Genomic DNA, 59,687 nt, shown 5'->3' with positions numbered 1-59,687 from the left:
TTCTGTTCATCTGGACGTAGCGTTTTGTGGGAGAAACGTTTCGTCACTGATCCAGGAAACTTCTTCAGTCTCAGCTGACTGCAGGTTTCAATCTTATAAACAGTACATTTGCATAATGACTGAAACCAGCACCAGTGAATGAACATGAGTACCATTCACAGAGAGTTGGGGAATGGCTGCAATCACAGCATTGTAAGATGGTGACAGATGTACCCTTAGGCCCCCTCCTCAATTCAGAGATTCTCTTTCCCTTTTCACGTAAATGGCCTCCTTGACTCCGCCCTCAAACCAGCATTCCTCCCTGTCCAGGGAAGAACTTCTGGGTTTTGGTCATTGGTCAGTTCCTTCAGTGGGCTGGTTTCAGTCAATATGCAAATATACTGTTTATAAGATTGAAACCTGCAGTCAGCTGAGACTGAAGAAGTCACTTGGATCAGTGACGAAACGTTTCTCCCACAAAACGCTACGTCCAGATGAACAGAACACACACACTCTCCACCCTGCTGCCAAAAAGAAAGAGGTATCAGAGCATCCAGGCCCTCGCTGCAAAACTGCAGAACAGTTCTTCCCCCAAGCCGTCAGACTCCTGAACACACACACACACACACACACACACACACACACACACACACACACACACACACACACACACACACACACTTTTGCACATTTCCATTGCACTGCCTTGTGTTGTCTTGTGTCTGTATCGTCCTGTTCTGTCTAGAGTTGCACTGTCTTGTTTTGGGTTTTTTTGCAGTTTTTGCACGTTGGACTTCACGCAGTCCTGTGTTCATCTGTTATATGTCATGTGTAGCACCAGAGTGAGAGGAACGATGTTTCCTTTCACTCTGTGCTGTACCACTGTACATGGCTGAAATGACAATAAAAGCCACTTGATTTGAATTTGAATTAGACTCACAGTAGAAAGGTGTTGTATTATTACTGCTCCCCTCTCATCTGATAGCAGAATACCTCACTGCCAAGGCTGAATGGATGTTCCTGCATCAGCCACAGAATGGTGAGGATGGCCCACCTGTTTCCAACTCAGACCTCCACAGAGAGGGTGAAGGGAGACATGATTTACATTGGTCACTTCCTGGGTGGGTGTTACATGTGTTTTTGGTTTGATGTCTGAAATCAGGTCTGTGTTTAACACCACTTTAGAGTTATTATTTTAAATCCTTCCTGGCAGCTTCAGAATTATGATCTGAATGCACCATGGTGCCAAACACATTTTGCTTTTCCAAGATCAGCTCTAAAAACTCTCTATAGGCTCTTCCTGTTCAGATGTTTCTTTAATCTGATTATTTCTTCATTTCTATTCTTGTTTTTACAGTTCTTCCATTATGTGTAGTATACAGTATGACAACGCCTGAGGACAACAAGGGAAGATGGAACAAAAGGATAGAGTACAAATAGAAATGCAATGTAATGTAACTGCTGCACCTGTAAGAAAAACAAACATACGACACCTGGAACACAAAAACTGACCATGACCACCCCCATGCAGGGGCCGAGGTGTCCAACATAAAACACGTCAGTAAAAAAACACTGTGAATGCTCAAGCTTTGCAACCAAAAGGCCCGGCAAGAAGGTTGTGGGCTCGAATCCAGGATGTGCCCGAGGCCTGTGTGCAGTTTGCATATTCTCCTCGTGTCTGCGTGGGTTTCTCTGGGTCCAAACACAGGCAGTTATTGTGTGAATGTGAGTACGAACCATTGTCCATCTTGTGACAGGCTGGCGACCTTTCCACAGTGTACCCCGTCTCCTGCCCTATGAAACCCCCTTAGTAAGTAAGTAAGTAAGTAAAATTTATTTATATAGCACATTTCACAGATAAAAATCACAAAGTGCTTTACAATAAGATCAGACATACAAGTTAAAATTAATTAAAAGCCCGTTTGTATAAAAATGTCTTCAGCTGCTTTTTAAAGGAGTCAGTAGAGTCTAGACAGCGTAAAGACAACGGCAGAGAGTTCCACAGCCTAGGTGCCAGTGCCTGAAAAGCCCGATCCCCACGTGTTTTAAACCTAGTACGTGGGACCACCAGTAGCCTCTGACTTGAAGACCTAAGTGCTCGGGATGAAGCATGAGGTTTCAGCAGGTCAGAGATATACTGGGGAGCTTCACCGTGCAGAGCTCTAAAAGTTACAACTAAAATTTTAAAATGAACCCTAAAATTTACAGGCAACCATTGAAGAGAAGCCAAAACTGGAGTAATGTGTGACCTCTTGTTTGTACCAGTTAAAAGTCTTGCCGCTGCATTCTGTACAGACTGAGCTGAGTACAGACCGATCCAGAGCTGATTTGTTGAGACACGTAAAAAGACCGTTACAATAATCCAAACGAGAAGAGATAAATGCATGAATAATCATCTCAAGTTCTGCCTTTGACACCAGTAGTCTGAGTTTTGAAATGTTTCTTAGATGATAAAAACAGTTCCGGACAAGTTGTTTAGAGTGTTTCTCAAGAGACATTGAACTGTCAAATATAACACCTAAGTTTCTGAGACTCGACTGAAATGAAGGGTCTAAAAAACTGATATGCTGCCTAATTTCTGAGAGCATGTGATCAGGTGCAATAATCAAAGTTTCTGTTTTATCTGCATTTAACTGAAGGAAATTGTCATTTAACCATTGTTTGATTTCTGACAGACAATTATTTAAACAAGACAATTTATACAACTCAGAAGCTTTGAAAGAACAGTATAACTGAATATCATCAGCATAGAGATGATAAGAAATATTATTGTAACGTCTGATAATGTGGCCTAGAGGGAGTATATACAGCAAAAAGAGAATAGGACCTAAAACAGATCCTTGAGGTACCCCAGAAGGCAGAACTGATGTTTCTGACAGCACATGATTTATACAGACAGTAAAGGATCTCTCAGATAGATACGACATAAACCATTTTAAAACAACACCAGTAATCCCAAACAAGTCCTTCAGCCTATTTATCATGATGCTGTGATCAACAGTATCAAAAGCAGAGCTGAGATCCAACATAACCAGAACAGTGTACTCTCCAGAGTCTGCTGCCATCAGAATGTCACTAGACACTTTAAGCAAAGCAGTTTCAGTGGAGTGCAATTTGCGGATCAGTGATCAGTAAGAGTACAGACATCACACCTAAAGCCAGATGGTGCTGAAGTCATGTGACTGTCATGTCCAAGCTGGTGCACAAGCGGTGGAGTTCATTAGAAGAACTGTTGGCATTAATTAGACCTGTTCATGTATCGGTTGGTTAAACTGTCAGCTAATGTGCTAACATAAACATCAGAAAAATAAAAGAAAGTTTCCATCACAAATTATTTTTTGTGGATTCATATCTAATATTTTATAATCCATAAATGTATAAATGAGACAAACTGATTACAAAGTTTTGTTCATCTTTTCCTATTGATAAGACTCCCCTAAATAATTAAATGATGTTTTTTTCCACCGTGTGCCACAGCGATACCTTGTTATGGGTGTTTGGTTTTTTACACTGATTCCACCTTAAAATTGACATGCTGGAGAACTTTTTCTGCAATGTCACTTTTTTATCAGGTAGTTCCACTGGTCCATCTCACCTAAGCATGTTCTTTTTCTCTGTATGTATTATTGTGTGAATGTGTGTGTGAATGGGTGAATGACTGAATGTAGTGTGAAGCGCTTTGGGGTCCTTAGGGACTAGAAAAGCGCTATACAAATGCAGGTCATTTTTACCATTGTAGGGTCTACCTTACAATATAAAGCGCCTTGAGCCGACTGTTGTTGTGATTTGGCGCTGTGTAAATAAAATTGAATTGAACTGAACTAAGACCAAAGTGAGGGCCACCCATCAGTCTGGGGTGATGGGATGAAGACAGGACAAAGAGCCAGTGATTAATAATAACTAATGATTCAGTGCAGAGAGGCGTAAAAACACATAGTGAGTGAAGAAGAAACACCCAGTGCATCATGGGAATCCCCCAGCAGCCTAGGTGTGTGGCCATGAGCCTGACACAGACACTACACCTCAAGTCAATATTCAGTTCAATTGTATATATGCAGCACCAAATCACAACAACAGTCGCCTCAAGGTGCTTCATATTATAAGGCAGAGGCTAGAATAACAGAGTCTTATATGGTTACTATGTGCACAGACAACACGGCAGAAAGGTAAAATTCTGGCTTCATTTTTGTACAGTGGGATGAAGTGCAGCCAGGTCGGCCATCTTTTCTACAGTCACTGCAGTGTAGTTACTCTTGTCTGTCCAGGCAGTTTCTCAGTTACACTGTTTTCAAGAAACAGCAGACATAAACTGAAACAAGCTTCTTTTGCTCAGCAATGCGCACACAGAAAGCAACCTCTCTGCTGAATCTGCAAAAAATAAAACTGTTAACGTGTTAGATTAATGCCTAAAAGTAAAAATGCATGTGGCACAGTAACATAGTAACTGGGATGGCTCGTGATCTGACGGTAAATAATAATAATGGATTGCATTTATATAGCGCTTTTCGAGACCCTCAAAGCACTGTACAATTCCACTATTCATTCACTCTCACATTCACACACTGGTGGAGGCAGCTACAGTTGTAGCCACAGCTGCCCTGGGGCAGACTGACAGAAGTGAGGCTGCCATATCGCGCCATCGGCCCCTCTGGCCAACACCAGTAGGCGGTAGGTGAAGTGTCTTGCCCAAGGACACAACGACCGAGACTGTCCGAGCCGGCGCTCAAACCGGAAACCTTCCGATTACAAGACGAACTGCCAGGTCTTGAGCCACGATCGCCCCAATGTTTAGTGTTCTTCTGGACATTGTACAAATCAGCTGTCCACACAGATGTTAGGTTTGTAGTTATGCAGCTTTCCTCTGGAGAAATCCTGAGCTCTAATCAGAACTCTTTGCACGGTGCTCAGTGATTTCTATCAGAAGAGTTATTTCTTAAATCAAAAGCATATTGATTCTCCATCAACCTGCTCTGATTGATCTGACTTGCCGTGCTGTTTTCAGAGATAAACGTGAAACCTGAGCTGTCAGGGTCCTGGGCCAGTGACCCAGTGTTTTGAGTTTTGCATTGTGGTGGTCCCATGATGAAAAGGTAGGGGGTTCGAATCCACTGAACGGCTACCCTGAGGTACCCCTCAGCAACATACCATCCCTACACACTGCTCCCCAGGCACCCAATGGCTGCCCACTGCTTCACAGAGTGAATGGGTTAAATACAGAGAGGAATTTCCCCACGGGGATTAATATTATTATTACTATATAACTTTGATTTTGTCAGTATTTATCATTTCTAGTCTTTTGGTTTTAATGCTGGCGTTCTTAATATTCTGGTTTTTGTCTGTTCCATGGTTGCTTGGTCTCCCCTGTCAGTTGTATCCCTTGTCCAGTCCACGTCTGTGTGTTGTGTTTCCTGCTTTACTTTGTAAGTCTATCTCATGTCAGTGTGTCTACTTTGGCTTCCCCTGGTCTTATTGTGTTTGATTACTCCCAGGTGTGCTCTCCTCCTGTGTCCCATTGCCTTGTTATCCCTCCGTGTATTTTAGCCCTCTGTTTCTCCCACTCAGTGTCACGTCGTTTCCTCATGCTGTGTGTGTTCCCCACTATGCGCCTCCTCGTCTCTTGTCTCCACGTATCCTAGTGTTTAGTATTAATCTTCAGTTTCTAGTTTTGGTTTGTTTTTTGCAAATTTATGTCTTGAGAATTATGCTACTGCAATAAAGCAGCCTCTTTAAGTTCATTTCACCGTTGAGTGTTTTGCGTTTGGGTCCAACATCTTGCCTGCCACACAGTGCTATCATGACAGGAGCCACTAATTCACACTCTCTTGAGAGAATGCCAGTTTTTACTGAAGTGAACTGGCAGCATTATGCATATTAAACTGCTGGTTTTCACAAATGGTCAGACAGTCTGTCACAATAAATTGTGGGATGGCGTTTTCCCCTTCCTTCAAAATCAATCAATCAATCAATCTTTATTTATAAAGCACTTTTCATACAAAGATGTAGCACAAAGTGCTTTACATGGTTAAAAGCAGCCCACCCCACCCCGCCCTCCAACTCACTCCCCACACTCTCATTAACATAAACAATCATGGATGCACAACCCCCCACCACCACCACACACACACACTTAAAAAGTAAACTTGGGCTGGACAGACATGAGCCAGGTGAGGAAACACTATCACAGGGAGCCGTCTGCACCGGGGGCCGGTCACAGACCGCAGCCTCCAGGCTGGGCACACAGCAGGAGGGAGGCAAAGAAGCCCCCCAGCCAGGCTGAGAAGACCCCCAGAGCCCCAGCAGCCACGGTCGATCACAGCCCCGGTGCAGAGAGCCCCCTCCGAGGAAACACTGGAGATATGACCTAATAAGAATATATACAGGATAAAAAGATAAAATAAATAAGAATGGGATACAATATAAATATAAATAGAGTAAGAAGATAAAAAATGAATAAGAATAAAATCAATAAATATTAGGTAAAACCTAAATTAATAATATAAATAGAATAACAGGATATAATAAATAAGCATAAAATAAATAAACGTTAGGTGAAAGCTAAATTAAAAAGGTGGGTCTTGAGCCTGTTCTTAAAAACATGAACGTTCTCTGTGGCCCTGAGCTCCTCCGGCAGGCTGTTCCACAGACGAGGACCATACCACTGAAACGCTACCTCTCCGTGAGTATGTGTCCTGACTTTAGGGACAATCAAAAGGCCGGTACCAGAGGACCTCAGAGTCCGCGAGGGTTCATATGGTAAAAGCAAATGTGAGAGATAAGAAGGCCCAAGACCATTAAGACATTTAAAAACCAATAAAAGAACTTTAAAATCGATCCTGAAACACACGGGGAGCCAATGCAGCGATTCTAAAACCGGTGTAATGTGGGCCCGCCCTCTGGTCTTCGTCAGCACACGAGCTGCTGAGTTTTGTAAAAGTTGTAAAGGTGAAATATTCTTTTTGGGGAGACCAGAGAGCAGGGCAGTAATCAATGCGACTGGTAATAAAAGCATGCATCAGCATCTCCGTGTTGGCCCGAGAGAGAATAGGGCGGACTCTGGCTATATTTTTTAGATGATAAAATCCAATTTTGGTTACATGTTTAATATGTGGGATAAAACCAAGCTCAGAGTCAAAAATAACATCCAGGTTTTTCACTTGTAGTGAAGGACATAGTGAAAATGCCTGTAATTTAGACAAGAGTTTCTCTCTCTGAGCCTCAGGACAGATGATTAAAACTTCATTCTTGTCCTGGTTAAGCTGTAAAAAGTTTTCTGCCATCCAAGATCTTATATCTAAAATACAGTTAAAAAGGGCATCCATTGGTCTGGTGTCATCAGCAGACACGGAGATGTACAGCTGAGTGTCGTCAGCGTAACTGTGGAAGTTCACTCCATGCCTCCTGATGACACCGCCAAGAGGGAGCATATACAAATTAAAAAGTACAGGGCCTAAAACCGACCCTTGAGGCACACCACATGTCGTTTTATGGGTCTTAGAGGAGCATGTATCCATACTCACCATAAAAGTTCTGTCTGAGAGACAGGAAGTGAACCAGTTGTGTACAGCACCAGAGAGGCCCACCATGTGTTTCAGTTTGTTTAAAAGAACAGCGTGGTCTACTGTATCAAAGGCTGCGCTTAGATCCAGTAGCACCAGGACTGAGAGCTTTTGGGAGTCCCAGTTACATCTAAGATCATTTAAAACCTTTAGGAGAGCAGTCTCTGTGCTGTAGTTCACCCTAAATCCAGACTGGAATATCTCCAGGATCTGTCTATCATTCAGAAAATCATTAATCTGAGTAAAAACAAGTTTTTTTTTAAATTTTACTTAAAAATGGTGAGTTGGATACAGGTCTGTAGTTATTAAAATCATTACAATCCAAATTGCTCTTCTTCAGAAGGGGCCTCACCACTGCCGTAAAGGATGGTCCAGTGTATCAGCTTTAGTGAAGGTTACAAATGATCTTCTTATGGCCTCTGACAGTGGACTGGGGTCTGGGGTTTTTGGTTTTGTTTTTGCTCACAGGCTTTCGAGCGTTTTCCTAATAAAACGCAGTTTTCACCGTTTCTTCCTGCAGTAAATATAACCAATGACAGTATTCAGGAAGAAAACCAAACATTGCAGATATTTTTATCATAACTCTGGTTTTATGTGGCCGATCAACACAATTTAAAAACTGGTATAAAGTCCACACTTTTTCCGTCAGTTGTTCCGTCTGTCCTGCTCACATCTCCAATGGTTGTACACGTTGTCATTAACGTGGCTTCACTCCACATCAGCCGCTTTGCTAAAACACCGGTGTCGGCACATAAGGACGCTGTCATAGCCTGTCAACCATGTTGATTAGCTGCGTATATACGAATTTGAATCGCGTGATCGGCTGGACTATGGGATAAGGTGGCATCGTTCTAATCCCATACGGGAGCAGCCAGTCACTGACTAACACTGCAGAACAGAATTGTTAACGTATTAATTTTAACTTCAATTCAGGTTAGATTTTTTTTTGTGTGTGTGTGTGTGTGCGCAACACAGATTTTCTGTGCGCAGAGACCGTGCCAGCAGTGCGCAATTGCACACGTGCGCAGCTTAGAGGGAACATTGACAATACACACATGGTTCTTAGTTTAAAGAAAGACTTTCTACAACTTCAAGCACATTTCATATAAAGACTGCACAAGATTTTCACCTTTCTACATCTTTTTATATCCATTCACTGGGAGTCAAATCATCTTCCACCATCAATGCAGCTGCTGAACAAAAGCACAGGAGGAAGAAAGAACAAAGATACGCTGTGGAAGAGAGCCAGAGTATTAATAACTCATGATTAAACACATCAGGAGTGAAAAAGCTGGGTGCAGAAGATGCACCCAGTGCATCATGGGAAACCTACAGACAACTAAACCTATTGCAGCATATCTGGCTCCGAATCTACTTTTAAATATCCTAGGAAGCTTTCTGTGAAGGTTCTCAGTCATCCAGGTCATGGTTATCAAAGGATTTTGGAAAGAAAAGCGTCTGGACTTCTTTAAGGTTCTTGAATATGTTTCATCTGAGAAGCTTCTTCAGTTCAAAGACCAACTGGTGTAGACTCACAAATTTTTTAGCCCCATTGGGAGAATCCTTAAGGGGTCGCTGACCCACTATTGATCACCTATCTAATCACATGAGCCAAGGTTTGAAAACAGGTGTGGGTCACTATCAGCCAAGTTTGTGAGACCTAGCCCCACCCTGTTATGTGACTTACTGAGGTCAAATAGCACAGAATGTGAGTGGGCGTTAAGGCGTCTGGGAAGGATCTCAAACCGGATTATAGATGGCATGCCAAGTGAGGAGAAAACGAGAGCAGGAAAGCCACAGGTCAGACAGAAACCCACACCTGAGAGAGCAAATTGATCCTCTACATTTAACTGTTTTACTATCTGGTGCAGATTTTTTATTCTTTACTCTTTTTTTGAGATGATGGGAGCAGGCACAGGCCATATGGAGACAGAATCGTGCTATAGAAAGTTTTCAGTGCTTCACCCTCGATGCAGGCTGATGTTTGCTGATGTCGCTGTGCAAGTTTTAAATACATCTTTCGAACTTTCAGATTTGATCAATTCTTCATCACAGAGTCGTTCATGATCACAATGGCATCTGAGGGGGGTCTCCCAATGAATTATCCTCATTAATTAAACAAAATCATGTTGCTGTAATGGTAACACTGCTGACTTTAGACTTTAGTCCAGTACACATCAAAAGCTTATCAGCATCAGCAGGAACTATGGATTGAACGTAGCACACATAAGTTTTACTTTGTGGTTTTAATTATATCTAGTGTACTTGATTCTCCATCACATGACTGATTTCACCTGTAAATGTGTCCATGGCTCGGCCCAGTGTGATATGACACCTGAGGAACAGAATGGGGAGAAGGAACCTTGAATTATGAAATAGCTGCACTTTAATGTAAGTTTCATTAAAGTGTTTGCAGGTCCAACTGATAAAGCATGAATGTTAAATTGTGTCAACCTTTATTTCAGAATTTAGTTTAATGACTGAATGTTCAGTCAACAACAGGTGATTGTGAGTCATCAAAGCGAGCACTACTGTCTGTCATCATGAAAACCTGAACAAATGTCAAACTGTCGGTGTGAACATTTCTGGCCAGACTCAACACGTGGAGTTCGAAGTGACTTCTGTGTGGATTAAAGCTCGAATAAAATCTTTTCACCTGAAAAATTTGATTTGATATAAATATTTTGGAGTTCTTAAAAAACTTTACATTAGATCTCTTTTTAAGTATTAACAAACATGTTGGATGTCAAAGCACTTTAGTCACCAGCAGTGTGTTTTTCATGTAGCATCAATATGATGATTGAGGTGTTAATGTTAATTAGACTTAGGCACACATGTTTGCTTGCATCACATTTCTCCTGATGAATTTAAACATCTAGTTTTCAACTATAAAAGCAAAAACTCTGAGCTGAAAACATCAGAACCACCGACTCACATCATAATCGTCTGAGCCGCAAACAGAGCCTGAACTGATGCCAGCCATGGACTCGGGTAAGACATCTGGGCTTCCACCACGAGAAGGGGCCGCTGCTTTATGCAAAGTAAACCGATGTTTAACAAAGTCTGAAACTGTCTGTCTGTCAGTCGTCCTCCTGCTGTCGGTCGTGTGTTTGGGCGTCTCCTCTCAGCAGATCACAGACAGCCAGCGTTTGTTCTCCATTGCAGTCAACAGAGTCACGCACCTGCACCTGCTCGCCCAGAGACTCTTCTCGGACTTTGTAAGCCTGCAGTAGCTCAGACAGACAAGAGCTCACCAACACCTTCATCAACAATCTTTCTTCTTTCTGAAAAAGACTAAATGTAATGCACAGGACAGAAACTATGTTCAAAATGTGTTCAACAAAATGTTCTGCATATTCAATGTGTGCAGTGAGGTTAGATGCACACAGACATATGGACACACTTCAGATTTGATGTCAAGGGAACTGAGACACTTTGTGAACTGTCACTGCTAAAAACACAGCAGACGTTTACACTTTACATTTTAGTCACAGTCAGCTATAATCTCAGGATATTCAGTTAAGAATTATGAAACGATATTAAAATTTGCTGTCAGAACTAACATTGAAATAAAACACGGGTATTCCTGTGTATTTTGTGTATTTCTGTATGTACCTGTGTATTTTTGTGTGTCATAGGAGAGCTCTCTGCAAACAGAGGAGCAGCGTCAGCTCAACAAGATCTTCCTGCAGGATTTCTGCAACTCTGATTACATCATCAGCCCGATTGACAAACACGAGACGCAGCGCAGCTCGGTCATTAAACTACACAGTACTACGCAACACTGCACAGCAGTACACAGTACTACACATGCGCAAATCTTCTGAAGCTGTTGTCTGCTTATTGATGGGTCACAGGTCCTGAAGCTGCTGTCGATCTCCTATCGACTGGTCGAGTCCTGGGAGTTTCCCAGTCGCTCTCTCTCTGGAGGTTCCTCTCTGAGGAACCAGATTTCACCAAGGCTGTCTGAGCTTAAAACGGGAATCTTGCTGCTGATCAGGGTGAGAAGATAAATTGCACAAACATTTTGCTCCATGCATGGTACCAATGCAACTAACCACCTGACCCTACAGGCCAATCAGGATGAAGCAGAGAATTATCCTGACAGCGACGCCCTCCAGCACGCTCCTTACGGAAACTATTATCAAAGTCTGGGAGGCAACGAATCACTGAGACAAACTTATGAATTGCTAGCTTGCTTCAAGAAGGACATGCACAAGGTGAGGCAGTGGATAATGGTAATGTCACTGTGATGATGACAATGATGTAATGATGGTGAAGATGACGTTTGTGTTACAGGTGGAGACCTACCTGACGGTGGCTAAATGTCGACTCTCTCCGGAAGCAAACTGCACTCTGTAACCCCACCTGATATTGATACTGATACTTGCTCTGTAGCCCCGCCCTCATGTTAGCAAACTCTGCTTACATGTGTTAGCATTAGCAATAGCATAATAATAGCAGTGGTAATCATGACATCGTAAGTTTTTCTGACATAACTGTGATGCAAGGTGTGAACAGGAAATGATGTCATTCTGTGAAATAAATGTGTTGCATTTATGTGTGGAGTCTGTTCTTTCTGGTTTATTTGGGGAATTTATTCTCTATGCTGTGACTTCTTACACAGAAACACACGCTGACGTAAGCTGAGGTCCATATCGATGGCAGAAAAACTGACTCGAACACTTCAGCTTAGAAATGATCTTCTTATGGCCTCTGACAGTGGACTCATCTCTGTGCTTGTCCTGCTAGACCTCAGTGCAGCGTTCGATACTGTCGACCATAATATCCTATTAGAGCGATTAGAACATGCTGTAGGTATTACAGGTACTGCGCTGCAGTGGTTAGTATCATATCTATCTAATAGACTCCAGTTTGTGCATGTAAATGGAGAGTCCTCTTCACACACTGAGGTTAATTATGGAGTTCCACAGGGTTCAGTGCTAGGACCAACTCTGTTTACATTATACATGCTTCCCTTAGGCAGCATCATTAGAAGACATAGCATACATTTACACTGCTATGCAGATGACACCCAGCTCTATCTGTCCATGAAGCCAGATAACACACACCAATGAGTTAAACTGTAGGAATGTCTTAAAGACATAAAGACCTGGATGGCCGCTAACTTTCTGCTTCTTAATTCAGATCAAACTGAGGTTATTGTACTCGGCCCTGAAAATCTTAGAAATATGGTATCTAAGCAGATTCTTCCTCTGGATGGCATTACCTTGGCCTCCAGTAACACTTTGAGGAATCTTGGAGTCATTTTTGGCCAGGACATGTCCTTCAACGCACATATTAAACAAATATGTAAGACTGCTTTCTTCCATTTGTGCAACATCTCTAAAGTTAGAAATATCCTGTCTCAGAGTGACGCTGAAAAACTAGTTCCTGCATTTATTACTTCCAGGCTGGACGACTGTAATTCATTATTATCAGGAAGTCCTAAAAACTCCCTGAAAAGCCTTCAGTTAATCCAAAATGCTGCAGCAAGAGTCCTGACAGGGACTAGAAAGAGAGAGCAGATTTCTCCTGTTTTGGCTTCCCTTCACTGGCTCCCTGTTAAATCCAGAACTGAATTCAAAATCCTGCTCCTCACATACAAGGTCTTCAATAATCAGGCCCCATCTTATCTTAATGACCTTGTAGTACCATATCACCCTATTAGAGCACTTCGCTCTCACACTGCAGGCCTACTTGTTGTTCCTAGAGTATTTAAAAGTAGAATGGGAGGCAGAGCCTTCAGTTTTCAGGCCCCTCTTCTGTGGAACCAGCTTCCAGTTTGGATTCAGGAGACAGACACTATCTCTACTTTCAAGATTAGGCTTCAAACTTTCCTTTTTGCTAAAGCATATAGTTAGGGCTGGACCAGGTGACCCTGAATCCTCCCTTAGTTATGCTGCAATAGACGTAGGCTGCTGGGGGATTCCTATGATGCACTGGGTGTTTCTTCTTCACTCTCTATGTGTTAATAGACCTCTCTGCATTGAATCATATCTGTTATTAATCTCTCTTCCACAGCATGTCTTTATCCTGTCTTCCTTCTCTCACCCCAACCAATCACAGCAGATGGCCCCGCCCCTCCCTGAGCCTGGTTCTGCCAGAGGTTTCTTCCTGTTAAAAGGGAGTTTTTCCTTCCCACTGTCGCCAAAGTGCTGCTCATAGGGGGTCATATGATTGTTGGGTTTTTCTCTGTATCTACTGTACAATATAAAGCGCCTTGAGGCGACTTTTGTTGTGATTTGGCGCTGTATAAATGAAATTGAATTGAATTGAAATTGTATTTGGTGAACTGGAACAGCTCTTATTATGGCCAACACACAGACACCTCCGTGTCATGTCTCAGCGAGGAACCTTCCCAAGCAAAATGGACTGTTGGAATCACCAGACTTCCAGCCTTTCCTCAGTTCTAGCTGCGAGATCCCTTGTTGCATGGTTTCCATTAGAGTCTGAGTTTTCTTAATTTTTGACACCAGCCTAAGAGTACTAATAGTTTATTTTGTTAAAATATCTTTACATGTGACCTGCACACAGCATATCATGACACCATGTTTCTTTTTCAGGGCCGAGTACAATAACCTCAGTTTGATCTGAATTAAGAAGCAGAAAGTTAGCGACCATCCAGGTCTTTATGTCTTTAAGACATTCCTGCAGTTTAACTCATTGGTGTGTGTCTGTGAAGGTTCTCAGTCATCCAGGTCATCGTAGTCAAAGGAACTTGCAAAGAAAATCGTCTGGATGCTTTTCTTTGCAAGCTCCTTTGACTCATTGGTGTGTGTTATCTGGCTTCATGGATAGATAAAGCTGAGTATCATCTGCATAGCAGTGTAAATGTATGCTATGTCTTCTAATGATGCTGCCTAAGGGAAGCATGTATAATGTAAACAGAGTTGGTCCTAGCACTGAACCCTGTGGAACTCCATAATTAACCTCAGTGTGTGAAGAGGACTCTCCATTTACATGCACAAACTGGAGTCTATTAGATAGATATGATACTAACCACTGCAGCGCAGTACCTGTAATACCTACAGCATGTTCTAATCGCTCTAATAGGATATTATGGTCGACAGTATCGAACGCTGCACTGAGGTCTAGCAGGACAAGCACAGAGATGAGTCCACTGTCAGAGGCCATAAGAAGATCATTTCTAAGCTGAAGTGTTCGAGTCAGTTTTTCTGCCATCGATATGGACCTCAGCTTACGTCAGCGTGTGTTTCTGTGTAAGAAGTCACAGCATAGAGAATAAATTCCCCAAATAAACCAGAAAGAACAGACTCCACACATAAATGCAACACATTTATTTCACAGAATGACATCATTTCCTGTTCACACCTTGCATCACAGTTATGTCAGAAAAACTTACGATGTCATGATTACCACTGCTATTATTATGCTATTGCTAATGCTAACACATGTAAGCAGAGTTTGCTAACATGAGGGCGGGGCTACAGAGCAAGTATCAGTATCAATATCAGGTGGGGTTACAGAGTGCAGTTTGCTTCCGGAGAGAGTCGACATTTAGCCACCGTCAGGTAGGTCTCCACCTGTAACACAAACGTCATCTTCACCATCATTACATCATTGTCATCATCACAGTGACATTACCATTATCCACTGCCTCACCTTGTGCATGTCCTTCTTGAAGCAAGCTAGCAATTCATAAGTTTGTCTCAGTGATTCGTTGCCTCCCAGACTTTGATAATAGTTTCCGTAAGGAGCGTGCTGGAGGGCGTCGCTGTCAGGATAATTCTCTGCTTCATCCTGATTGGCCTGTAGGGTCAGGTGGTTAGTTGCATTGGTACCATGCATGGAGCAAAATGTTTGTGCAATTTATCTTCTCACCCTGATCAGCAGCAAGATTCCCGTTTTAAGCTCAGACAGCCTTGGTGAAATCTGGTTCCTCAGAGAGGAACCTCCAGAGAGAGAGCGACTGGGAAACTCCCAGGACTCGACCAGTCGATAGGAGATCGACAGCAGCTTCAGGACCTGTGACCCATCAATAAGCAGACAACAGCTTCAGAAGATTTGCGCATGTGTAGTACTGTGTACTGCTGTGCAGTGTTGCGTAGTACTGTGTAGTTTAATGACCGAGCTGCGCTGCGTCTCGTGTTTGTCAATCGGGCTGATGATGTAATCAGAGTTGCAGAAATCCTGCAGGAAGATCTTGTTGAGCTGACGCTGCTCCTCTGTTTGCAGAGAGCTCTCCTATGACACACAAAAATACACAGGTACATACAGAAATACACAAAATACACAGGAATACCCGTGTTTTATTTCAATGTTAGTTCTGACAGCAAATTTTAATATCGTTTCATAATTCTTAACTGAATATCCTGAGATTATAGCTGACTGTGACTAAAATGTAAAGTGTAAACGTCTGCTGTGTTTTTAGCAGTGACAGTTCACAAAGTGTCTCAGTTCCCTTGACATCAAATCTGAAGTGTGTCCATATGTCTGTGTGCATCTAACCTCACTGCACACATTGAATATGCAGAACATTTTGTTGAACACATTTTGAACATAGTTTCTGTCCTGTGCATTACATTTAGTCTTTTTCAGAAAGAAGAAAGATTGTTGATGAAGGTGTTGGTGAGCTCTTGTCTGTCTGAGCTACTGCAGGCTTACAAAGTCCGAGAAGAGTCTCTGGGCGAGCAGGTGCAGGTGCGTGACTCTGTTGACTGCAATGGAGAACAAACGCTGGCTGTCTGTGATCTGCTGAGAGGAGACGCCCAAACACACGACCGACAGCAGGAGGACGACTGACAGACAGACAGTTTCAGACTTTGTTAAACATCGGTTTACTTTGCATAAAGCAGCGGCCCCTTCTCGTGGTGGAAGCCCAGATGTCTTACCCGAGTCCATGGCTGGCATCAGTTCAGGCTCTGTTTGCGGCTCAGACGATTATGATGTGAGTCGGTGGTTCTGATGTTTTCAGCTCAGAGTTTTTGCTTTTATAGTTGAAAACTAGATGTTTAAATTCATCAGGAGAAATGTGATGCAAGCAAACATGTGTGCCTAAGTCTAATTAACATTAACACCTCAATCATCATATTGATGCTACATGAAAAACACACTGCTGGTGACTAAAGTGCTTTGACATCCAACATGTTTGTTAATACTTAAAAAGAGATCTAATGTAAAGTTTTTTAAGAACTCCAAAATATTTATATCAAATCAAATTTTTCAGGTGAAAAGATTTTATTCGAGCTTTAATCCACACAGAAGTCACTTCGAACTCCACGTGTTGAGTCTGGCCAGAAATGTTCACACCGACAGTTTGACATTTGTTCAGGTTTTCATGATGACAGACAGTAGTGCTCGCTTTGATGACTCACAATCACCTGTTGTTGACTGAACATTCAGTCATTAAACTAAATTCTGAAATAAAGGTTGACACAATTTAACATTCATGCTTTATCAGTTGGACCTGCAAACACTTTAATGAAACTTACATTAAAGTGCAGCTATTTCATAATTCAAGGTTCCTTCTCCCCATTCTGTTCCTCAGGTGTCATATCACACTGGGCCGAGCCATGGACACATTTACAGGTGAAATCAGTCATGTGATGGAGAATCAAGTACACTAGATATAATTAAAACCACAAAGTAAAACTTATGTGTGCTACGTTCAATCCATAGTTCCTGCTGATGCTGATAAGCTTTTGATGTGTACTGGACTAAAGTCTAAAGTCAGCAGTGTTACCATTACAGCAACATGATTTTGTTTAATTAATGAGGATAATTCATTGGGAGACCCCCCTCAGATGCCATTGTGATCATGAACGACTCTGTGATGAAGAATTGATCAAATCTGAAAGTTCGAAAGATGTATTTAAAACTTGCACAGCGACATCAGCAAACATCAGCCTGCATCGAGGGTGAAGCACTGAAAACTTTCTATAGCACGATTCTGTCTCCATATGGCCTGTGCCTGCTCCCATCATCTCAAAAAAAGAGTAAAGAATAAAAAATCTGCACCAGATAGTAAAACAGTTAAATGTAGAGGATCAATTTGCTCTCTCAGGTGTGGGTTTCTGTCTGACCTGTGGCTTTCCTGCTCTCGTTTTCTCCTCACTTGGCATGCCATCTATAATCCGGTTTGAGATCCTTCCCAGACGCCTTAACGCCCACTCACATTCTGTGCTATTTGACCTCAGTAAGTCACATAACAGGGTGGGGCTAGGTCTCACAAACTTGGCTGATAGTGACCCACACCTGTTTTCAAACCTTGGCTCATGTGATTAGATAGGTGATCAATAGTGGGTCAGCGACCCCTTAAGGATTCTCCCAATGGGGCTAAAAAATTTGTGAGTCTACACCAGTTGGTCTTTGAACTGAAGAAGCTTCTCAGATGAAACATATTCAAGAACCTTAAAGAAGTCCAGACGCTTTTCTTTCCAAAATCCTTTGATAACCATGACCTGGATGACTGAGAACCTTCACAGAAAGCTTCCTAGGATATTTAAAAGTAGATTCGGAGCCAGATATGCTGCAATAGGTTTAGTTGTCTGTAGGTTTCCCATGATGCACTGGGTGCATCTTCTGCACCCAGCTTTTTCACTCCTGATGTGTTTAATCATGAGTTATTAATACTCTGGCTCTCTTCCACAGCGTATCTTTGTTCTTTCTTCCTCCTGTGCTTTTGTTCAGCAGCTGCATTGATGGTGGAAGATGATTTGACTCCCAGTGAATGGATATAAAAAGATGTAGAAAGGTGAAAATCTTGTGCAGTCTTTATATGAAATGTGCTTGAAGTTGTAGAAAGTCTTTCTTTAAACTAAGAACCATGTGTGTATTGTCAATGTTCCCTCTAAGCTGCGCACGTGTGCAATTGCGCACTGCTGGCACGGTCTCTGCGCACAGAAAATCTGTGTTGCGCACACACACACACACACAAAAAAAAATCTAACCTGAATTGAAGTTAAAATTAATACGTTAACAATTCTGTTCTGCAGTGTTAGTCAGTGACTGGCTGCTCCCGTATGGGATTAGAACGATGCCACCTTATCCCATAGTCCAGCCGATCACGCGATTCAAATTCGTATATACGCAGCTAATCAACATGGTTGACAGGCTATGACAGCGTCCTTATGTGCCGACACCGGTGTTTTAGCAAAGCGGCTGATGTGGAGTGAAGCCACGTTAATGACAACATGTACAACCATTGGAGATGTGAGCAGGACAGACGGAACAACTGACGGAAAAAGTGTGGACTTTATACCAGTTTTTAAATTGTGTTGATCGGCCACATAAAACCAGAGTTATGATAAAAATATCTGCAATGTTTGGTTTTCTTCCTGAATACTGTCATTGGTTATATTTACTGCAGGAAGAAACGGTGAAAACTGCGTTTTATTAGGAAAACGCTCGAAAGCCTGTGAGCAAAAACAAAACCAAAAACCCCAGCCTTTCCTATTGGTGGAAAAATGTACCATGTGGACCAATCAAAAAATGATATGGCAACATGGCATTTAGATGTTTAGGAAGGGGGAAGTTTTAGGAGTGACGGCAGTGTTTTGAGATGTGAAAGATTTGCGACGTTTAGCGCAAATCTTGCATCAGCAATTCAGCATCACTCTGAGACAGGATGTTTCTAACTTTAGAGATATTATGCAAATGCAAACAGCAGCCCTACATATTTGATATTCGCATTGGAGGATATCCTGTTAAAAACGACTGTGGGATTCATTTGGAAAAATAAGGCAGGCTTTATTTATCTGTTGCACTTTTGGTGCCAGGGGATACAAAATGTCCAAACTTCTTGTTTTAATGTTGAGCTGGTCCTTTTTGTTTGATTATCTAACAGACGATGTTCCTGTACACACAACGAGTCTGATGGTCCAAAACAGAAAAATTATCAGAGAAAATATTTAAAGATCCCAGCCCTCTGTCTCTATGAGGAAGCTAGTGTTTCAGATCTTCTTCTTCCGTTGGTGTAGTCTTTAGGTTTCAGCGCAGGGATAGGTTTTTAGCTTGTCAAATGCTGCATGTAAACTTCCTCTAAAGAAAAAAATGAAGATCTTTATTTTCCCTGAAGAACTGAGGCAGAACTTTAACCTGAACAGAAAACACTTTTAAAGTTTCTCAGGTCAGCCATTTATCAAATTAACATTTTTCTGATGATGATTTTTTTTGTAATTAAAGTTTTTTTTATTATTTTGGACATTTAAAAAAAAAATAACATAACAACCCAAAACAACAAAAAACACATTCAGTGAAGAAATAAAAAATAACAATAAATAAATAAGAAGATAAGATAAGATAAGATAAGATAAGATAAGATAAGATAAGATAAAACTTTATTAATCCCTCGTGTGGGTTCCTCTGGGAAATTCGGTTTCCAAAAGCACAGCACCGACAGAACTTACAGAGCGTGAGCAGAATATTATATATATATATACACACACACATATATAAATACAGAGACATATATAAATAAAATATACGAAGGGGATAAATAGAATAAATAGGAATGAAAATAAAAATACAAGTGAATTGCACATTTCAAGTATTGAGGTCTATTGCACCGTTGACTATTAACAAAAAGTATTGCACAAAAGGTATTGCACAGTGAAGTGAAGAGGCACTACAGCTTAGTTGTCCCCCCCTCCTTTGTCCTCCTGTTTCCCCTCCCTCTCCCCTCCAGAGAGGAGTTAAACAGTTTGATGGCGTGCGGGACAAATTAGTTTTTAAGTCTGTTGGTTCTTGTCTTTGGGAGAAGCAACCTGTCACTGAACAGACTCTTCTGGTTGTTTATGGCCGTGTGCAGAGGATGCCCAGCATTGTCCATAATGTCCAGCAGTTTTTTTAGTGTCCTTTTCTCTGCCACTGTCACCAGAGTGTCCAGCTTCATGCCGACCACAGAGCCAGCCTTCCTGATCAGTTTCTCCAGCCTGGATGAGTCCTTCTTTGCTGTGCTGCTCCCCCAGCACACCACAGCATAGAAAAGTACTCCAGCAACCACTGACTGGTAAAACATCCTCAGGAGCTTTCTGCAGATGTTAAAAGACCTCAGCCTCCTGAGGAAGTACAGTCGGCTTTGGGCTTTTTTGTGCTCTGTGTTGCATGACCAGTCCAGTTTGTTGTCCACCCACAGCCCGAGGTACTTGTACTTGTGTGTGCAACAATAAATAAATTGACCCTTAATTGATGGGCGATCGTGGCTCAAGAGTTGGGAGTTCGCCTTGTAATTGTAAGGTTGCCGGTTTGAGCCCCGGCTCGGACAGTCTTGGTCGTTGTGTCCTTGGGCAAGGCACTTCGCCTACTGGTGTTGGCCAGAAGGGCCGATGGCGCGATATGGCAGCCTCGCTTCTGTCAGTTCTATTAGAGTCTCTGTCTTGCTGCTCAGTCTTCCCAGCATTTTCTCGCATGCGGCATTTTCAGTCATTTTCCCCTTCCTTTTAGGGTTGGAGTCCGAGGGTCTTTCAAAAGTGTTAAATTAAGACGAACACACGTCACAATCCCAGTGTTTAGCACTCTGAAGCCTGCTTTGTGTAACTGTGGCACCTCACCTCTGTCCCCCAATAGGCACAATCTTGGTGATCTAGGTAATTTAAGTGTCACCCAACCCTCCATATGATTTTAAAACATTTTCCCATATTGGGGAGACCAGTGGACATTACCATAAAGCATGTACTAATGTACATTTTGCTTCTTGGCACTTCCAACACAGATCATCTTTACTTATAATTCCCATTTTATAAAGTCTCATTGGTGTTTAATAGTACCTGCTGAGAATTTTAGATTGGATACAGTTACCTCCAGCTTCCCTAATGTCTTTTTTGTGCCACTGTGGCCAATAAATTGTTTGTTTACCTATTTTTATTTTTGGGTTATGTCACAGGGGTGCATATTTTTGAAAGTATGGGGAGAGATTACAGCTCTTACCACACCATTTCTGAAAACTTTAAAATAGGGTTATCTATCCTATTCCCTTTATTGTCTGGTTTTTGAGCCAACACCTCAATGGGAGTGAATGGAAAGACCAGTTCACGTTCCATTAGAACCCAGTCTAGGTCTGAATTTATTGCTGCCCAGTGTTTACACAGCTTGCACATTTCAAATGAGATGCTGTACTGTTTTGTGTTGGGTAGGGATAAACCCCCTTCTTTTCTCGGTTGGTACAGTCGACCAGGATTGATCTGCGGTCTACCACCATCCCAAAGAAAGGGTTTTATCATATTATTACATCTTACGAAAATTTGATTGATTGATTGATATACCTTTATTAGTCCCACAAGGGGAAATTTCATAAGGCTGCCAACCTATTGCACGCAATGGCGGCGCCATCTTACCCTCCGACCATACATACATTACACAAAACATCACATGGGGAAGACAGGTCAGAGAGGTATAACAATGGAAAATGCACCACATGAGGAAAGATAAGGAGAAATTGAGGTGAAATACAAACTGGTATCATTCCAATGAAATAATTGATCAGAGGAGCTGCTGCCATCTTTAGCGTATTTACTTTGCCCCATAGTGTCAAGTGCAGCTTACCCCATTTCTCCAAATTAGTTTTAATCGTAGTAAGTAGTTTTCCTACATTATCATTCATAATTTCATCAACATTCAGATTAAGTATTATTCCTAAGTATTTCATCCCTTTTTGTAACACATTGAAATTGAAAGCTGATAATGAATTAGCAATACATGTTTGATATATTGGCATTGCCTCCGACTTATGCCAGTTAATTTTGTAGCCTGATAACTTAGAGAATTCACCAATAACATTTAGCAATTTTGTTATAGAATTGGTAGGGTCCTGAAACACCACCAAAATATTGTCTGCATATAGAAATAATTTATGTTCTCTCCTCCCTCCATTCACACCCACAATACTTGAATCTTCCCTAATTTTAATAGCCAGGGGTTCCAAAAAGATAGTGAACAGGGCTAAGACTACAACCCTGACGGGTAGACCTGGAGATATTAAAAAAAGGGGACATCAGCCCATTGGTGAGAACAGAGGCTTTCAGCCCTGTGTCTTAACTCATCTACAAAAATTATCACCAATTCCAAATCTTGACAATGCGGTGAATAAAAAACTCCATTCAACCCTGTCAAAAGAGTTTTTCTATAAAAAAAAATAATGAATGAAAATTTGACTTTTAGATTTTCAATATCTTTTTCAATATGTTTATTTTCAATAAACTGACATTTGTTCAGCTGCTGAAAAGAGTAAAACAGCACAGAAACTAATAAACAGCTGACCTGAATATTTATGTTATTACATGTACTGAAAACAAGATGTAACCAAGTGAAAAACACGGTCAGATGTTTGTAAATGTATTCACAGCGGTCAGCAATCACGCAGGAAACTGAATTTATTCAACACTGCATGAAAGTGGGAAATCATAGAGAGACTGGTCTGAGGCTGTGCAGGGACGTGTTTTCTCATTAATGACGTTTTTTTTATCATCTTTTATTTAAAAAACCCATAAAGTTTCAATAACGTTTCTTCAAAAAACACCAAACTCTTTGATGTAAGTCTCTGTCTGACGAGGAAGAGTTCATCCGAAGAGTTGACAGCAGCTCAGATTAGAGCTAACAAAAGCAAAACCAGCCGAACATCAGCTGCAGGAGGAGACCAAGGAGAAAGACTTGCACCTCTGTCTTCGATCGCCTTTCCCGCTTGTCAAATGTGACGAAGGAAAGAGAAGTTTGGTGATCCCAATCTAGCTGCTTCTTACTGTGATGTTGACATAGCTGCCAAATGTCTGAAAGATGGACTACAAACAGATTATCTTACATACTTTACCCAATCTGTTGTCTGCTAGATAAATAAAACCTGTCAGTTCATTAGATAATAACTGCAAATAAACGGGAGAAAACAGCTTGTAAAGGAAGTCCTTTTCAAATGAGATTCTCTCCCTGTTGCAGAGATGATCCAGAGTAACTCCTCATTCATTTGGGATTTCTGTGACTGCCATCAGATTCATCCATGATCGTCCTAAAGGCTGAAACACACCTGACAAAGCTCCTGCAAACCGAGCTGAGAGCAACACTTTATTAAAACTCTTCATTTTTATTTCTTTTACAGGCCCGTCTTCAGATTTCAGTCAGTAGTTTATTAATGAACATTAACACTGTCATTTATCCTTACTTGAATATTGTATATTGTATATTGCATAGCTTTCTTGTTATATGTAAAATTGTATTGTATTTATTTAAATTTTTATTTTTAATTATTTTATTTGCATTTTTTAATCTAGGGTTTGAGAGTAACGAAATTTCTATTCTCTGTATGTCCTGTACATGTGGCAGAATTGACAAATAAAGTTGACTTGACTTGACTTGACTTGACTTAACACGACCCAAGTGGAACGGTGTTGGTTTATCGGGCTGGGACAGAAAGCTGTTCATGATTATTAACAATCTGTGTGTGTGTTATAAAACTGTCACTGTGTGACCTTCCTGCAGCTTCAATATTTAAACTGTCAGGAAATAAACTCATTCATCTTAATTAGCATCTTGTCTCCATGGTGATAGAGACGCAGTGAATATGTGAGTGGCCTTGAGCAGAGACCAGGTGTGCACTGGATTCATTCTGTAATCAGTCAGAAGATTATAATGTCACCCGATGCATTTTATTAACCACTGAACTGGTTGCTCATGCCTCGTGCTTTTATTTAGAAGGGGCTGTAGCAGAGTAAGTCCAGCAGGGGGCGACAGAGTAGAAACTTATTCTGTCAACAGTTTACTGCTCACATGATTAAAATAGTTTTGAAGTCATTATCAGTAAGTGCAAACAGACTAACCTTAAATTAGTTTAATTAACAGTAAGTTGAAGACCCTGCCCCCGGGCAATGCTTTAAAGGTTCAGACTGGGTTCAAGTTCAGGGTCAAGGTCCTGGGAAGTCCTCACAAACACCAGAACACGTGTGTGTGTGTGTGTGTGTGTGTGTGTGTGTGTGTGTGTGTGTGTGTGTGTGTGTGTATGTGATCCTTGGTCAGCTGTTGCTCTTCTTGTCTTTCTCTCTGAACTTTGGCCATTTAGACTCGACAGCAGCTGTCCCCTCTGAGCCAGACAGGAAGAGAAATCTGAAGGTGTGAATACTTAGCGTCCAGGTGGAAGCGCAGTTGCGAATCGGAAAACTTAACGTCATGACAACACTTACAGAAGCTTTGTTTTACTGCAGGTCACAACTATCCTCCATCCAACTGACCACTCAGATTGCTGAGACTCATCCACCACATGAAGCAAAAGTTTCTTAACAACAAGAAGACAGTTTGACAAAGTTCACCTGCAAGTGAAGTCTGTAAAAAACAACATAAATGTATTTTGAGAAGAGACAAAGGCTTTAGGATCACTGAAACTCAGCAGAGTCCATAAAAAGAGAAAAAAGAAATTACTTCTCTTCTTCTTCAGTGAATAAACACTGTTTACATCACAAAAACAGCCTGTTCCTATTGGCTGTCCATTTTCAGTGTAACAGTTTTATTTCTTTTCATTTCCAGGTACATGGACACGTTTTATTAAAAAGGTGTGCAGCAGTCTTTGAGGGGTGTTTGCTTTTATGTCATTAGTGTGTCAGAAATGTTCACCAATCAGGAACAGTGTCAGCACACAGCAAACAAGCTGCCTCAGCCAGTAAAACAACACTTCCCGTTTTATCAACTCTGCAGAAGCTTTGATTTTGCATAAAGAAAGCACCTGCAGCTGCATTCAACAAACTGGAAGTATTAAGAACTGGGAATACAAACAACTTGTAGGTTGAGTCTTTTGTTGATGAAATGTTAATTAAATAGGTAAACATGTGGTTATATTTGAACTACTTTAACCAGAACTTCTTCACCTGCTAACATGCTGTACTCTCATTGGCTGTCAGCTCTTAGGTTCAGGTTAGTAGCACATGCCTGTTATGAATTAATGAGTACTGTCTCGGGCAGTTTCAGATACAATCTCAAACACATCCGTCATAACATTTGAGTCGATTGAGGTGACTCAGAAACAATCAATAATCAGGGTCACCTGCAAAGTTTGACGTCACACAGGGCATTAACCATGGTGTTAACCTCCGAACACACCGGAAAAACAGAGTCTCTGCTGAGTTTGTAGAAAGAACGCCAGCTGCAGCTTCCACAGGTGAGAGGAGAAACTGGAGGAACAGGTGTGCTGTCACACGACAGATTCCCTCAGGTTCTCATCTTGAACAAACTCATGAGTGCTGCACGGCGGGGCGGCGTGGAGAACAAACTCGCTCTGAAGCTCTACCCGGGTGGGATGCACCTGACCTGAAGCCGTCTGCTCGTGGCTGCCGCTGTACGGCTGACGCAGTTCTTTAGAAAGAGTTGCTTCTGTCTCTGGTGGCTTGTCCTGTCGTCCGTCCAGCTTCTCTCCGTATTTGTAGGATGCCCGTTTGACCTTGCCCCGCTGAAGGAGGTGCTTCCTGTACGCTCTCTGGATCACTGTCGCTGCTACCTCTTCCTGTTTCCTCCGCAGAGTACTGCTGATTGGTTCATATGACTCCTGTATGTCATAATGATCACAGCATCAGAGACAAATAATATTTCTGACAAGCTGTCAAAAATGTTTTTGACCAATTGACTCTTTTTCTTCATTAACTGAATATGAACAGATAAAAATGCTGCTCTGTTACAAAAACACTGAGCTTGATCTGCTGCATGTTCACCGACACATGAAGAGCCCACGAATCGCCTTCTAAATATGTCTCTTCATTTCCCGTCAGGACAGAAATGTGTTGTGGCCATTTTTGTTGAATTCTTGTGAATCATAATTTTTATCCATTATAACATACTTAAGCTATTTCGCTATTAAAGTCTGTAATTAAAAGTTTAATTTTGGAAAAGTTGTTTGGACCCTCGCATTAACTCAGAGCATGCTTGGTGGAAATGTTTTCCTTGTTGTCAGCTGGTGAGACGGGAGCGTTTTTAAAAAGATTTTTTGACCACTCTGTGAACTTGTGGAATTAGATTAACTTTTGTTTATAAGTTGTAAGAAATGATTTGGTTCATAATTTTGCAAGAAATAAACAGCATATATTTTTCAAAGAGTCACGTTGGAAGTGCGTTCTGAAACAAACCACCTGCTGCCACCTCAGGCCTTTTCTTGGATTATTCTGTTTTGAAGCTTAAAAGGCCGTGACACAGAGGTTAACCATCTTAACCTCATTAGACACCAATCCTAACTCTAGCTCTGGTTGCCAGAATATGTAAGTTTTGATTTTATGAGATTGTTTATCTGGGTCTTTGGTCTGGCCAAAGAACATACTCATTCTGACTGACACATCAAACATACTTACGTTTTTTGCATTTTTCTCTTTTCTCCAAAGATTTCTCCACAGATTCATTTGTCACTTGTCATTTACGTGTATATGAGAGCTTTGTGTGACTGTTAGACATCTCAACATGAAATAAAAATTTAGACAAGCTAAGCATGAAGCTAAGCTATAAACAGGTCTCAGATGTAATAACAGCTTCTACACAAATTCAAAGCAGTACTGAAAGGAAACCAATTACTGGTACTTAAATATGCCCATGTGCAAACTCTCCCAAGAACTGTACATGACACTGGTAAAGACTTTATGATAGAATAGAACAGAACCTTGGATGGGTTGTTGGCTGTGAACTTGTCTTCCATGTTGCCTTTTAGAGCGTCCATGGCCCCGGAATCACCTAAAACCTATAAATGTAATATAATATAGTATAATATAATAAAGATCCAATAGAATAAGCTGTAAATGTGAGCAGGTGAGGTTACCTGTGCAGTGAGAGCAAGCAGTATGTCCAGACAGTGCAGCTTTTCTCCGGGTACCAAAGGCAGGTCCATTTGGATCAGGGTGGCAGCGTTGGGTTTGGGAATCCTCAGAGGATCCTGCAGAGCATCGCAGAAGTCTGACAGCTCACTGAGGAACACATTAGAATCCACAGAACTTAATTCTTACAGAGAGAACACCACACTCAGATTAGAGCCAGACTAAAACACAGGTGGACTCACCTGTAATGTATGAACTGTGAGGCATCGGGGTCAAACTTTTCCCAGGTTTCATAAAACATCTCAAAGTCATCTTCACACAGTGGGTCGCTGCTCTCCTCTGTAGCTACATTGAAGTTCTCCAGGATGATGGCAATGTACATGTTAACCACCACCAAAAAGGACATGATGATGTACGTGGTGAAGAAAACAATGCCTAATGCTGGGCTGCCGCAGTTCCCTCTGACAGTCGTTCCTGGGTTTTCAAAGCCTGGGTCGCAGTCTGGGGGCGTGTTCATGATGGGATTTAGCAGACCATCCCATCCTGCTGATGTGGTGATCATGAAGAGGCAGATCATGCTGTTTCCAAAGTTCTCAAAGTTAAATATGTCGTCAATCATCGCTTCCTTCTTCACGTAGGCAAAGTTAGACATACCAAAGATGGAGAAAATAAACATGATGAGGAAGAGAAGGAGACCAATGTTGAAGAGAGCAGGAAGGGACATCATCAAGGCAAAGAGCAGCGTCCGGATCCCTTTCGCTCCACGAATAAGACGAAGGATTCGGCCAATACGAGCCAATCGGATCACACGAAAGAGCGTAGGTGATACAAAGTACTTTTCTATGATGTCAGCAAGGAGAAGGCCTAAAGGAAGGACGGAAGGAAAAAAGAAAGAAGGTGGAAAGGGAAAAGAAAGTATGAGATTCTTCTATTAACGTGTGAATTAAAAAACAAAAATATTAAATATTGTCAGTTTCCTCAAACATGGATTCACCTGCAATGGAAAATATAACCACCACAAAATCAAAGATATTCCAGCCGACGGCAAAGTAGTGCTGCCGCAGAGCGATGATCTTTAGACCGCACTCTGTGGAGAAGATGATGATGAAAACAAGGTTGACCCAGTAAAGGATGATTTCTTTGTCCTTGCTCTGCTCATCTGTTTCCACCATCATAGTCACCATGTTGAGACAGATCAACACCATGATGAGAACGTCAAAAAAACGTTGGGTCACCAAGTCAAAGACCAGACCCTGAAACTTATTCTGGACACAAAAAATAAAGGAACCATTTAAATCTTGCTCCATCCCAAATGTTTAAATCCTGTTTTCTGCTCACAGGGAGTAATCAAACTGACCTCAGGCCGTGGGATAGGTTTCTGAGGTGTCTTAGAGCCCAGTTTCTTCATGGCGTTGTAATACTTCTTCTGCTCCTCTGTCATGAAAATATCACTTCCTCCCAAGTAAAGAAAAAACAACACACAGTCAGCTGGCAAATAGAAATCCAGTAATAAGTGATTGATGTCAGTGAGTAAAAACCTATCTTAGCTTTCTGCTGGTTGAAGTTGTCTATAATGACTCCGATGAAAAGGTTGAGGGTGAAGAATGAGCCAAAGATGATAAAGCAGACGAAGTACAGGTACATGTACAGGTTGTCCTCATACATTGGCTGGGACTCCACCTACACTCCCAAGAATGTAACCATGGTAACCAAGATAAAGGTTAGGATGAGAATGAAAACTGTTGACTGATGTCATTCTCTGGGGACACTATTTCAGGGGTTAGGGTGTTGCCATCAGTGTTGGGAAGGTTACTTTTTAAATGTATTCCACTACAGATTACATGCCTCAAAATGTATTTTGTAACGTATTCTGTTACTTTACTCAATGAGAGTAACGTATTCTGAATACTTTGGATTACTTAATATATGATCATGCTTTTTACAACTACACGAATGTCCTATTGCTGTGTGATTTATTACTATTACTGAAGGTTACTCTCCACACCAACACCAACTAGATGTTTAAATCTTAATATAAATGAGTAACAGTAGGTGGACATTAGGTAAGGCTGCACTTTTTGCAGCGATCTCGTATAGAAAACTATTCGTATATAAAACAGGTCCGTGGCTCCGAACCGTAGTAAAGGGACCTCTGGCTAATACGTCGGGTTCGTGTCGGGCTCGTAGCTGAAAACTAGCTTTACTTTGTTGTCTGGGTCGACTTTGCTAGCGAGAGACAGAGAGAGGCGTTGAAAGGCTGCTCCAATGGAGCTTATTGTTTCAGAGGAAACACGAACACTGTACAGTCTAGTCTTAATAGCTTACTTACAACTGGGCTCGTCAGGCACTCTGTTTGGCTGCAGTGGTTATTATTATATTTACATGCTTCCAGCTCCCGTTTCTGCTCGATGACAACTCGTACTTTTCCTTTTTCTCCCACCTCGCGCTCACAGACACATAACGGGTACAGCAGTCCATTCTCCCTGCAGCACGGACTACACTGCCCATCAGGCTACATGCTTTAGGGCTATGACTGTAACACTCTGCTATTGCATTCATATTAAATCATTTTTTGAATAATACATTTTAAAATAATATTTCTTCACGTTATTATGCGGACCACAAGTAGAGGTAACATGGGCCGCGAGATAGAGACACAGACATTTGAGCCTCATAATGCGTGTTTTGTTTGGGTTTCCACCGGCGTGGAATTACCAAAAATAGAGCATAGCCAAACATATGAAACAGGAAAAGACCACCATGTAATCCATTTATTTCAACAAAGTAACTGTATTCTGAATATCATCTTTTAAATGGTAACTGTAACAGAATACAGTTACTCATATTTTGTATTTTAAATACGTAACACCAGTACATGTATTCCATTACTCCCCAACACTGGTTGCCATTAGATATCTGATTTCCTTTACCGTCTAATGGGCATTGTTTAGGAATCCAACAAAATGAAATAAGCTAAACTGTTGTGATGGCTTAAATGTTTTTCTTAGGTTTACCCGACTAACCACAATAACTCAGAAGCACGGAAACGTTCTGACATGAAAAATTCTTGTCCCTTTCCATCAGACTTCATTTTTAAATACACAAATCTGCTCACAAGTAGGAGATCTGTGCATCGGTATCAGCACAGTCTCAGTAACCGTTTCAGTACAACTGACCTCTCTTGAGTCTACTGCTGCATACATGATATCCATCCAGCCTTTAAATGTGGCCTGAAAGACAAAAGTCCTGAACATCAGTTTCAGCTGTTCATCTACTGCAAGAATCAGCAGGTAAAGACCCACAAAACATCATGACAGTAATATCTGATCAGTGAGGTCAGTAGAATTATTCTGTATTGAGCTATTGGGTTATTTCTCTGTGAAGTCACAGGTGTTCAGACTAACCACTTGCAGCAGAGACAGGTAGCCCATTCCAACATTGTCGTAGTTGATCTTCAGGTTCTTCCAGCGGACCTCAGTGAAGTTTTCCTGAATCAGAGCCAAACACTGGGTCTTGTTGTCAACCCTTTCAGGGAGAAACAACTCCTCCGATGTCTCATTGAAGCAGTAATAAAACTTTCCTGCAAACAGGTTCACGCCCATGATGCCGAAAATCAGCCAGAAGATCAGACACACAAGGAGGACGTTGAAGATTGATGGGACTGCTCCAACCAGAGCATTAACCACCACCTGCAGTGAGAAAGCAACCAGTCAAACACAAATTTACTAGCAGCCTGAGACCCTCTTGACAGGGTTGTAGACATGTGCTAGCCCCACCTTCATCCCCTCAAAGCGGGAGAGGGCTCTCAGGGGCCTCAGAGCTCTTAGGGTCCGCAAGGACTTGATGGCTCCCAGCTCAGAGTATCCCAGGATATTTGCTGTTAGCGACACCAGAGACACCTGAAAGACAAATGACACTGGTGGTGAAGTCAGAGTACTAATGTCCTCCTAAAGTAGACTGTTACGCCACAGGGTGTGAGGACCCCAGAATAAACACTGATTTAAAACAAGCTGTGCATGAACAGAAGTCTGTATGAAATATTCAGATTTATTAGCAGTTTCTCCATGAACCTGGAGGAATGGAAACCTGTCCTTATTACTGTGGTGGAGTCTCCCTAATGAAGCTTATGCACAAGTTCAATAAGGAATATCTGTCACATATCTGTCTGTTTTCCCGGTATTGCGGCTAATCTAGGCTTTCATTAACTCTCCCACACTGTGCAGCTGATTTTGACATCACTGCTCTAGTCCAGTCATCTTTTGTGGGTACTATAAATCTCACTGTGTACCCACTCCATTGCAGACCCCTTGGTACAACCCTCCTCCTCCCCATCACCACCTCTCATGACTCAGCCTCCGTTCAAGTCTCCATCTTCATTTCCACCACCAGCGTCAAGATTCCTAGGGGTCCAGCCCTAATCCCTATCACCAGTGGGATTCCGTTCTGCTGTGATGGGCCATTGTAGTCGAACCACCAAATACCTCAAACTGAATTCTGAACATCAATAAATTATGTTCAAATCCTTCTAATGATCTCTCCTTATTAAACTATATGCAAGTGTCTGGGGAGACACTGGGGAGCCATGGACATCCATGTTTGTGTCTGTAGAAACCCTCGTTGTGTTTAAAATATGTGGAGGTAAGGCAGAGGTCTTTAGCTCCACTCCAGTGGAGGGGTGGTGCCGCGGGCTCAAGGGGCAGTGCCAGGAAAGCTAAGTTCCAGGTGGCGGAAATTAGCCTGATGAACTCTTTTCCCTTTTTTAGTGACATCGGGGACTGGCAGACGAGTGTGAAGTACATGAAGCATTGTGTGTTTAATATAACCTGCAAAAACACTAGGAACAGTGACTGAACGCTGTGTGGGTCAAACAGGCAGACTGTTGTTGATTCAGTGAAATTGAAGTAGAATTTTTAACCTCCCGTGTTCACATTCCTGTTTATAGAAATTAGTGCACATTTAATGAGATGCAAAGTATGTAATAATTTAAAATAAGCAAACAAAAACAATCTTAATTTCTATCTGGGATGTTTCATAATGTCTGTCAGTTGTATCATAGAAAAACAAAAGATAAACATCAACAGCATCTTTGGTAATCATCCATTCTGTTCTTACATCTACAATGAGGAAGTCAAGCCAGCACCAGGCGTTGGTGAAGTAGGTCTTGAATCCATAGGCGACCCACTTGAGAACCATCTCCACCACGAACACGTAGGTGAACACCTGATCCGCATACTCCAGGATCGTCTTTATGACCCGACGCTGCTCCATGTAGATATCTTCAAAAGCCTGTTTTCAAATCAGCTTTAGTCACCACATGGAAAGGAGTTCACTGTGTAGTGCATCCGCTTGTAGAGTGATATTTATTAAAATAAACCAACACAGACATTTTCAACAAGATTAAACTGCTTTCTACACTTGATAGACACAAACACTTTTATACTGCTTTAGTTTATTCCTCTGATAATTTTACCAAACTCATTTGCTAAAATACAAAAAAGTGGCTCAACAGTAAAGGACTTGGTTCTTTTTGTCTTAAACGGCGAGTTATTTTTTAAAAAGGCCTCCATTCTGATCACACCAAAGAGCTCACAGGTCACTTTGGATTGTATCTTGCAGGTATTTTCAGGTAGTTCCAGGTATTCCAGGCAAAGGTATTTTCAAGATTAAGATGATATTTCTCTTCAGTTTCAGACATCAGCAAACTGATGGTGATGGCACCATCAGAACACTTGTTACAAACACTAAGAGTTTATCATGTCACTCACTCAGGCATTCAAACCTGACCTCTCGGTTAACCTGTCACTTAAATTCTGAGTTTATTTAAAGCCTAATCATCTCAAATGAAAAGGAGAACGGAAGTGCAGAATAATCCGTTTCTGAACAAGAAGTTCCAGTTGCACATTTTACATAGTGAAAAAATAAAGTTTGAACCTTACCCATTTTTGTACACTACTCATAAAAGTTAGAGGACCACTGTGAAAACACATTAGTCCTCAGTTGGAAAAAAACCACACTGGATATCTGTACCGATAAGAGCTGGGTAATGTGTTAGGAGTGAAAGGATGCCACAATGTTTGATAGAAATTAAAATTATCAACCTACATCAAGCGTGTCGAACTCCAGGCCTCGAGGGCCGGTGTCCTGCAGGTTTTAGATCTCACCTTGGGTCAACACACCTGAATCACATGATTAGTTCATTACCAGGCCTCTGGAGAACTTCACGACATGCTGAGGAGGTCATTTAGCCATTTAAATCAGCAGTATTCGATCAAGGACGCATCTAAAACCTGCAACCTGCCCCCTAACCCTGGAGTTGCCCATCCCAGACCTACCTACAGACAACATCCTGAAAATCTAACTGAAAAAAGGATGCAGCAGGCTGGTCTATTTTGCTGAAATTTCATTGCAGCAACCAACAAATGGCACTCTGTAGTTTGTGTTGTATGCATGGGTGACAATGTCAGAGCCTCTCTCTGATAAGATGATGCTCCTGGACAGTCTGAGGTGCCACCTGGCGGCGTTGGATGGATTGAAACATAACGTCCCGGTTGTGTTCTATCACATTTGGGTTAGGCAAGCGTGTGGGCCAGTCAATTGTTGATCCTGTAGTGTTCCAGGAACAGTAATTTCAATAACACGAAAGCAGCTTGAAACTGAGCTTCATAAAAGTTTAATTGACTTGATGCTGAATGCTGATTAAAAGGTGTTTCTTTGAGTTGTCGTGTGTTCATGTAGGGGTATTTGTTATATCTCACCTGTAAAACCTGAAGCAGACATATTAGTAGCCGACATGTGGTTGCCCACACTGTCTCCACAGGTTAGTAATCACTGCACAAATACGAACCAGTCATTTCTGACCTGCTCAGTCACATGATCAAAACAAACCAATCAGCACTGAGAAAACTGAGCAGCAATCAGAATTATGAGGATTAATAAAACAAAAATATTACAAGCAGAACAAAACATAAAAAACTCAGAAGAAGAAATGAAGGTTTTACCAGAGCACCGCTGCTCAGCAGGATCATGAATATGATGAATGTCTCAAAGTAGTTGTTCTCTACAATAGTGAAACAAGTTCTCCTGAAATTAAACCAGACTTTCCCACGGCCCTGGGAAGTGTCTATGTCCAGGAGTGGACAGCCACTGTAAAACTCTGAAATATCAATTAACAAACAAATGCAGTGTTTGAATTGGCCAATGAAATCACAGCACACATTTAACTTTGCAGTCGGTCCACAAGGAACGCTTCACCTTATAATCACAATCGCTAATGTGTGTCTATGAACGCATGCATGTGCCTACTGTCGCTGCAGCAGTCCACAGGCGTGTTTGTTTCTTCATCTTCCTCCTTTGGGACTTCAGGACGAAAATCTGCAGTACTGCAGACTGATGACATGTCGCCCTGAACAAAAAGAGAGCAGTTAAACTTTGATAAAGACAACACTAATACATAATTACTAAAACTAATCCAACACTAGTGACATTAATAGAGGAGCAGAGCCTAAATTACCTGTGTTTACCTATACTAGCTACTGCGTCATGCTGCTGTGAAAAAAGGTCCATAGAATAGAAAGGAACAATAACAGGGATTACTTGTGAGTACTTCTCTTCTCCATCCAGGTCATCTTCCTCTTCCTCTTCATTTTCACGTATGTCAAAGTAGGACTCGGCCTCGGCTATTGGGACCCGCAGGGATGCAATGTTATGGTAGTTACTGGTCAGGATGCCATGGTTAAAGCTAGAGGCTTTGTCATGGGGCTCTGGTTCATCTGAGGTCACAAAGGTCATAGGTAATACCTCCTTCATCATTGTGTCGTCTTCCTCACAACTGACTGCTAAAGTAAATGGACATTAAATCCAATTTAAAGCTTTTTTTCTTTACACATAACACAAATAAACAATAAACATCTGAAACATGGCTTGTACCACTGGACTGGTCTTGGTTGACTTGTTTCTTATTTCTCACTGAAGCCGAGATGTGTTCCAGGATCCAGAACTTGGTCCAGGCCACAGCCTGGTTAATCCGGTTTATGGCGATTTGTAAATTGTTTTCTCCTTCATCTTCTGGAGCTGCTAGATTATCACCACTGAAAGAACTCAGCAACAAGGCCAGGAACAGATTCAGGACCTGCAACAAAAGGGAAAAGCTTTAGAAACAGATTCATGGCCTAAAATAAGAAGAAACTAATTTAGGAACACTTTCAGAATGAAAAAATAACAGTTTTATCAGTGAATGCAAGACAGGCACTGCTTGCTCAGTAAAACCTATAACTCAATATCAATTAAACCAAAACATGAAAGCAATCTCTCGCCTCACATCTCAGTGTTCTGTCACAAAGCTTCTCTCATTGCTTGTTTACGTCATCCTTTGATTTACTGGCATCTTGTGGGTGCATTTAGCTATCATCTCTGGAAGCAGATTTAAATCTACTTGGCCTGGGCTTGGCAAGCCTGTGGAGCTCCAAAGGCAGCTCAAATGAAGTTGGACTCTGGCAGTGTCTGATGCAAAAAACTTGAGTGTGGTGAGAGCATGGAACAGCACTTTTGGACAGCCTCAAAGCAATTGTGGCAAGCTAATGTACAACTCATAATTCATATTTATGTGTTTTTGTGGATTTGGAGAAGGCATTTGACCACATCCCTTGAGTATCCTGTGACGGTGACCAGGAGAAAATGTCATTGTTCCTTGTGAACCCAAAATTCAACAAATGAACAGACTCACTCTCCAGTATCCCGACATAGATACTGGAGAGTGAGTCCCAGGTGGTTGAGGAGTGTGATCCCCCTGTAGTTGGAGCACACCCTCTTTTCCAGCTTTTCACAAATGGAAATGAGAGGCACTGTCCCAGGACTCTACTCAACATTGCAAAGGCGTGTCAACCAAGAGAGCCTCACAACATCCAGAGCCTTAAGGAACTTAGGGCAAATCTTGTCCACCCCAGGGGCATAGCCACGGACCAGTTGTGTGAGTCATCAGACGGTTTATCAGAGTCGCCATGAGGCCGTCAAAAAGTGCTGTTCCATGGTCTCACCAAACTCGTCCCACGCCCAAGTTTTTGCATCAGCCACTGTCAGAGCCCAATTCGTTTAGCCTGCCAGCACTTGTCAGCTGCCTCTGGAGTCCCACAGGCTAACCAAGCCCAATAAGACACCTCCTTTTGCCTGACAGCTCCCTTGATCTCCCGTGTTTCCCTTGCAGCCGTAGCCCCTTGCAGTAACCACAGCAATGGTGTGGAGGTGTGGAACATGATCTAATGGAACTCAATGTCACCAACCTCCATTAGAATGCCTTAAAAACTCCGCCAGAGGTGGGAGTTGAAGAGCTTTTGGATTTGGGCCTCTGTCAGACGTTCCTAGTGCACCCTCATGTTTGGGTACACCAGGTTTGTTTACCATCTCACCACCAGTGCACCAATGTGCACCAATCTGCATGACAAATATCCTTGGGCAAGATACTAACCTCAGGTTAATCTCTGATGCATCAATGCATGTGAATGTTAGATAGAAAGAGCATGGAAAAAAAAATCTGCTGTGAATGGTTGATGAGGCTTGTGTTAAAACAAAAACGCTGGGTTTATCGTCTTTGCTTGCCTTTCTGTAAATGTCACCATATACCTTTGACTTTCAAAACCTGAAACAATAAGAAACAGATTTAGGAAAAAGTACTTTCTAGTCAGATACTCACCACCAGGTTTCCAATAACCAGGACCATCATGAAGACAATCAGACACATGGTCTGATCCGACACCTCCATACAGTCCCACATGGTCTCGATCCACTCACCGCACAGCACCCTGAAGATGATGAGGAAGGAGTGGAAGAAGTCATGCATATGCCAGCGAGGAAGCTCACAGTCCTCTGCAATGCGACAGACGCAGTCTTTATAGTTCTTCCCAAACAGCTGCATGCCGACGACAGCAAAGATGAAGACAATGATGGCAAGAACCAGAGTCAGGTTCCCAAGAGCCCCCACCGAGTTCCCGATGATCTTTATCAGCATGTTCAGGGTTGGCCAGGACTTGGCCAGCTTAAATACTCGCATCTGTAAAGGTGAAGAGGCATGTGAGATAAGGGTGAGAAGACAGACTAGCACTAATATCATTTTTCATTCACTTTCTGAGTAAGTGATGATGGTAATGACAATGATGATGATGCACTGACCAGTCGGAATGAGCGTAACACTGATAGGCCCTGAACGTTAGCTAATCCCAGTTCAACCAGACTCATGGTGACAATGATGCTGTCAAAGATGTTCCAGCCCACCTACAGCCATGACAAAAAGTACAAAAATGTTACTATAGGAACAGCTGTGAATCATCAGTAAACAAACGCAAAGTCTGACCTGGAAGTAGTAATACGGGTCCATGGCCAGAAGCTTAAGGACCATTTCAGCTGTAAAGATACCTGTGAAGACCTGGGGGTTTAGAGGTGAGGGGTCAGACATCCAAATATGTTAAGATCTTTACTGTGTTTAACAGAGTGTAACATTCATGTGAGCTGAATGCATCTAATCAGGATCACATTGTATGACTCTATCACTGACCAGATTCCCAACACTCAGCAGCTCCTCAAACTCCTCTGTCATTGGATAATGCTCCATAGCCATGAAGACAGTGTTGAGGACGATGCAGATGGTGATGGTGAGGTCCACAAACGGATCCATAACAATGATGAAGAGCCACTGCTTGAGCCATCGCCAACAGCCACAACAGTTCCACTTCAGGAAGATGTCAGCGAACACATACCAACATGGAGGACACGGCCTCTGGTCATCCTCAAATTCTGAAAGTCACAGCTGATTGGTGAAGCATGAGCTTTATTGAGATTTTCTCTAAAGGTCCTGACGTGCACATATCACATACAAATGTCACAGAACAATTAAATGGGATTTATGCAGTGTTCATTGTAAGACAAAGAGCTTCACAGAGGTTATAAGTACAGTGAAGGCTTTCTGTTTGTGTTATGCTTTTGCCCTGCATACTGTCACAAGCCAGAGATCAGAAGTCAAGCGAGATTGTTTAAAATTTTAGACTGAATTTCTATCTCCAGGTGAAGAAGGTTAATTTTCATCTCCCTTGTTCTTGCTGTAGCTATTACTCATTACCACTGTGGTTTAAATCTCTCCTCTGGAGTCTTTGTTCATTTCACCTTCTGCTGCATAGCAGTAGCTCAAAGTTAAATTCAACCTTTGGTTTAACATGTTTCTGCTGTTTGTGGGAAATACATGAAAGCTGCAATTGATTTGAGCTCATTAATGTGCCTGTAAACATTTTAGACCAAATGTATTTGAAAGCAGCTGAACAATGACTATAGACATTTATGAACATTGGAGATGATGCTATTTGGACACTGTAGGTTGGTATTTTCAGCTGCAGCAGCTGTGATTTGGGACAGATGGCTGATTGAACCCTCATGTTTATCTGGGTTTATGCTAACTTGGACTCACTGAGGATGGATTTTGTGCCTCCTTTCACTTTCAAGCCAAAGATCTTTCACATATAAGGCCAGGTGTTAACCACTACACCACAGAGCCACTGAACACTGTTAGTATAGCACAGAGATTTTACCAGAGACTTCAAAATGCTTTTAAAGAGACTTTACATAGGGACCATTCAAATGAACACGACCAGCTGCGTTTTTCCCGCAAGGTGCTCGACGTCTACCTCTGAACAGTTTGACCTGGTTGGTCATAATGACAGGACATCCCACAGGTTCTGTGTTAGAGGTAACATGACACAGGTGTATGTACCTTCCATTGCATTGTGCTCTAGCTTGTGGCTGTTTAAATCTGTAGATGAATTTTTCTTCTGCAGTGTTGGGTCTGCATCCTCTAACAGCTCTGCCGTCCTGGTTGCCTGCTGTAATAAAACAAAGATTCAGCTGTGTTTAAATGATCCTGTGCAAGTTTTCATGCCTGTGATCAGACCTCCTCTTCTCTCCTCTTCAGCGCCTCCAGGATCTGAGCGTACTCCTCCTCCTTCTGTTTGGCTTCAGCGATGGTGGCTTGATTCTGCTCGGCGTACGCCATGGCGACCACAGCCAGGATGAGGTTAATGAGGTAAAATGACCCGAGGAAGATGACGACCACAAAGAAGATCATGTAGGTTTTACCGGCGGCTCGCAACGTCTGCATAGAAACAAAAGAAGGACAGGTGGGCGGAACTGCTGTATGTGCTTTGGCTCTTGGTTTGTCTCATAATATATAAGATGTATGACACTGTTGCCCTGTTTATGTTCTCATTTAATTCTGCACTCATTTATTTTGTGTTTATTTGGTAAAATGGTAAATGGCCCTTCTCTGTGCTGACGTCACACAGGTGTATTTGTTCTCTTTATGATGTTTATATCTGCAGTTATGCTGTTTCAAGCTGTCAAATATTTCAAACGTCACACAAATATTTTTCATCCTAAATGAAACCGAATGAAACGTAACATGGCAATGCATCATGGGAAGTCAGGAAACAGACTGTATCTCAAAAATGGATGTAATGTCCAAATGGCATCCCTAAGTTCTCCATATGTTTCTTCCAAGGAGCCAGATTGTCTTGTAATTTAAAAAATGCTCTTGACCAATAGTTTTTCACGTTTTTTCAAGCTTTTTCAAAGTTCTTCTTTTTACATTGGATGTTTTTTCATCCATTTTCAATCCAGTCCTTGTCCCTGACCATTTTCAAATGAAATTTTTTTCTTGTGTGTATTGAGCCTCTGAACTCTAACCTATAAATCATTAAAGCATAAAAAGCTCTTTACTCAAGGGACAAACCAATGTTGTGGGAAACAGAGTGAAAAGCCTGAAGTATGCCAAATTACACAAGAACTGAAGTGAAAATCAGTCACGACAGGTCTGATGGAGCTACGTAATATTTTAAATCATCATCAGTAGAGTAGTCATTGGTCAGAAGTTTCCATCCATCATGAGCATGAATCTCGTAGTATTTTAGGGCTTTTGATGGTATCGGTGAACTGCAGTGAAGGATTGTATGTCACACATCATAAATCACTTTAAAAAACAAGAATTGGATGCAGAGGTTTGTGTACATACAGGCTGACACAGACACACACACAGACACACACACACAGAGACACAGACACACACACACAGAGACACACACACACAGAGACACAGACACATACACAGACACACACACACACACACAGACATTTAAATTTGATTGTATTCGATGGTTTGGGCCCCAGGAAGACATGAAACCACTGTTGTGGAGGCTAATGGGGTTCCTTACAAATGAATAAACCAACAATAAACACACACACACAGAGACAGACACATTATATTGATAAAGAGAGCCAATTTCCCCCATACTGGCTTCTCTTCATTAGCTCCCTGTTAACCCTCTCAAGGCAGGCGTTGCCGATTTGCAACAGTTAAAAACTAACAACCTGATTACCCCACATACATATTTTATGAGTTTTTTTTACTCAGAAGTACCACTGCAGGACTTGGTTGTGCATTAGCAACAAAAAGTTTAATTTGAGCCTGAGAGGGTTAAATTTATTATGAATTTAAAATCCTGCTCCTCACATACAAGGTCTTAAACAATCAGGTCCCATCTTATCTTAAATGCCATAACACCATCCTAATAGAGCATTTTGCTGTTAGAGTGCTCTCTAATATTGTAGGGTGTAGATTTTCAAGCAACTTGAGATAATTGGTGTGAACTGCTTCTATCCAAACATCAGTTTTCATTAGGAAAGAGTTTAGTGAACTCAAAAGCCAGTTAAGTAGTCGGTTTACTTTCTCGCAGAGACCAAATGGCTCCTGATTGATTGGAAAGTATGCAGCTTTTTCTACATGGAGGATGTGTCCATTTTTACAGTTTGTGGAAACAGCCTATAGTGGACCAGCGAGTTACTGACCAGCTGGAACAGATTTTCCCAGAAGTCCTGAGTCATGAGTCTGAAAAGAGCCAGGAACGCCCAACCGAAAGTGTCGTAGCTGGTGTAGCCGTAGTTTGGGTTTCTCCCTGCCTTCATACAGACGTAACCATCCGGACAGACCCTGGACACATTGTTGTCATCATCTGTGCTCATGTTAACATTACTATTATTGCCATTTACTATTATTTGTATCATTATGTTGACATACCCAGCATCAGAGCTGTTTCCACACAGCAGAGCATCAGCATGACCAGGATAGTAGTAATGGTTCTCTGTGACAGACAGACTGGGGTTACAGCTATGTTCTTCAGAGAACCTTAATCCTAACCCTTAAAGTATTCCTACCTGGGTTGTTGATGTACTCGTAGAAGTCAAAGTTACTGCTTCCCGTGTTGTTGCTGTAAGTGTCATTGCCATAGAAACTGGTGTTAAGATTACTGTCTGACGTGTGGTTGCTAAGAAATGGTGGTGGCATCAGGACACATTTTTGCCTCAGGTTTCCCATGAAGAGCTGAAGACCAATCAGAGCGAAGACACTGAGGCAGAAAACTGTCAGAATCATGACATCAGCAAGCTTCTTCACTGATTGGATGAGAGCTCCAACAATTGTTTTCAGACCTGCGGATTGGATGGGTGTTAAAGTCTAATCACAAACATCAAAGTCATCACTACAGGGAGACGAAAATCGCTGAAGTTTGTTTGGTGGTTAAACACGTTTTTTGTTTTTTAGTTGCACTTAACATCCAACATCTAGTCATACACACACACACTGACCAGGGATGACGGTAATCGTTTTAAGAGCTCGAAGAACTCGGAATGTCCTCAATGCCGACACATTTCCCAAATCCACAAATTCCGTCAAATATCTGGAATAGACACATCATCAACACCTTCATCTCTTATCATCGTCACTATTTTCATAATTTTTTTCACCTTTGTAATCATTCTAATCATCGTCACTTGCATCATCTTCCTTTAATTACTAAATGTTGTTTGAAATTTAACTATGAAGATGGAATATAAATAGCTTCCATCTAAAATAAAATATTTTGCTTTTACAGTTAAAGCTGCTTCTGAGGCTTCTTTTTTTCATTTTGCCAAATAAAATGAAATAAAATTACATCTTAATAAAAAAGCACCGTTTACAAAGCCAGTTATTTTATGAACCGTATGCTGTCTGATTAATACATCAAGTGTATGATTGATTATTACGCCATGCTGATGACCATGAAGTCCAGCCAATTCCACGGGTCTCTGAGGAAGGTGAAGTCTCCGATGCAGAATCCTCGAGACAAAACTTTGATAGATGCTTCAAATGTGTAGATGCCTGTGAACACATATCTGTTCAACAAGGAAACAGAGAAAATAAAAAACATAAAACTCATATCAGCAGGGTATTATAGCAGCAAAGCAAAATCCCCAACTGGACTTAACACTGGATTTCTGACCATTACATATGTCTGTGTAGGTATCGGTCATCCAGGTCATGGTGGAGTTTGGAAAGAAAGTGACAGTTTTGTGAGGACATTTCACCTCTCATCACCTGACCATCTCACTCAGCTGATCAGGTTGGCTTGTATAGCAGGTACTAGTGATATTGTGTACATGATGGATGCATCACGTCACCCACTTGTTTTCTTATTCTCATGTCTCCATCACTCTGGAACAAGGTAAACCTGTACTCATCAGACCAAGTGACCTTCAGCACCCAGTCCTTGTGCTTTGTAGCAAACTAAGAGTTGCCTTCACATATATGCGTGCTCTTACTTTCACGATTAAACAGGATTTCCTCTGCTGAAGTTTTACAATATGATCAGGATTTTTTTCTTATCACATTTCATGGAGGGAAATGAGAGTTTACATATATTCTTCCAGCAGAAATCAGGTTGCAGAGTGAAACGAGGAAAGTAAAGGAGAGCTGTGACACTTAATTATGATTTAAATCAAACAAACTTTGATTCAGTTAGCTTAATGTTTGATTATTGTTTTTAATGTGTCATGTGACTTCAACATGGTACTGTAACCACGTGCCTGGGGCGAACTAAACAACCAAATGACCAAAGCTGCTGAGACTAAGAATCGCTGCTGGAATACAAGAAGTCAAAAGAGGGAACGTGGGTTTTTCCAAAACATTTCCCTCAGAGCACTTTTTCCAGCTGTTGCAGATCTTTCTCTCAGCTTTCTGAGAATCTCTGTGCTCACTGATAAACATGTCACGTGGTGTCATAGAGACATCTGCAGAGACCCACCCACGATTATACTCCAGGGTCATCTCAGACAGCCACAAAACATGAAAAAAAAAACCCCACACAATAACCTGAAACGTGATGTCACTTTAGAGAGTGTGTGTGTGTGTGCGTGTGTCTGTGTGTGTGTGTGTGTGTGTGTGTGTGTGCGCGCGCGCGTGCATGCATGGACTCACTCGACTGTCTTGCTCCATGCTGGTGGGTCACTCATCGTCATAAACCCACAGTTGGTCAGAATCGTTACCATAATGAACAGACTGAATAAAGTTTTATTTGTAAGAAAAAAATGTCATCCTGTTGTCATAAAGGCATACTGTGACATTATGCAGGTAGGGTGTAAACTATCGTAAAGGATATGAATGAATGAGGACCTTGATGGCTAAGATCCTGAGTGGGTTGAATGGACTCAGCAGGTAACAGGCGGGCTCAGCATTAAACCTGTAGATCACGTTTCCTTTACTGAGCACAATGAAGGTCTGCAGAGAGACAGACAGGTGAGACACAGGTGACAGGCAGACAGGTGGTATGGTGTTTCTCACCATCAGTATCAAATGATAACTTGTAGACTGGTTGGGTAAAGTCCCACACAACCTCAAATATCCTCGAGAGGATAAAGAACTGGTCCATTGTTTCAACCATGACAAAAACTGCTCCTCCTGAATCCAGTGTTCTAGTAACAAATGAACTCTTGTCTCTGGTACCCTGACATAGACAATTCCAGGAAAACTCAAGACGCTGTATAGATGGAGCACCCACCCTCCAGTTCTCTTTCATAATGATGGGGACCACCTTCCCAGTCTGCCAATCCAGAGGAACCATCCCAGAGCTCCACATTGTGTTGCAGGTGTGTCAACTAGGAATGCCCTACTACAGTGGTTCTCAAGCTTTTCACAATGAGTACCACCTCATAAAATATATGGCTCTTGGAGTACTATCCTTATCAACGACATTAAAGTACAGTAGTATCGGCCTAATAAACACCATATACAGTTTACACAGACAATTTTCTTATGAATGTTATTTATTTTAACTGTCATAAACAGGATGTGACGAGTGATAATAATAACAACTGTACTGCATTAAACCATTCACAGCAGGTGGAATATCCGATCGTTAAGTGATGACCTGATGAATCCTGCTTCTGGGTCCAAACTACTCTGCATTTATTAAGGCTGTTGTGTTTTTAGCGTGTTCTCTTTGTATCTTGTTTTATTTAATCTGAAACAGTCAGTGATCACTGTCAGCCTCTCTCGGATTTTACCATTACTATTCATTTTTTAAGCTCAGTTTTTAAAACCTTACAATGTAACTACAGCCCAGCCCATGCAGCAGAATGTTAATGACTAACCTTCTATTGCAGTTGTTCTCCTGACTGAAAATTGGTCCATTAACAGCATCCTGCAATGTGATTACATTTGTTCCTAACCATCGGGAACCCTCTTTGTGTGGAAAAAAAAATTGCGTTCGTCCTCCAACTTCAGTCACTGCTGTTTGGTTTTCTGTCTTCATTTACGTTGACAGTGAGAGCACTGCTGGCTGCGAAGGTTTACCACTCACTTGCAGAAGAAGCAGATCGCATTCTCCTGGCTACCAGGAGCTTCAGCATTCAGGCGATAGTTCCCAACTTACTGACGACATCTCCCGCGCCCCCACCAATTCTCCCGGGGGCCTCCGACTCATCGATGGTGGCTGGGAACGTGGCACCTCGGCACCGCAGAAAAGGGCTGTGTTTTTACCATTAGCGTGACTGCCCTACAACATCCAGGGCCTTTAGAAACTCATGGTGAACCTAATCCACCCTAGGAGCCAGGCCTCCAAGGAACTGCTTAACTGTGTCAGTGACTCACCTCTAGTATTAGGCTAACTAAGCCCAATTCCTTCCCTTGTTCTCAGACTCTGCTAGCTCTACAGAAGCTATGCCAATAGGATTCAGGATGCCCTCAAAGTATTCCTTTCTATGACCAACTCAGCTGGAGTAAGCAACAACCCACCCTGCTATAAACAGTTTAATTTCAGCACCTCTTTCCCCTTGTGAGATTTTGCTTCAGCTATATCCTGAGTTCCCCTTGGCCTGTCGGTACCTGTCAGCTGCCTGTGGAGTCCCACAGGCTAACCAAGCCCAATGGCCCAGTGGCTCTATTCCCCTCTGGTGTCCACAATGTTGATTAGGGATCACGAGAGGTATCAACCGCTTTGCAGCTGCATCTCCTTGCAGCAGCCTAATCAATGAAGGTGTAGAACATTTCCAGCACACCCCCATGATATATTTGGGTGTGCCAGGTGTGTCTGGCATCTGCCCCTGCTACCTGATCCAACTCACCACCAATTGGTGATCAGTTGGCAGTTCAGCTCCTCTCTTCACCTGAGTGCTCAGAACATATGGCCGTAGATATGATAATACAATTACAGAAATGTGTTGTACACTTATGGACATCCTTATGTTCAAACATATATTTCTTTAAACAAAAACACCTTCTTCGACTGGTAGAAAGGATCCAACTCCTCCAGTGGGGTGTTGAGAAACTCAGGAGGTGGGTCTCCATATATAAGGGGAAGAGGTTTTCCGGCCTCCAGGTCACTGGCTGGTTTAGGAAGATCTTCCTCTGCAATCTGTGACACAGCCAGAGTATGGATTATATGTTTTCAGAGTCCTGATTACTTATCCTTAGCTGATCAGTCAGTATATTATATACCTCAATGTTGTTCTCCTTTCTTATCTGACATTCCTTTTCTTCAGCTTCATGGCGCCGTTGGATTTCCTCCAGTGATGCTGGCGTGAATCGTTTAAAAAACTCTGAACCAATAGGGGGCAAAAGAGGTGCCATGTTGGCATCATGCAGAATCTCCTGAACTTCCCTAGTTCACCTGTCACCTGTAGGGAAAGAAAATGCAGGGGATTTAAGCCCTTCATTAGAAAGGACACCATGATGTCACAGTGAAACTAACTAAAAGCGAACTAAGTCAAACAAGAACCACAAGAAAAATGTGACTGTGAATAAAGCGTGAATAATTACGAGAATCAATCAGAAAGTTCACTGGTAATCTTAAATGACGTGACTATTAAAAGTACGTTCTACCTTCCTGGAGCGTTTAAATGTTGTTCACAGCGATGGGCTCAACACTTTCTCTCATATTTTAGAGTCTTTACCTTGGGCTGGAGCTTCCTGCCGTCATGTGGTAGTCATAAATAAAGCTGAATCAAAACTACAACATTAAATCAGAATGCAGTATCTCACTATACTTCACTTGAGCTTTCATGTTTTCAGTGTTGCTGGTGTTGACCCCACCCTTGCGTTACTATGGCACCAGCAGCTGTTGGGAGTCATCAATTTAACCCTTGGGTGTAAAATTACAGTGAGTACGATGACCTGGCTCATTCCAACACACACACACACACACACACACACACACACAGACACACACACACACACACACACACACACACACTTCCTTTCAGTGTTTCTACATGATTTTCTTTCATACCCTCTTCACCTCTCATTGAACCCCTACATTGTTTTGTATTTTAGCTGGATATAAACTCATCCACCGTGACTCCGACATGTAGCATGTTATAAAAACTTCTTTCAGTGAATATAATCATCACTATTGATCACACTGACGATTGACTACATTTTACAGTAGACTCAGCAGAGAAACTGCATGTCTCCCAGCTCGTCTGTCAGCTCAGTGACTCTGCTGGTTCCCACAAATATTAGGCTACAGGAAGCTTAATAGAGACGCTCACACACACTTTAAATCAGTCCAAAGAATTCATTATTACCTCAAACACTAAGTAACACCTGTGTTAAAATGTTGTTTCATCGCATGTAAAAATAACAGATTTAAAATAAATGTAATAACTTTCACTAGCATCAATCAGAACAAACACATTTAACGCTTCGTTAACATTCAGCTCAAAACATTAACTCTCATTAAAAGTGCCACTGCTGTGGAAACACAAAACACACACACACGCACATTCATGAACATACAAACACATGAAAGCACAATAGGTAAAATGTAACCACAGAAAATCTGATGATGGCACAAAACCAGGCTTACAGTGAGAGCTGCTGTAGCTGCGTCCTCTGATTTAACCTGAAAGTGTGTGTGTGTGCATTTATATGTCTTTGTTTGTCAATGTGTGCATGTGTTTGTGTGAATGTTTGTGTGTCCATCAGTGACATGTCATTCAGCCTCTTGTTCTGGTGATAGCCGGCGCCACACACAGACTGACAGACAGTAATGTTTTGATTCACCACAAGATGGCATCAGAGACCACTTTACATCACTTTACATTCACAGTGACCATTTTAAGTTCCTCCCAAATAACCCATTATGACTAATAGTAATAAACATCATTCATGACAGATTAAATCTGACGTCTGTCCAGACTTTGTTATTCTTTAGCTCCTGTCCCGTTATTAGATTTAGCTGTGTGTATTCCCAGGCGTCTCTCCTTGGCCCTCATCAGCTCTTGTATTTATTCCCTCAATTTGCCTTAGTCCATTGTCACATCATCTTGTTTCCTGCTTATCGTACCTCCTGTTTTGTAATTTTCCAGAGTTCAAGTCAGTTTCCTAGCTGCCAGTGTGTCTGTTTTTTTGGCATGTTGGTTTTCCATCCATAAAAGATTATGTCATTTGAATGCCTGCCTAACTAAGAGATCTTCATTAAACCTGACATCCAGAGAAGTTCTTAAGTCCCCACACTGTTTGATCGTGTTCTGGTCCTAATGGTGGCAGTGAAACCTCACTGTTAATGCATAAGGCCGGAGTTCACAGCAGTATGAGGACCTGATTCGTGACGTCTAACACGGATCAAAAAAGTCTGTTTATATGCAGATGACACTCTGATTTTGTGTTCACATCGACAACAAGCAGTTTTCCAGCACAAATCTTCAGCCTGTGAATCCAGAATATTTCATAAACTTCCCTGGAAAATATTCAGCTGCAGAAAAGGAAAAAGGAGACTTTATCAAGCTGACTGAGCTTCTGAAAGGCTTTCCTTTGTCCACAATCGAATCCCGTTTATCTGAAAAACTTTTTTTTTTTTTTTTTTTTACACCTTTAAGGAAGGAAAGGAAAGTCTGAGTGACTCAGAGAACAAAATACATAAATCAGCTCACACTAACACTATCAGAGGGCACACACACCCACAGATGCATTAAAAGCAGAAGGACTTTTCTCTATCAGTGTGACACAACATCATCACACCCTGCTGGAACAACAACACAGATAACTCTGTGTGTGTGTGTGTGTGTGTGTGTGTAACCATAGCCTGCAGAATGCTGTTGGACATGCTCAGTAACGTTTGGTATTTCCTGTCTCTCTCTTGGCTCTGTTGGTCTTTGAGCAGGAAGTGAATGACAGACTACAGCTGCAGACGCCTCCTACAGGCAGGGGGTGCTGTTCCACATTTCATTTTAAAGAAACATTTATTCAGTTATTTGGGAACTTAAACATCATACCAACCTGTTCCCCAAAGAACAGTCTAAAGTGTGTGTGTGTCTTTAAGTCTTTGTAAATCGATGAGCAATATTTAAACTATATCGACTTTAAACAGCACAGCGTGTGACCACAGAGCACCAATATGAAACAGCTGACTGTCATGTGACTGTCATGTGACTAATGTAGGGCCTGTCATTCAGTCTGAATTTACCACAATTTGCAGCAATAATAACAAATACACACACACACACACACACACACACACAGAGGGTTTCCATACTGAGCTCGTCTTCAGATCACCTTCTGTTGGTGCTCACCTCACTCTTTCTCCTGATCCAAAACATGGAGGACAGAAAGTGACCACATGACAGAAACAAAGACTGCAGTCGTGTCCTGAGACTTGGAGCTACCTGAACAATCTTCATGTGAGAGACAGATGGGAGCTCCGATATGTGAGCGAGCTGCCTTCTGTTGGAATGGAATCATTTCAGTGTCTCACTCACTGTTTTTCTATTGCACAGAGTTAGAAGACTGTGTGATGCATGAGTCCAGAGCTAGCCTATGTCTGACATTGCACACTAACGTTGACTTTCCCGTTTCTGACTCTTACCTCCGTGACGTGGTTTGCTTTGTGCAGAACCGTCGCTCACTGTTTACCACAGCTGTTTGAAGTTTTTATATTATTAGTAATGTTTTGTCTTTCTGTGTGTCATGATTGGATGGCTGGAACCTCCTGAAGATCTGAACAGCAAAGCTCTGCAGTCATCTACTTAAATCGATTCAGAAGTGCTGATGGCTGTTTTTGAACTGTTTAACGTCACCCCAGCTGGTTTGTGGTTTGTTGCAGACAAATTTGTCTTGTCTGAATATTGTCAGTGTCAAATTTTGCTGTGTGAGTTTCTCTGATTGAGACGTTCCCAAGTTCACTGACAGCAAGTTCAGATTCTCCAATTTCTCTCTGAAATCTCTGCGGACAAGAACTGAGCTGCAGAGTCGAGCAGCTGACAGACACCAGCACACACACACACACGTGCTTTAGTCTGTACGGATTCTGCAAGGATCACATTGCAAATCAGATGCCAAGAAACTTGTAACTATAAATCCTCCAACCTTCTGCCATCACGCACGTGTGCATGTGTGGGTGTTTCATTCAGTTATGCTTCTCTTCAACTCTGAAAACTACATTAAATAAAAACAGGTTATGCCGGCTTGTACACATACACGAGAGACACGAGAGTTCTTCCTTACTGATGTAAGGAAGAACTGTAAAGCCACTGACAGATGAGAAACCATGAAATCAATTGTTTTCCTTAATATTGTACATGTATCTATTTAACTGTAAAGTGTTGTGTCATTCATTAGTTAACCTGGCATGCAATTTTTAATAATGCCAGTACACAAGGTGTCCCCGCAATTCAACACAATTTAAAACAACGTATTAACCGCGAAGACTAGACTAGCGTCTAGTCTTCGCGGTCTTTCGTCTGTTGCGGCCAAGATGGCAGCAGCATGTCTCCTTGTTGAATGTCTGCTTTGAATTTTTTGGGGTATTTTTTTGTTTTTTTACCATCTTAAATGGATTTTAGTTTTTTCTAACAAGCTTTTTAAGAGTATTTTAAACTATTCTGTAAATTCTTGGAAAGTGGTCTTTTTTGGGGGGGACCTCTGCTACTACCAGAGGTTGTCTGCACCACACCAGGGCCTGTGCTGCTAGCATAAACCAACTGAGCCTCAACCAGGGCCTGTGCTGTTTTCTGAGGCCATCTCACTGCACCGGGGCCTGTGCTGCCAGCTGGATCCATCGGCACCACCCCAGGACCTGTGCTGCTGGCTGGGGCCATCTGCACCGCACCAGGGCCTAGCTGGACCCATAGGCACCACACCAGGGCCTGTGCTGCTAAACCAACTGAGCCTCACCAGGGCCTGTACTGCCGGCTGGACCCATCTGCCCCACCCCAGGGCCTGTGCTGCTGGCTGGGGCCATCTGCACCGCACCAGGGCCTGTTCTGCCGGCTGGACCCATAGGCATCACATCAGGGCCTGTGCTGCTAAACCAACTGAGCCTCACCAGGGCCTGTACTGCCGGCTGGACCCATAGGCACCACCCCAGGGCCTGTGCTGCTGGCTGGGGCCGTCTGCAGCACACCAGGGCCTTTGCTGCCGGCTGAACAAACTGCATCTGTGTTGCTAGTGGAAGACATCAGCACCACACCAAGGCCTGTGCTGCTCGAAAAGCTTATCTGCAATACATCGGGCGCTGTGCTGTTGATTGAAGCCTTCTACACCACATTGGTGAATGTGCTAGCAGAAGCCCTCTGCTAACAAGCCACCAGGACCCGAACTTTTGGCTGGAGCCTTACTTGCCATCCTAGGTTTGTGCAGCCTATTTAATTCAGCATCAACAATCATTGTGTTTTGGATAATGGCTTTTTTAATAACTTTACTTTGCTTATTGGCCGTGGGGGACTTTTGGACACTCAATTTTTCTAAGATGAGAACATTTAACAGTGACCCCATTCTGCGAGACATGGTTCCCAGATCTACATGCGTCACTGCTGCTATACATCCTGTACAATTTCCAATGTATTTGGAACAGGACATTAATCATTTTGAACTACAGAAAGATTTACCTCATCTTCAAAACCTTCTTGCTTTGTACAATTACAAAATTAGTTACGAAAAATCCTGCTTTGTGTCAACATTTCACACGTCAAAATCAATAAGTACAAAGCAGAGACTTCTGATCGTCTTACTACTGCTCTTATCTGGTAATGTGCAACCTAACCCAGGCCCTGAGCTGCAATGTAGCCAGACACCATCTGAATTTAAATCCTCACCTGGGCTGAAGATAGTTCATCTTAATGTGCGCAGTTTGTTACCCAAGATGGATATGATCAAGATCTGGGTTCAATCAACAGATGCAGATATTGTCCTCATTTCTGAAACTTGGTTGTCTAAATATATATCTGATGAACATGTTAGCATGGCTGGCTACAATATCTATCGCACCGATAGGCTTAAGAAAGGTGGTGGTGTTGCTGCTTATGTTAAGTCAAAATTTGATGCTACAATAGTTCTATCAGAATCAATTGGAATTTTTGGCTCTGAATGTGAATGTTGCAAAGGGTCTTTGCATAACAGTTGCTTGTTGCTATCGACCCCCTTCTGCCTCCACAGAAGCTCTGCATTCTTTAAACCTTTTGCTGTCCAGACTAAATTATGGGGAGCTTGTTCTAGCTGGTGACTTTAACTGGGATTGGCTCAAAACTGTTTCAGATGATTTTAAATCTTTTTGTGATTCTATCAGTCTTACCCAGCTGGTCAATTTACCCACTCGGCCGAATCTCAAAAGCCCCGAAAAGTCTACCTTGATTGACTTGATTTTGACAAATGTTCCTCATAAATTTTCATCTTTGGGTGTCTTTTGTAACGACTTAAGTGACCACTGTGTTGTTGCTGCTATTAGAAATACTAAAGTGGCCAAGTCACAACATCGTATTATTTTTAAAAGAACTCTTAAACATTTTAATGAGCAAGCATTTTATCATGATTTGTCAAACTATGACTGGAAGAAAATAGGATTGATCCATGATGTAGAATTAGCGTGGGCATTCTTTAAGGATGGGTTTATGCAAATTGTGAATAAACATGCTCCATTAAGAAGATATAGGATAAAAGGTTGTGAAAACCCCTGGTTCTCCCAAGAGCTGGCAGATATCATTCATGAGCGTAACCTGGCTTGGGCCAAAGCGAGGAAAACAGGCTACCCCAGTGATTGGCTTCTTTTCAGACAACTAAGAAACAGATGTACTTCCTCTATTAAGAAAGCTAAAACAGAATATTATCTGTCTGTCACCACTGAGAACCTAAATAATCCATAGAAGTTCTGGAAAATCATTAAGTCTCTTTCAGTGAGTAAAAGCTCCCACGCTCTACCCACCTATGTTTTTAAGGATTCTGTTCCTGTTTATGATAGGAAGGATATTATGAATTGTTTTAACAAGCACTTTATATCTTCTGGCTCTTTGTTTGGCTCTCTGAACCCAGTCTCTGTAAAATCTGGCACAAACCTTCCGGTGTACACTGGTCAGCCATTTAACTTTGTTCCTTTCTCTGTGCAGGAGGTCTGTAAAGCTCTTAAACTGCTAGATCCTAGAAAATCTCCAGGGCCAGACTTACTAGATCCTTACTTCTTGAAACTGGCAGCTGATTTTGTAGCAGAGCCTCTCACAACACTTTTCAACCTCACACTGGATACGAATAAAATTCCCTCAGTATAGAAATCAGCTTTTGTTGTTCCTCTATTAAAAGGGGGCGACCCAGCAGTGTTAACTAATTACAGACCAATATCTAATCTATCTGTGCTGGCCAAAGTTCTTGAAGCTCTTGTGTGTGAGCAGTTAAAGGAGTTTTTGCACACCAATGCCATTTTATCTGAATATCAATCAGGCTTTAGGAAGAATCACAGTACTATCACAGCTGCAATTAGAGTGGTAAATGATATTACTATTGCACTTGATAAAAAACAACACTGTGCATCCCTTTTTATTGATTTGTCAAAAGCATTTGACACTGTTGATCATTGTATTTTAAAACTTAGACTCTTCCAGTCAGGACTCTCTGAGAGAGCAGTGGCATGGTTCTCAAACTACCTCAGTAACAGGACTCAGTGCATTAAATCTGACGGTCTATGTTCTGACTTTGTTACAGTGCACAACGGAGTGCCACAGGGTTCTGTATTAGGTCCCCTTCTATTTATCATTTGCGTAAACAATCTTAGTCTACATGTGCCAGATGCAAACTTGCACTTCTATGCTGATGATACAGTAATTTACAGCTGTGGTTCAACTCTTGTCCAAGCCATCGACTCCTTGCAGAAAGCCTTTTCTGCTGTCCAGCACTCATTACATCAGCTTAAACTTGTTCTCAACGCAGACAAAACAAAGCTCATGTTGTTTTCTAAATCAAGGAGACGAGCCCAAACAATCCCATCAGTAACCACTCTTGAAGGTAATAAAATAGAGTTGGTTCATACCTATAAATATCTGGGAATCTTAATTGATGACTCGCTTACCTTCAAACCACATGTAGAGAATCCTGTGAAAAACCTGAAGTTAAAACTGAGATTTTATTTTCAAAATAAGTTGTGTTTCTCTTTTAATACAAAGAAGCGGCTTGTAGCTGCAACATTCTTGCCTGTGCTGGATTATGGTGATATTCTATATATGAATGCTTCTGCTCAATGTCTTCGAATGGTTGATTCTGTGTATCATGCTTCTCTGAGGTTCATCACTAACCGTAAATTTCAGACTCACCACTGTGAGTTATACTCTCAGGTAGGATGGCCTGCTTTGGTAAGTCAGAGGAACTGTCATTTATACAGTTTTATATATAAGGCAATACTTGGGTTGCTGCCTTCTTATATATGTTCCCTGCTTGTAATGAAACATGCTGGTCGGTATTCTCTTTGTCCGCATGGTTACTTGTTGCTTTCTGTTCCATTTGCCCGAACTGAACTTGGTAAAAGAGCTTTTGTCCATTTAGCACCCTTGGCCTGGAACAAACTGCAGAAGGAATGGAAAATGACTGAATTCATTTCATTAAGTGATTTTAAATCTAAACTACAAATCCTTGAGGCCAAGTCCATAACATGCAACTGTTTCAATTAGATCGATTGTCATTTTAACTGACTTTTTTATTTTATTTGAATTGTATTGAATTTTATTTTTTATTTTATTTGTATTCTTTCACTTATTGTCGCATGTGTGTTGTTGCTGCCTGTGTTTGAGTAATTTCTGTAACTGTGAGACATCTGCTGCTGCCTATCTTGGCCAGGTCTCCCTTGAAAAAGAGGTTTTTAATCTCAATGGGATCTTCCTGGTTAAATAAAGGTTAATAAATAATAAATAAAATTATTTAATAGATGTCTGAAAAAAATGTGTTTATTTCAGTTTTATTATTTCTTGATATTTTTTGCTTCTAAGACCAGCGTCTCCTGATCCTAGGCGACAGAAAAGAGAGACCTCGATCAGGATTCACACTAAAGAAAATAAGTTTAACTCTAGAAGACGTTTCTGAAACTAAGATTGTATCACTTAATGTTACTATTGGTGGCTTTAACTGATACATTTGACATGATGTTAGCCAATTTTCCCACTCTATCACACTGATGGTTTAAAGACTTTGCCGATTAAAAGGCTGCCATCTCCTGGTTAGTGTAACGTAGCCCCATTTTCGTTGTGGTTTAGTCTGTGTCATTCACTCAGAAACACTCAGTTGTCTTTTATGTACTCAGCTTGTGAAGAAGACGCCATGATTAGTGGGCCTGAATGTATTCAGTGATTATCTGTTGAAAATGACAACAAATAACTTTTTAGTTGTGATCTTAAGGTCGCGCTTGTGGCACCATGTGGGGCAGTTTGCAGGTTAAGCTGCAGGATTTTGGAATCCTGTTTTCGGTGAATTCTGTTGCCTTAAAGTAGAGCTTCCCAAAGTGTGGGGCCAACCCCCTACAGGGGGCGCAGAGCCATTGCAGGAGGGGCACGGTATGAAAAGGAAAATAAATAAATAAACACTTGGACACTGCTAGCATAATTGACAGGTTTGTGGCGGGGCTCCCCAGGGCTCTAGACTAACTTTTTGCCATGGGCGCACCGGTGCACCTAACTTTAAAAAAATAGGTGCACCGGCACAAAAGTTAGGCGCACTCAAATTTTTCAACCGCATCGCTTAACACCGCAGTTTTACATGTGCACTTTTTTGGGGGGGAAATTGCAGTCCATACAGACAATATTCATTTCTAAATGATTAACTAACAGTCTTGTGCTTAAAGTGCTTTGTCAATATTGTAGAAAATGTTAAACTTAATCATCATCTCGGCCTCCTCTGACGACCTGTTTGCTGTTGCATGCTGCTGAAAGGCAGTGGGGAGAGGGGACACTTGGGCAGTGTATTTATTGCAGCATATAATGTGTTTTCTGGATACACTGCTGCTTTTTCAGCATTCACAGATTGATGGCACCGTGTCAGAGCACTGGCTATGAATTTCAGACAGATCAGGCCTTAACTTAACAAAAAAGTTATCAATAGTTCTTTTCATCTTTTCTTGTTACCCACAGCTACACCCACTTCTGTCAGGCCTAGGCTGCTCACTAGGGCTGGGTATCATCACTGATTTCTATAATCCATTCGATTCCGGTTCTCAACGTCCTGATTCGATTCAATTTAGCCTCAGACAGTCAGAAATATTATAATTCTGATCATTTAACATTTAACTGATACATGTGAGACTTCATCAGAATTGTGAACATCACAGCAGATGCCTTTGTGTCAAAGTAACTGAGAATAAAACACAAAAAAACATGAAGGAGATTTTTCTGACCTGACTCTTTATAGCAGATAACCTTAAAAATATTCTGCAATATTCTGCAATTTTGCAGAATTTTAAAAAGTTTTAATTTCTTCAGTATTGAACAGCAGAAATTAGGCTTTCTTGTCCGAGGTCATTTAAGTGAAAAAAAGAAAAAGAAAAGGAAAAGACAGCGGCCGACAGCGCTGTAAACAACGGTACACTGATGGGTAATAAGCGAATGAATAATGCCGAAAACAGAGATTTGAGACGGGAAACTGTTCTTGAAGTACAGGGAGAGAGAGAGAGAGAGAGAGAGAGAGAGAGCTGTGCATGAAGTGTGATTTTTATCGTGGTGGAAGCAAGACAGCAAAACTCAGAGGGAATTCATGACGACATTTATCAAATATGAAGCATAGTTTGATGCTTCTTTTGCTGCTGGCTCGGTGAATTTTGGTTGGAGAGACAAAACCTGCAGCTCAGAATCAGCGCAAAAAGATGTAAATACAGAGCGGACCCGACGCATCAGAATCGCTGAGCTCCGACAGCGTGTCCGTCTGCGGGCCGTCGGGTGAGATAGCCGAGAAAGACAAAGCTGATTCTGATGCGTCGGGTCCGCTCTGTGTTTACGCCTTTGTGTGGAATCTGTGTACCTGCTCTCATTTGCTGTTTGGTGGCTGTTGAAATAGTTTTTTGAGCTTTAATCTGAGAATCTGGCGTTTCTGGCAAAACACAGTTATATTTAAAATTCAATTCAGGATTTAATGAATCGATATTGCTTTATTCAAGCTACTCACCTCCCTCTTCCACCTGCACTTTCAACTGGACCATGGCCAATCAGAGAGGTCCCGCCCCTGACTATCTCTAATTGGTTTAGTCCACGATAGGGGCATAATGTGTGTCTGTTGTTGACCACATGGAGAGTTGCAGAGATTTATTTATTTATTTTTTTGTTACCCGAACAGTTGGTCGCACCAGTGCGACCAAATTTTTTTTTAGTCGCACCACTGAAAAATTTGGTCGCATTTGTGACAAAATTGGTTGCACTCTAGAGCCCTGGGGCTCCCACACAAACACAATACAGGAGATGAAGCATCGCTGAATATGTTTCCAAACCAACTTCATTCTAAGCCAAAGACTAGAAAATATGGTGAAGCATGTCTGCCCTTTGGTTTCACCTGCACAAGTGCCGAGGTAGGTCTCCCTGCAGAATTGGTTTTCCCTGCGTCGGGAACACGCGCTGGGCTCTTCAAATCACGGACAAACAGTATCCCACAGCTGTTTATGTTTTTGAACCCATTTTGCACAAAGAGGCATTTTTTGAAAAATGCATTGATAGCAATGTTGAATATTATTACACAGGAAAAAAAACAACTACACGTAAAATAATCACATCGTGACGCCTCTGCCTTTCTAAATGGAGGGACAGTAACTGTGTGTGTATGTAAGCGTGTAAAACCTGCAGACAGTCAGATTAACAGTATTTTGTCTCTATCTGCCATTCCGCAATTCATCTCATGTAAACAATAACGTGGCCACAGCGTGACGTGAAAAAAAGGCACATACCTTTGACGTTGCGTGATGAACTCTGTATTCCTCGTCCACACGTAAACGCAAAAAAGGAGTTTAAAAAAATCTCCATTTTTGGTGATTCGAAGCGCAGTTTACGTGTGGTTTACCCGTGTAGGTGTGGACGTAGCGTAAAAGAATTAGTAGTGTATTTTATTACTACCTGTAATTTATTGCAGTTTACTTGTATTTGCTTAATTGTTTACTAAATGTTTCAGGTGTTAAATAAACCGTAATGGAGTAACAAAATATGGGTGTGTGTGGTTGGAGGATGTGTTTGTGGCGGGGGGGGGGGGCAACATTTTTCTTGTAAAACTAAGGGGGGCCCAGCAAAAAACGTTTGGGAACCACTGCCTTAAAGTATGATACGATGGAATTATCAGTTATTTAAATAGCTAACATTAACTTGTTGGACGATTCATGCTTACCAGAGGTGACTAATGCTACTTTATTTGAGGTTGGATAAAGGTAAATTTACAGTTTACTAAAGGTGGTGAAACCTGTGTAACACACCGTGACATATTTATCAGGTTAAACATGTACAAGATATGAAAGACTGACAAGAAGACAAATTGTACTCTCTATGGAAATAACAGCATTAACCACAGTTAAGTTCATGTAGCTAATCCTGACTGTAACTGAACTTGCCTGACATCTACTCAGGCAAGTTCAAGTGATGTGGTTACTGTCGTATCTGTGAGCAACTGAACTCTCCATGTGTGAAGAGGCCAAGCATGTAAAGGTGCAGAGGCTGACATAGGTTATATTTGTACCCATCAGGCACGGAAGCTTTATCTTCCCAATCTCTGGCTGTAGTCCTTATTTCATATAAATGTCATTAATATGTAGGCTTAATCTTTACATCAGGTTTTAAATTGACCCTGGTGATGTTACTCCTCCCACAGTTACTGAGGAGATCCTTGCACCCTTTACTTGATCAACAAAAAAGGTAGCAAAAAGCTGAAGTGAGTCATGCAACATTGTTTGTTACGAAACTACTGTTAATAACTGACAACCCACTGGAGGAGAAAAAGACATTCTAGTACTTCTAAATGAATACAACAAAGAACCAAAAACTAACAGCACCTTGTCAAAGTCATTCAATGCAAAATCGAGACATGAAACATGATGAACAAAGCTGAAAGAGCTACTGTCACATCTGCTGAGGCAGACGGAGATGAGAGATTGTGGTCCCAAATGCAGATGGAGACAGAGACGGAGAAGGCTTTAACAGAACACTGCACAACTACAACACAAAAACCTGAACCGCGAAACCTGGAACCTGGGAAACATGAGGGAGGTAAGCGGATGAGCCAACAAAGGACTAAACACACAGAGGAGAGCCAGATGGAATGAATCTGTACATGTAAATGTCTTTGACATATTGATCATGAAGAGCTTTGGAAAACACATCTGACAGGGTTATGTGTTGGGAATGAGAATGCTCTGGACTCTGACAGCCTCTGCTTTAGGATGTCATGGGTTTTCCTGGGGACCTGAACACTTGGATAAATTGTTGCATTCTTATTTACAAAGCCTGGGGCATTTATTGCTCTAAAGAATGTCACAGTAGCAGACCATCCATCCATCCATTCACTTCCACTTATCCTTTTCAGGGTCACGGGGGGCGCTGAAGCCTATCCCGGCTGTCATAGGGCGAGAGGCGGGGTACACCCTGGACAGGTCGCCAGTCTGTTGCAGGGCCAACACACAGAGACAGACAACCATTCGCGCTCGCATTCACTCCCGCATTTACACCTATGCCTGCAGACCTAACCTACCCAACCCGGGCAGCAGCATAACTTATGTATGGAGTACAGGCCTGTGAGGCTAGAAGCTGCTAGCACACGTGATTAAACTGTCGCACCTGTCGGTTCTGAAGCAAAGCTCGTTTTAGCAACCGGATATGTGATCATCAA

General features: G+C 41.8%; 3 protein-coding genes across 4 annotated transcripts; 1 reads left to right on the top strand and 2 right to left on the bottom strand.

Annotated features, from left to right (window-relative positions):
- The first annotated feature begins 10,507 nt into the window (after positions 1-10,507).
- Positions 10,508-12,002, top strand: LOC146387857 (somatotropin). The gene is made up of 6 exons (XM_084924865.1): positions 10,508-10,526; positions 10,620-10,753; positions 11,174-11,290; positions 11,393-11,536; positions 11,609-11,755; positions 11,835-12,002. Exons 1-6 carry the CDS (start codon positions 10,508-10,510, stop codon positions 11,895-11,897), a joined length of 624 nt encoding a protein of 207 aa, XP_084780991.1. The 3' UTR covers positions 11,898-12,002.
- A 2,912-nt stretch (positions 12,003-14,914) lies between these two features.
- Positions 14,915-19,949, bottom strand: LOC146387856 (somatotropin). 2 transcript variants are annotated; one of them, XM_084924864.1, is made up of 6 exons: positions 19,936-19,949; positions 16,164-16,311; positions 15,627-15,743; positions 15,381-15,524; positions 15,162-15,308; positions 14,915-15,082 (listed from the first exon to the last, which is right to left on the bottom strand). In XM_084924864.1, exons 1-6 carry the CDS (start codon positions 19,947-19,949, stop codon positions 15,020-15,022), a joined length of 633 nt encoding a protein of 210 aa, XP_084780990.1. In that variant the 3' UTR covers positions 14,915-15,019. The 2 variants fall into 2 exon arrangements, with proteins under 2 accessions (XP_084780990.1, XP_084780989.1); XM_084924863.1 differs by lacking the exon at positions 19,936-19,949 and adding an exon at positions 16,391-16,409 and having other exon boundaries at positions 16,164-16,297.
- A 2,790-nt stretch (positions 19,950-22,739) lies between these two features.
- scn4ab (sodium channel, voltage-gated, type IV, alpha, b) lies at positions 22,740-46,253 on the bottom strand. Its single transcript, XM_084924862.1, has 30 exons — positions 46,095-46,253; positions 45,874-46,011; positions 43,759-43,877; positions 43,578-43,667; positions 42,368-42,496; positions 41,930-42,021; positions 41,501-41,773; positions 41,364-41,427; positions 41,135-41,276; positions 39,186-39,386; positions 39,009-39,117; positions 37,803-38,041; positions 37,602-37,673; positions 37,421-37,522; positions 36,945-37,301; positions 35,186-35,387; positions 34,853-35,094; positions 34,562-34,661; positions 34,258-34,412; positions 32,372-32,545; positions 31,036-31,158; positions 30,664-30,948; positions 30,436-30,489; positions 28,802-28,939; positions 28,617-28,721; positions 28,254-28,524; positions 27,502-28,123; positions 27,265-27,409; positions 27,109-27,186; positions 22,740-26,013 (listed from the first exon to the last, which is right to left on the bottom strand). The coding sequence occupies exons 1-30, from the start codon at positions 46,224-46,226 to the stop codon at positions 25,663-25,665; spliced, it is 5,304 nt and encodes a 1,767-aa protein (XP_084780988.1). The 5' UTR covers positions 46,227-46,253; the 3' UTR covers positions 22,740-25,662.
- Positions 46,254-59,687: the final 13,434 nt, after the last annotated feature.

The sequence above is a fragment of the Perissodus microlepis genome, chromosome 4, assembly GCF_051167445.1.
Source record: "Perissodus microlepis isolate ML-2025 ecotype Zambia chromosome 4, ASM5116744v1, whole genome shotgun sequence".
In the NCBI taxonomy this organism is placed as follows: Eukaryota; Metazoa; Chordata; class Actinopteri; order Cichliformes; family Cichlidae; genus Perissodus; species Perissodus microlepis.
This window is presented reverse-complemented; position numbering and strand designations above follow the sequence as displayed.

Coding starts and splice junctions, on each gene's coding strand:
- LOC146387857 (XM_084924865.1), top strand. Junction 10,754..11,173: donor AGAGACTCTTCTCGGACTTT/GTAAGCCTGCAG, acceptor TGTGTGTCATAG/GAGAGCTCTCTGCAAACAGA. Junction 11,291..11,392: donor ACGAGACGCAGCGCAGCTCG/GTCATTAAACTA, acceptor GATGGGTCACAG/GTCCTGAAGCTGCTGTCGAT.
- scn4ab (XM_084924862.1), bottom strand. CDS start 46,226: ATGGCACCTCTTTTGCCCCCTATTGGTTCAGAGTTTTTTAAACGATTC. Junction 28,124..28,253: donor GGTTATATTTTCCATTGCAG/GTGAATCCATGT, acceptor TCCTTCCTTTAG/GCCTTCTCCTTGCTGACATC. Junction 27,187..27,264: donor TGCTTGCTCTCACTGCACAG/GTAACCTCACCT, acceptor TTACATTTATAG/GTTTTAGGTGATTCCGGGGC.
- LOC146387856 (XM_084924864.1), bottom strand. Junction 15,309..15,380: donor GAATCTTGCTGCTGATCAGG/GTGAGAAGATAA, acceptor CTGACCCTACAG/GCCAATCAGGATGAAGCAGA. Junction 15,083..15,161: donor TCAAGAAGGACATGCACAAG/GTGAGGCAGTGG, acceptor TTTGTGTTACAG/GTGGAGACCTACCTGACGGT.